This window comes from Theropithecus gelada, chromosome 13 (assembly GCF_003255815.1).
Source record: "Theropithecus gelada isolate Dixy chromosome 13, Tgel_1.0, whole genome shotgun sequence".
NCBI classification, from domain to species: domain Eukaryota; kingdom Metazoa; phylum Chordata; class Mammalia; order Primates; family Cercopithecidae; genus Theropithecus; species Theropithecus gelada.
In genome coordinates, this window is record NC_037681.1 from 25,932,099 (window position 1) to 26,004,187 (window position 72,089).

The window sequence follows — 72,089 nt, forward strand, 5'->3', positions numbered from 1 at the left end:
TTTCTAAGACGGATGTTGTCTCCATGCAAAACCAGCTCAATCTTTGGGACTAGATGGACTCTTTATTTCCAAGGAACGTTGACGGATTTTTAGGTTGCATTGACCACTTTGACTTATTAGGTCATTTCACTGTAAATGGTTAAACCATCTGTTTCACCGGATCTCAAGAACTCTGGCTGGCCCACTGCCTACTCAGTAGGGGGATTTCTTAGCAGAAGACAAACTGTGGTCCCTTGAATGTCACCGTAGCAAAGATTTTGGTTAGTTTCAAAAGCAAGTCAACAGAAAGTAATATTTATTGGATACTTCGAATGTGCTGGGCATGATGGCAGGTACTTTTCACAAAGATGCATTTACAGTGAACCCAACAGTCTAAACTTCAGGGCCTTCCCTGGAAATGGCTTCTCCCAGGACCCTAGGAGGGGCACCAGCAATTTTCTTTTCAAACCATTTTATCCATTTCCTTAAATAAGGCCTCCAAAATTAAATTCACGTCAGACTTTGCAAAAGCTGGATGCGCCCTTATTTCTATACTTCACAACAAACTTACAATTGCTTTGTGAATTTAACAATGAAGCCTGTCACAGCAAAAATCAAAAGAATAAATTGAACAACAAGTGAATCATCAAAACATGTTATTTCTACTAAACCCCACCTTGGCACTATTATTTCAGAAAAAAAAAATCACTTTTAATTAAGTTAGTCCATTTTAACATTGGTTTATTGCTTTATTATATTTAATATATAAAAGTTTTATAGTTACATAAGTGTTATAATCATAAAGGGTATACAGATGATCTTAATTTTGGTACTACATAAACCACATTCTAAGAAAATGTATTTACTTTAGCAAGAGAGTTCATGAGAATTTCTCTCACCAAGGAGAAACTTTTATAGTACTTAAGTTTGAAATACACTACAGTAGCATAAAAACCCAGTCAGTGCTCAAGGGAAGGAACTGGAACAAGGTAGATGTGATCAGCTTCATAATGGAGTGAAGGACTCAACTCCTACAATAAAGAACCCACTTCTGTTTACAGGCATCATTTACTAATCATTACTACCTAGCAGCTCCCCACCTTTATCTTCTTGACTGATTGGTTGGTTGGCTGTAGCTGATTCCTGGAGTGTGCTGTGGCCAGTGCTCTAGCTGCTGCATGAGTCACAGCATGACCTTGATAAAGTAGGGCTGGACCAAGATCTGTAGATCTCTACGCCCGCAGTGCTTCCGGATTGCCGGCAAGATAAGGTTCAGATCCTTTGGCGGGAGATAGGCAGTCCTCCAAGATTTCTCCTCTGCCTTCTTTTGCTGTGACTCTAACTGGGTCAGGGTTAATCATAAATTTATTCATTTTTCTGAGACAGAGTCTTGCTCTGTCACCCAGGCTGCAGTGCAGTGGCGCAATCTTGGCTCACTGCAACCTCTGCCTCCTGGGTTCGAGCAATTCTCCTGCCTCAGCCTCCCAAGTAGCTGGGACTACAGGCACCCACCACCACACCCAGCTAATTTTTATATTTTTAGTAGAGATGGGGTTTTACCATCTCGGCCAGGCTGGTCTTGAACTCCTGACCTAGTGATCCGCCCACCTCCCAAAGTGCTGGGATTACAGGGGTGAGCCACCATGCTTGGCTGGGCCACTGTTATTCTACAACAGAGGCCTCCTTCTCCACACTGAGTGCTGTGCTCTGGACAAATCAAATTCCTGGGCATTGTCTCCATGCATCTTACTGTCATGGTTTTCCTGCCACCATGACATGGCTCTCATCCTGTCCCAGTTTTGGCCACCCAGGGAGTACCCGCTCTTCTTTCCAAGTATCATCTCTAGTGTCCGCTGCTAGAGGACACCTTTCCTGTCCTACCTGGCATGGCCTGAATGACACAAATCCCCTTGCAAGGCTGTGCCAACGTGTCTCTCCCTAAGGTCCCCAGTTTCTAGAATATGTCTGGCACTCACTTGAATACAGGACTATGAAGATTAATTTTATGTGTCAACTTGACTGGGCTAAGGGATGCCCAGATAGCAGAAAAAACATTGTTTCTGGTTGTGTCTGTGAGGGTGTTTCCAGAAGAGATGAGCACTTGAATCTGGAGACTGAGTAAAGAAGGAAACAGCAGGCATTCTCAGTCCTTTGGTCTTGGGCTGAATTACAATAACAGAAATCCTGATTCTCCATCTTGCCGACAGAATATTTTAAGACTTCTCAGCCTCCATCATCGCACGAGCCAATTCCCGTAATAAATTTTCTCTTTGATATCTATTTCAATTCTATTGGTTCTGCTTTTTCTGGAGAACTCTGACTAATAGGAGGGCCGTCTCCGTGATTTAGTTCTCCACTCCTGTAGGGAACTCATCAGCATTAAAACAGTGTTTTGGTTTTGTGTCATTAGTTAAGTTGTTACTGCTCTGATTATAAAATAACAGAGTATCTTGCAAGTTTTGCTTATGAAGCTGATTCTGTGCATTTCTTGAACTTCTAAAGTGTTTTGAAATGTGGATTCCTAGAGATGAAAGTCCTCAGAGAGAGGGCCCCACGATGCAGTAGGACTTCAAAAGTTACTCACTGAATAAATGAGACGATGAGTTTCCTTGTATTTCTCTAGTACAGACTATTATAGACTCGCAGACAACAGTACAACATTTTAAAATGATGTACTTATTTCCAAATCTATCTGATGTAATACTTTTTTTTTTTCTTATGAGCCAACGCAAATGCAAAAGTGTACTTCTCTCTCTCTAGGGAGAAATAGATTTCTAGACCTTGATTTTTGTAAGAGTTATTTTCCACTGAAACCAAGGGTCTTCAAAAGTCTAATTTTGCTTCATTTTCTTCTTCCTCCTTTTTTCTAAGTTAAATGGTTAAGTCTTGACTACAGAGGAACGTGATTCAGTCAGTGCATTGCTGATGACCCAGAATTCCACAAATGTTTCCACATGGGATTCCCATGTTGATAAAACAAAGTGATCAGTCTGTAGTATTTTGTAACCAGGGCCAGGGGCAAACACAAAGAAAAGTGCATTAGGGAGTTTTTATCTAATTCAAGGACTTATTAATTCATTATGCTCCCGATATTCTTTTCTGTTTAACCCTCACCCAGGAGGGAGTGTAGAATAGTGATTACCAGCCAGACTGCCTTCTTGTGAATTATAACTTCAATTTTTACTGCTGCTTAGCCTTGCTGTGCCTCATATGCTCATCTGTAAAGTTAAGGTTAAAATATGTCTCAAACATGAGGCCGTTGTGAGGATTTAACATAACAACGCACACTGTGAGTGCTCATAAATGTTACTTCCGGTTGAGACGAGTTGCCGTTACACCAGCCCTTTCCCCATTCAGCTGTTCTCCAATTTAGAATGCATGAAAATCACCTGGGAAGCTTACTGCACGTGCGGAGTCCTGGGCCTCCCCGAGGTGAGTCCACTTCGGGAATCTCCATGTGTAGCAAGTACCCACAGTGATTCTGCTGGGGAGCCTGCCGTCTGAGCATTGAGAAACACAGACCAGTCATGTCAATTTCGGCCCAATGTTGAAAACTCGATGCATACAGCATCTTCATTTCCACTTCCTGGTTATTCACTAAGTAAATGCTGTAAACCAGTGCACAGAATTTCTGCTCTCTGGGAGCCCATGGTGTTGGAAGTGGCAGAGTGTGGACAGGGCTCCTTAAGCTTCCTTGGTGGTATAAATATTCCTCTTTGTGTCCTCAAGCTCCTACCAGACCTGGGACCTGATCTCATAACCTCAGGAAGGTGCTACAAGGACACCTAACACAGTGAAGAAAAGACCACTAGCTCTGTGGTCGGGCAAATGTAGGTTTGCCTCTGCTTCTGTCATTACCTCTCTGTGCGTAAGAAAAGCAAAAAAGGAAGGGAGAGAGAAGGGAGAGGAGGAAGGAACCGTGGAAGGAAGAGAGAAAAGGAAGACAGCACTCTCAGCATCCATCTCTCTTTAAACTAAAGGTAGCAGCTCATACCTCAAAGGTGTATTATGAGGTTTAAATGAGATGTATAAAGCGTGCAACACCCTCATTTGGTGGCAGTGCTTTCCTGTGGCTCTCTGAGCCCAGGACACCACCCATCTTTAACTGAGCATTGCTGTTCTTTGACCCCCACTTACCACCCGATAATATATATGGTCATTTATTGGTATTTAATTGTTGTGCATACTGCAGTTTTATCTTTCCACTAAACTAGTAGCATCCTGAGATCAAGGACTATGTGTCAGCCTGGTTCTGTCTCCCACTACTTATTCTTAGACTTGTCCATGGCCCCAGAGCCCTAACCGGTAACCTTCACTTCCTGTCCTTGCTAATCCTCAGATGTCCAAAGTGATCAAAGAGGAGGCAATAAGCAGGCCACAGATTCATTTCTGACCTAAGAGGCAGGCTTGCTGGGGATGCTAGAGCCTAGTCATTCAGGTTCACTGGGAAATAGCTTGCAGTAACCAGGAAGTTGCCAGGAAATGCAAAGAATCTTCCAGTAATGGTAAGGGCTGCAGGGTACCCAGGGATGCAGCTCAGCACTCTTTGTACGTGGTGCCTGAGCCTCATCCTGTTTATGGATTGTGTTGACCACGATCCCCACTTAACACCACGTCCAATACTGCAATCTAAATCCTCACATTACAGCTGGGAGGGCTGCTCCCAGGTGAGGAACATTGAATGTTTGGGACATTGGAGGCTGATATGATTTTGTTGTATCCCCACCCAAATCTTATCTTGAATTGCAGCTCCCATAATTCCCACAGGTCATGGGAGGGGCCCAGTGGGAGGTAATTGAATCATGGCGGCAGGCTTTTCCTATGCTGTTCTCATGAGAGTGAATAAGTCTCATGAAATCTGGTGGTTTTATAAAGGGGAGTTCCCCTACACACACTCTCTTTGCTTGTCACCATGTAAGATGTGACTTTGCTCCTCATTCACCCTCCACCATGATTGTGAGGCCTCCCCAGCCAAGTGGAACTATAAGTCAATTAAACCTCTTTCCTTTATAAATTACCCAGTCTTGGGTGTGTTTTTATTAGCAGTGTGAAAATGGACTAATACAGAGGCTTACTGTAAGAGTTCATGATTTGGAAGAGTGAGACCATGACACACATGGTCATATACATTGAGGGCACTTGAATGGTCAATGAAGAACATGCAGCCTAATATTATGCGTGTGTATCTTTGCAGGGCATACCTTAAAATGAATGAAATACCAGCAACATATGCCTTAGTATGAATGAGGTATACCCTACCTCTGTAGAGTGTACCTTTATAGGTTATATCTTTAAATAAATAAAGTATATATGTCAGAGGCATTGGAACAAGAACAACTCAATCTTGAATAGGCACTGAGTAAAATGAGGTTGGGACCTACTGGGCTGCCTTCCCAGGAGGCTGGGCATTCTAAGTCACAAGATGAGATAGGCTGGCACAAGATACAGGTCCCAAAGATCTTGCTGATAAAACACGTTGCAGTAAAGGAGCCCAGCAAAACCAAGACGGCAATGAAAGTGACCTCTGGCCGTTCTACTGCTCATTATATGCTAATTATAATGCATTAGCCTGCTAAGAGACACTCTCGCCAGTGCCATGACAGTTTACAAATGCCATGGCAACATCTGGAAGTTGCTCTTTATTGTCTAAAGAGGGGGAGGAATCCTCAGTTCCGGGAATTGCCCAGCCCTTTCCTGCAAAACTCATGAATGATCTGCCCCTTGTTTAGCATATAGTCAAGTAATAACCATAAAAATAGCCAACCAGCAACCCTTGGGGCTGTTCTATGTATGGAGTAGCCATTCTTCTATTCCTTTACTTTCTTAATAAACTTGCTTTCAGTTTACTTGGTGGACTCACCCCCAGTTCTTTCTTGAGCAAGGTCCCAGAACCCTCTCTTGAGGTGTGGATAGGGACTCCTTTCCAGTAACATATGTATTAGGAATTAGAGCATTTTCTTGGAAAAAAAAATCATGCAAAAGTGAGAGAAAGGTTTACAAAACATTCTTTGTTCATCTAAGAGCTGTGCATTTAAGGGAAATATCAGACCATACTTCATAGGCTTTGCTTCACTGCAAGCTTCTGGCGCCTTCCGGCGACACGGCTCCAGTGCTAATCTGTCCGCTCCAGGCTCTTTCTTACCTTCCAGATAGGAAGGTAAGCCGGGAGCTGTACTTCCCTTGTCATCACTCCCCAGCCTCCTCCGTTTGTATCATCTACCTACAGTATGGTAGGGTTGCTTGGGATTTTTCCCTACTTCTCTCCCAGAACTTCTCACCCTGCCCATAAGCTAACGTCTTGAAGAAAACATCTGTTCATAAACTAAAGGAAGGTGCTCTTACAGGACAGTCCAGAAACTCACTTCTCCATTAAGCCCCATTTTCTTCGTCCGCCCCCTGAATATTTGATTTACAATAGCCAAAACAGATTATTGACAGGGTTTAGGGCACACTACCAAAATATGGCAGCTTGGCATTTGAGAAAACAGCAGAAGTGGGAAGACCACTCTCCCCTCCCTTTCCCCTTCTTCCCCAAAGCAGGACATAAGTCTCTGACCTCCCTCCCTTTTTCCTTGAAGACCCTCATGTGGCAGGTGTACTGCCCTATACACAGACACTAGGAAGAAACTGAATAAACAATCCTTACTAACCTCCCCCCAACCCAGTTTATTGCCATCAAATCACACCATTTAGTTCTCCAATCATACTTCTGCCTGACAGCCCATAAAAATACACAGATGTCCTCATTGTCTTGGTCTTCATATCTGCAGGCTCTCCTGTCATATACAGCTCCTATTAAATAAAGGTGTCACGCATTTCCCTTATTAATCTGTCTTTTGTTATAGGGGCCTTAGCCATGAACCTTGTGATGGTAAGGAAAGGAAGTTACTTTTTCTTTACTACATTGTCTTTACAAAATACAGAAAGGGAGTTTTTCATAGTCAGCACTCTATGTGCCTGAAATTTAACTCAGCTTTTTAGTTTCCCAAAGACATCATAATCATTTACATATATCACTTTAGCTTTGGGTACAATCCTATATATGTAAAGTGTAGAATTTGTGACTTTAGCTTTACTAGCTTATGTTAGATGCCAAATCTCTACTAAAAGACGAAAAAAATTACTCTGCATTATCACATGACATGTTCTATTAAATCATTCCATTTTCCCACCTCCAGGTGCGCTGAAATAAACCATCTCCCAAGGCCTCCAGGAAAGGTCACTTGAAAGCCTTTATAATTGTATTCTAATTTTTAGTAGTTATAGTATGCATAACAATAACAGTATTGACAGAGTACGGTGATCGTATTTTCATGTACATGGCCCATAAGGAAAGCAAGAAAAGCAGCTTTTACCAGTTAGGTTTATGAAAAATACAAATTTTTAAAAGTTTCTTTTAATTCAGAACTTTTTTTTTCTGACTTTATTTTGGCCACTTAAGTCAGCTTCTATTACTTCTCAAGTTTTCTGTAAGTCAGGAATAATACTTTTTAAAATTATATTACCCTGTGTTGACTAATGAAATCCACTTAGGGAGTGACTCCATCCTTGGACGTTAGAGAGAATCTGAGCCAACCCCATCTTCAGATGAGGTATCTTCACCCAGATGTTACAAAGGCAGTAGATGTGGCCCGGAGGCTGAGACAAGCCCAAGATCCTTAGTATCTATCTCAACATTTCTAATATCTGACTTTTTATCCTAGGTTTCCTGGACTTTCACTGAATGAAACTTTTCTTCTTTAGGGCCAATATTTTTTTCTAGGCTACGTAATATAAAAAAGCTTATGCTGGATAGACAAAGTATGGCAGGAGGAGGAGAGTCCACAGTGCTGGAACAATTGCTAAAGCAGGGTCCACAGTGAAAACTGCAAACACTGCAGGCTGATTCAAAGACGACTTGATCGGGAGCCACATTCTACTAACAGGGATCCATCTGCAAATGGCAGCGGGTGTAAAGTTTGCACAATTCTGCCCTGTTTCTACTTCCCACTGTTAGTCATTGCTTACTCACTTCACTAAGCTTGGTCTGAGTTTCTATAGTCCACCTCCTCCCCATGAAAACAAAACAACAAAACAAAACAAAACAAAAGATGTCCCTTCAAATCTAAGAATCTATGAAATTCCCTGAATCTAAGCAGAAATGAGAATGAACGTGAAATACAAATGTATTCTTCTTTTTAGTGTGATAAGTGTTATTTCCTCTTGAGTCTGAATCCAGCGTTTTAATGCAGGCCTCAATGTGACAGTTATTACTCAGGCAAGAGTGCATTCAGGGCCCAATACATCTCTCAGGCAGAGGCTGAAAGACAACAGCGCAGAGAATATGAAAGCCGTGAAACAGGTATACATCGGAAAAAATTCAAAAGCAAAGACTTGTTAGACTGAATTTAAAGTTATAGATGGAGAAGAGGAGGGTGAGGAGGAGGAGGAGGAAAAAGGGGTGAGGAAGAGAAGGAAAAGGAGGACGAGGAGGAGGAGGAGGAGGAGGAAGAGGAGGAATAGAGGAAATCTTTAATTGTAGGTGATCTCAGCCAAACTGTGAACAAAGCTTATAGGAGATACATTTTTTAACCACATGGTTTTCTCTGGGTTTTCACATGGTAATTTCACCCTGATCTAGGGAGCTGAGGCATTTTTCATAACTGATTTTTGAAAGGCATCAAATGTAAACTTAATAAGTTTAGAGGCCTTGGTCACCACAGTTCCTAGCATTATAATTGAGCTATTGTTTTCCACTCAGAACCGGATAATGACTATGATTTGCCCTCATAGCTCTCAATTTATGAAGACACGACTGCCAATATCTTTAAGAACCTTTTTTTTTTTTTCGCATGACAATGAATTTTTAGGGTGTGGAGTATAACTGAATAAAGCCCCAAGTCAAAGGTAAGCAAGCCTACTAAAGCATGATATAGCTTTAAATACTATATGTATAATAATTTATGTATTATCTATTAAAGAAGATATACCTAATATACATAAACATACATCAATATATTTGTATCCATATTTATATATGTAATAAAGATTAAATAATTTCGTGATGTATGTTATCAGATCGCTTTGACTCACTGGAATGAAAAACCAGTTCACCTAAAGGAGAATCTCCTCTACAGAGCCTTATGACTGCTCTAAATGAAGCCAACAGCCTGAAATGACACACTGAACTCATGAAACTTATCACTGAGTGCGTGTTTTGGGCTTGTAGACGTTCGCTACATTAAATTGCAATTATAAATCAGTCCTTCACTTTCTTTCTGGTTCCACTGAGATTTTGCAGATATAAATAGGAAGAAGAGAAAAAGACATCAGTAAAGAAATAGAAAAAGGCTTCATCATGTCCGTCCAAAATTGTTAATTCATTTTGGAAATTTAGAATATGTTAGTGTCCATTTATAATGGGAATGAGTGTTAACTGAGATTCAGTCTCAAGCCTGTGTTCTTTTGATTGTTTTTTCGTTGAGGTGGGCAGATGTGCTCTGCATGTGTTATTCGGTTTAAGATCAGGGATCTAAGAGATCCCCTTTTTCTCTCTTTCCCCAGAAGGCTTCATTGTAATTCTAATGATAAAAGCTTCCCTGGAAGCAAAAGTTCAGGTTTCTTTACCCGGAGCCTTATGTTATCAGTCCTAATTCTTAATTCTGAATGGTATTTTAAGCTGTAAGTCCAATCTACTTAAGGATTGAAGGCAATTTCTCCACCTTTTTCTTCCAAGAGTGTCAGAACAAAACCTAACATTAGTAAATTGTATTATGCCCTTCCATTACGTACACACACCCATTATTGAAAGCTCAAGGAAAAAATATATATATTATGTATATACATACTACGTACCACCCAGAAAACGACCGCTGACATGTTACTATATTTCTGTATTGTCATTCATTTCCCTTCTTTCCAGAAATACAGTTTTATATCCTACTTATTGAAAAATAAACTAAAAAAAAGACACTTCAATGTAAGCGGAAGGTTTTAAACACTGGTTAAGGCGTGGAAGTTAAATCACCGCGTGGCCCATCCGTTTGCTAACATCCTCTGCAGTCCTCCCTGGAGCTCCTCCACCCGCATCATCTGCATCATCTCCACACATGTGCCTGTGCATGTTTATCTTGCAAAGCACTTAACAAAATAAGATCCATTATGTTCCCCACTTTGTTTACTCAACAGTCGCAGACGCTTCTAAGGGGTGAGTGCACTGGAAATCTAAGGGGGAAGTTGTCTTAGGGGTGGGGGCTGCTGTTTTCTGCCACCTTTGCCTTCCTGCAACAAGGACCGGGAGTCCTTTTGAGGCTTCCTCTTCCCCCCTAGCAGCTGAGCTTTCCAGAGCGGCTTCTGCAGCGTGGACCCAGTTCTGCTGTCCTGTGCACACACAGGCAGGTGCACTCCCCTGAGAAGCTTTCTGAAGAAAGCCAGCACTTCAGACATCCTAAACCGAAAATAAGACCACTGTCACCGTTCCTCGGCCTCTAAAACACCACTTGATTTTGGGGACAGCACTTCTAGATCCTAGCAGAGGGAGGGCAGGGAGAGAGCCCAAGAGCAGGAGAGAGGGAAAGGGGAGCCACGTGAGCCCAGCATTGCTCTCTCATGAAGACTTGATGTCCAGTACAGCCCCAGAGGCCCAGCAGCTCCAGAGGCCTGATGAGAAGGCTCCTTCCCTGGGCCTTCCCGCTCCCCTCAATAACGCACACCTCATGTGTTTGTTTGCTTTTCCAGGCCTCTGCTGAAAGCCTGAAATCTGAACCCTGAGAGGCCACAGCCTTATCAGCACCCGGGGATCAACATTTGGGCTGACTTCTCTCAGGCCATGCATCCACAGCAGAGGCAGAGGGAGTAGCACCTTTGACAGTGGTCCCTTCAGGGCAGGAACGCCCAGCAGGGAGGTGTGCCTTCCACGAGATGCCCGGGGGGCGCGCCTTCCACGAGATGCCCGGGGGGGCGTGCCTTCCATGAGATGCCTGGGGGGGCGTGCCTTCCACGAGATGCCCGGGGGAGTGCCTTCAAGGGGGTGTCCAGGGAGGAGTGCCTTCTAGGGGGTCCTCTGGGGAAGAGTACCCTCCATGGGTGTCCAGGGAGGAGTGCCTTCCAGTGGGTGCCCAGAAGGGAGCCCTGCTCCCTGGGCAGAGTCTGGAGAGGCCACAGAGGAGGAGGAGGAGCCGGAGAGGATTCCATCTCTGTCTTCCCTGCTGCACCTGCCCTGCTCTGGAGGTGGTATCCTGACGTGGCTGGGAGAGTCATGTTCATCTCTAAAACTTCCTCGAACAGCCACGCAACAACTGCCTCATGACAGCAGCGTCATCCCTGCCCCGGCTTTCTCTGGACATAACTGTGCACTTCTGTGTGCTCAGGACAAAGAATACGGCTCATGGGTTGTCACTCGTTTTAAATTCTGGACCATGTTGTTTTCTTTCTGATCTGTGGGATCACCTTCACTGAAGTGTCTCTAAGATGCAAGCTACAGAATAGCAACACGAAACAACTCAGCTCTTTTGTGTAAAAAAGTAAAAGTATGAAGAAGTTTAGAGTATTCAGATATCTGTCAATGTGTTGTTACACATTTTTTCGGTGCTTGAAGCCAGTTTATACGATGTCAACATTACTATGCGTAGTACACTTCAAAAGTCCCCTAGTAATACTAATCTTCTGATGCACAAAGCATCATAGAAAGTATCGTAATACCAAATGCTATACATTAGTTTAATAAAGACTCAGTTTTAAAGGATGCATTGTAAGAACTACATTACTATTTTTCTTGTTACTTTGTTAATTTAAAGATAGTTTCTTTGACTTACATGAGGAAAAGAGCATTTAAAATTATTAAATGTTAATAGTTAAATAAATCAACAGTTTTCACCTTTATTATTCTAGCTTACATTTGACTTTTAAAAATTTACCAAAAAGGACTTTCTATTTTAAAGGGAAAAGTAATCTCTACATTAAAGTAATCCAGAAAAACAATTATGTCTGGTACCATTTTATTTAAACTATAACATGAGTTCAGGTATTCAGGCATATGACACCATTGTAGACAGACGGATGGATGGATAGATAGATGATAGATCATGTGAATACATATACATACAGGTATGTGTGATGTAGAGTGTGTTATAGCAACGGTCCCCAACACCCCGGCCACACACCGGTACTGGTCCTTGGCCTGTTGGGAACTGGGCCTCACAGCAGGGCGTGATTGGTTGGGGTGGGGAGGGCGCAAGCATCACCGCCTGAGCTCCGCCTCCGGTCAGCTCAGCAGCAGCGTTAGATCCTCATAGGAGCGCGAACCCTACTGAGAACTGCGCTTAGGGGGAATCGAGGTTGCGCGCTCCTTATGAGAATTGAACTGATGCTTGATGATCTGAGGTGGAACAATTCCACCCCAAAACCATCCCCTCCCTTCCTGTCCAGGGAACAATTACGTTCCACGAAACTGGTCCCTCGTGTCAAAAAGGTTGGGGACCGGCTGGGCGCAGTGGCTCACGCCTGTAATCCCAGCACTTTGGGAGGCCGAGGCGGGCAGATCGCGAGGTCAGGAGATCAAGGCCATCCTGGCTAACATGTGAAATCCCATCTCTACTAAAAAGACAAAAAACTAGCCGGGCGAGGGGGCGGCGCCTGTAGTCCCAGCTACTCGGGAGGCTGAGGCAGGAGAATGGCGGGAACCCGGGAGGCGGAGCTTGCAGTGAGCTGAGATCGCGCCACTCACTCCAGCCTGGGCCACAGAGAGACTCTTCCTCAAAAAAAAGAAAAAAAGGTTGGCGACTGCTGTGTTATAGATTGCATGTGAGGCAGTCATGGGTAGTGATGCGGCATGTGTTATGTGTGTGAAGCACTGTGCATGATATAGTGTGCGTGATGTAGTGTGTGTTACAGTGTGTGTTATAATATATGTGAGGCAGCGTGTGTGATGTAATGTTTGTGTGGTGCAGCATATGTCATATCATATGTGTGATCGAGTGTGTGTGTTTTAATGTCCATGTGATGCAGTGTGTGTGTTCTATAGAATGTGTGATGCAGTGCATGTTATAGTGTGATGTAGTGTGTGTGATGTCATGTGTGTGTAATGCAGTGTGTTTGTGCAGTACTATGTGTGATGGAGTGTGTGCATGTGTTATAGTGTGTGTGATGCAGTGAGTGTGTGCTGTAGTGTGTGTGATGTAGTGTGTGTTGTAGTGTGTGATGCAGTGAGTGTGTGTTGTAGTGTGTGATGCACTGTGTGCTGTAGTCTGTGTGATGCAGTGAGTGTGTGCCATAGTGTGTGTGATGCAGCGAGTGTGTGTTATAGTGTGTGATGCAGTGAATGTATGTGAAGGTGTGTGATGCAGTGAGTGTATGCTGTAGTGTGTGTGATGCAGTGTGTGTGTGTTGTAGTGTGTGTGATGTAGTGTGTGTGATGCAGTGTGTGTGAAGGTGTGTGATGCAGTGCGTGTTGTGTGTGTGATGCAGTGAGTGTGTGTTGTAGTGTGTGATGCAGTGAGTGTGTGTTGTAGTGTGTGTGATGCAGTGTGTGTGAAGGTGTGTGACACAGTGAGTGTGTGGTAGTGTGTGTGATGCAGTGTGTGTGTGTGGTAGTGTGTGTGATGCAGTGTGTGTGTGTTGTAGTGTGTGTGATGCAGTGAGTGTGATGCAGTGTGTGTGAAGGTGTGTGATGCAGTGCGTGTTGTGTGTGTGATGCAGTGAGTGTGTGTTGTAGTGTGTGATGCAGTGAGTGTGTGTTGTAGTGTGTGTGATGCAGTGTGTGTGAAGGTGTGTGACACAGTGAGTGTGTGGTAGTGTGTGTGATGCAGTGTGTGTGTGTGGTAGTGTGTGTGATGCAGTGTGTGTGTGTTGTAGTGTGTGTGATGCAGTGAGTGTGTGTAGTGTGTGTGATGCAGTGTGTGTTGTGTGTATGATGCAGTGAGTGTGTGTGAAGGTGTGTGATGCAGTGAGTGTGTGGTAGTGTGTGTGATGCAGTGAGTGTGTGTTGTGTGTGTGATGCAGTGAGTGTGTGCTGTAGTGTGTGTGATGCAGTGAGTGTGTGTGGTAGTGTGTGATGCAGTGAGTGTGTGCTATAGTGTGTGCGATGGAGTCAGTGTCTTCTATAGAGTGCGTAATGCAGCGTCTGTGACAGAAGAGGAAGAGAGGCTTCCATCCTGCACATCTATCCAGTCACGGGTGCTCAGATACTAGGATGCCCTCTGAGATGCCCCCATCGTTGCCCTCAGAGGGTGGAACCTCATACATCAGCCAGCACATTTCACTCCACCTACACAATGTCACACTGCAGAGGAGCCCTGTCCTCCGGCGCTGTGAGATACCCACACCAAAGCGGCTGAATATTGTATTAATAAATGTTCTGATGCGGAAGGAAGTGTTCCTAGCCTGTCAACCAAGAAGTGCTGAATTTATAAACATGACGTATGCGCATCTTTATCTAGGCCAAAAGTATTCCCAGATGGCATTGTTTGACTCCGAACCCCCCTCCCCTCTCAGAAGCACAGATGCTTAGAAATGAGGGTCTCGAGTTGGTGCCATCATCACACCACATGGATTCTAATTTACCCTAATCTGCGCCATCCCGATCACACTGAAGGCGCCAGGCTGACACTGCTTCAGAAAGTCTCATCCACCTGAAGCTGCTTTGATGGGTCACTCTCCAGCTTAGAAAAGTTCCATGGCAATTGCTCTACACAGGATGAAGTCTAAATTTGTCAGCCAGCAACTTAAATCCTTTCAAAATGTTCTAAATAAATAACGTTTCAAGTGTCATATCTACTGCATTCCAGCCAGACTGAAGTGAAATCCCTGAAAAACACCTCATCTTCTAATTCCCTCTATTCCTTACCTCTAACATGTGCCACCAGCCCTCCAGCCCAGCTCCTCCAGCCCCTATCAAAGCAGTTTTCTGCAGGCTTCTCTTGAGTCCGGCCCGCAGCACCTTCCCGCGTGCCTCGATCCGCCATGTGTGCTAACGTTCACGTACACGGCCACAACCTTCACCCACGTCCTTGCTGTGACTTCCTCTAGTCCACCCCTTATTCAGTGTCTACTCTCATAACCACCTTATTTCATCCTCATAATATCCTCAATACCAGATTAAGATGCCCAGATTTCAGGGATGGTAAAACTGAATCTGAAAAATATTAAATAATTTGCTCAAAACTATGATGCCAAAGGCCATGTTCTTCCTTCCGAGCAAAGATCTGTGCTAGAGTCTGAGGGTTCTTCCAAAAAGACTGAAATGTGTGATACCTGCACTCAAGTGGTTCATACCGTTGCTGAGATGATAAGATAACTCTTTTACCTGGCAGGGAGGTGGGCTTCACAGCTGAGCACCAGCCCGGATTGTTCCCAACTACAGGCAATGCAGTTGTTTTGGCTTTGAAAATGGGAAGACAGCAGTCTGGCAGGTGAGAACTCTTCTCAGTGATCTACCAGGTAAAGCAAAGTTATAAAATTGAACTTGTATTGCCTGATGTGTCCATTTCAAGATCGTTAGAGGGATTAAATGACAACAATAAATACAAAATGAACATGAAAACTATAAAGGTTTCTGTATTTAAACATATTGTATGTAAACATTGATTAAACATATTGTACCATTAAATAATGGTACAATATTGCCCCACACCTGAGAATAAAAGTAAAATAAATGAACACGGAAATAAGCAAGTGGTGCAGATAACGCCACTTACCTGGTGGTGCAGAAATGCACTGTCATATCTCCGATCACCCCCTCCTGCCCACTCTTCAATCCTATAACATATGTCCTTTCTGCAGGCCTCAATTTCTTCTGTTCCTCACTTGGCAGGTCTCGTCCCTGGTACAGGCTTTGCCCCATGGCTATCCACTTACTGTATCTCACTTTCACCAGCCCCTCAGCTCCGATGCTGGCCCTGAATCACTCGGCTTTTCCCATCCCTGGGATTGCCACCACTGACTTGTCTCCTCCTTCTCCCAGGCCACTGTGCGCTGTAGACAAAGTCCCCAGAGCAACCTGCTAGTGTCACTGTGGAGTCTGATGTGTGTTGCAGCAGCCTCGTGCTCGTCAGTCCATTCTGTTCCCCACGGCTGGTGCTTTGCATCTTGTCTTTCTACGCTTTTCCGTGTGCTGCAAGCCTGGACTCCCATTCTCTCTATAACTGAACAGAAGCCTCCAGCTTCAACTTTCTGGAAGCCCTTCATGTAATCTCCAGGAGCTCCTTCAGTTTCACTGTTTTCCTCCTCAGTATTGCTCCATAACCCAGCCCAGAGTCCGCTTTGCTCCCCAGGAGGACCTTTCCCAGGCACCTTTCCCAGGCAATGCCAAGGCCTTCTCCTACACCTCTCACCACTCTGGGTTGAATTTAACAATCCAGGAATATCTTTTCTTTTTTCTTTTTCTTTTTTGAGGCAGAGTTTTACTCTTGTCACCCAGGCTGGAGTGCAATCGTGTGATCTCCGCTCACTGCAACCTCCGCCAGCCGGGTTCAAGCGATTCTCCCGCCTCAGCCTCCTGAGTAGCTGGGATTACAGGCACCCACCACCACGCCCGGCTAACTTTTGTATTTTAGTAAAGGTTTTTGTCTTGTTGGCCAGGCTGGTCTCGAACTCCTGACTGCAGGTGATCCACTTGCCTTGGCCTCCCAAAGTGCTGGAATTATAGGCGTGAGCCACCCTGCCCGGCCCAATCCGTGGATTTGCCTCCTATAAGTTTCTATCCATAGCCACTGTCTCTCACTACTTTGGTTTTTCTCTATTGGTCTCACTTTGTTCTAAGAAATAAAAATAAAATAGTTTCCAAATGGCAGTATTATCCCTCCAAGTACCATCTCGTATTTCATCTTCTTTTTATTTCAAAACCTCTGGACACAGTTTCTCAGTGTCTTTAAGTAGCTTTCCTTTTTTTTTTTTTTCTAATATCTCATTGGCCAGGATCTTGGTGCTAGAGATGTACTAGCGTAGTCTTTTATTCTGGGTAGCAATGAGCTCAGCTTTTCCTGAGGAAGAAGGGGAAAGTGGACATTAGGAAACTACCAGATATTTCTATCATACTCTAACTGCTGATGATATCTCCTCTGTCTCCAGATCTGTGACACATTTTCCTCTTCTGTCTTTCGGGGATGTAGTTTAATAGTAGACACACTAAATATACAGAAATTATGTTGATGAAAGGCAGAAAACTAAAATGTATTAAACACAAGTTCTAAGTGCTATGAAAACACGGACAGACCAGTGAGTTCCAGTGCATGCCCGGGTAGGCTGGGATGAAAGGATGATCCATCCATATCTTCTGACTTGGCTCTTCCAGAAGAAAACACAAACAGCGAATGATCGTAATTGTGTGGCACCCTGTGAGTAAGTGGACAAGGTCCTTCATGACCAGAGACACCGAGCACAGGGACTCTGGCTTCACCAAGGCCTGAAGGTGCTGAGGTCTTGACAAATCTGTAGCCCGTACAGCACAACGATTAGAAAACTACTCTAAACTTCCCCTAATGTAACACAACAAAACCTCCTAGGTACTATTAAGAACTTGGAAGCAGTCCATCTGTTTTCAGACTAGGAAGTAATTCTGACTAAAAAGTCTCCTCCTATGATATCCAGAAGGATAGAGACACGTGTAACAGTGGCTTACGATTTGAGGGGACAAGATTTTAAATCATTATTATCATTTTAGGCATGATGACTGAAGATACATGCTGTTAGTCAGGAATCTCACAGTTACCCAGTATGATGTATGATCTGAGGATTGGAGATCATCAATAAGTTGACCAAGACAAAAGCTTTGTGATGGAGTAAGCATTGAAACTCAGATGCTCGTGTGTTAAGCGGATGTTTTTTCTACTCTGTCACTAGGCTAGGTACATGAAATGGCGGGGTGTGTGGGCTTTCAGATGGCATTTTTGGTCCTGCCTCTACCAAAAAGCAAATCCAGAACTGCAGCAGGGGTCAGATCTTGCAGGCCATGTAATGACATTGGCTTTAGCTGTGGCTGCTGTCTTGAGAGTAGCCTGTAAGCAGGGTGAGGATATGGAGGGAGATCAGTTAAGAGGCAAACAAAATAATCCAGGAGAAAGATGATACTGCCTTGAACAATGGAGATAGTGGAATTTTAAGAAATTCTCAGACTCCAGTTATATTTGAAGATAGAACCAGTGGAATTTTCTGAATGACTGGATATATGGTGAGAGAAAAAAAAAAAGACATCAAGGGTAATCCCAAGGTTTTTGGCCTGAATAACTGCAGAGACATTGTTATCTTTTACTGAGAATGGACAACTGTGAAGGAAAAGAAAATAGTTTTGGAAGTGTCATCTTTAAGATTCCTAATACAGACAAATGGAGAGATCCGGTTAGAAATTGTATATACAAGCCTTGAGGTCAGGAAAGAAGTCTGACCTAGAGATGGGAATTTGAGTCATCACAACCTGAAAGGTATTTATCTGTTTATTTATTTTAGTTATTATTATTATTGACAGAGTCTTGCTCTGTCACCAGGCTGGAGTGCAGTGGTGTGAACTTGGCTCACTGCAATCTCCGACTCCCAGGTTCAAGTGATTCTCCTTCCTCAGCCCCCCAAGTAGCTGGAATTACAGGCATGTGCTACCACGCTGGGCTAATTTCTGTCTTTTTAGTAGAGTCAGGGTTTGACCATGTTGGCCAGAATGGTCTTGATCTTCTGACCTCATGATCCGACTGCCTCAGCCTCCCAAAGTGCTGAGATTACAGGTATGAGCCACCATGCCTGGCCACAGCGTGGAAGATATTTAAAGCTTTAAGGCTCAGTGAGATTTCCTAGAGATAAATGTAGAAAGAAGCAAGAGAAAAATACAAGGCCTATGTCCTATCTTTTTAGACAGTTACACGTAGAGGAAGATCATAAGAAGTGGGCACAGTAAACTGGGGGGATATAGCTAGTGACCACAAGGAAAACCAGGAGTGTGGGGTATTCAGAAAGCCAGGGGAAGAAAGTGTCTCAGATAGGAGCAAACAACAGACTGTGTTAAATGCTGCTGGAAGATCACATAAGATGAAGATGGGAAAATGGCCACCAGATTTAGCAGTAAAGAGGACATTGATGACTTCAAGAAAAACTACTTCCTTAGAGTGGTAAGAACAGGAGCCTGATTTCAGAGATGTAAGATGGAATGGGATGAGAGGCAGTGCACAGAGAGACGTAAACAGAAGGTAAGGGTTCTGGTGTTAAGAGTGAAGGAAGAAATGGAGTGGTAGCTGGAAGGGATATGGAGTCAAGGTGTATAGAGATAAATTTTTTTTTAGATGAGAGAAATTACAGCATATTTTCACATGGATGGGATGATAATAGGAGAGAGAAAAATTGGTGATTTTGTAAAAATATAGTGATGCCCACGATTAGACCAAAAGAGAAGGGATCTAATCTGAAGAAGATCGCCCTAGACAGCAACATGGGGAGGTCATTTATAACAGTAGGAGCTAAGGCAATTACGTGGTTTCACCGATGTGTATTGTAAAGATAAGAAACTCTCCTCTGACTACTTCTATTTTTCTCAAGGATGTAGAAGGCAAGGCCATTATCTGAGATTGAGGATAAAGGAGGTGGTACTGGTGGTTTGATGTGAAAAAGAAATAAGCTACTTATCCAGGAAAAGCAAAAATTAAGGAATCAGAAATATGCAAGGGTTGCTAGACAGCACTGACAGCCTCAACCTTATGGTCATAACTTTTTTTTAGTTTTTGAGACAGGGTCTCCTTCTGTCACCCAGGATGGAGTGCAGTGGCTCCATCAGGGCCCACTGCAGTGTCAATCTCCTGTGCTCAAGCAATTCTCCCACCTCTATCTGCCAAATAGTTTGGGACTACAGCTGTGTGCTAGTATGCCCATATTATATCCAGAAATTTTTTTTTTTTTTTTTTTTTTTTAGAAACAGGGTCTCCCTATGTTGCCCAGGCTGGCCTTGAACTCCTGAACTTAAATGATCTGTCCACCTCATTTTCTTAAAATGCTGGGACTACAGGTGTGAGCCACCATGCCCAGTCTCTACATTTAGAAAGATCAGTCAGTATGCTTATTCAGCTTCCTGGGCATAAAGATAGAACAGGTAGAAACTTAGACTGGAGTTTTCATGAGCACGTCAGATGGCAAGAGAGAAGCAAGAGAGGGCTTATGTTGACTATAGACTCTAATATGGAATCGGGAGAAAGTGAGAACCTGAGGAACATGAGGGTCAGATAAAATGAAGTAAGAACAGCTGATTCTGCTCATGTTAAATAATGGCTGGATTGCAGGAACTTGAGTAAGTGTGCAGAAGATATAGGAAATTATGGGCATAGAGTGGAATACTTGAAACTGTGATTATGGGGGGACATAGTCAGTGGTAATGACAAGATCCAAAATGTGACCTTGAGAATGGGAGTCTGACGTGGAAAGGAGCGCAAGATAATTGGAGCAGAGGAGACCAAAGAACTTAGACAGGGTATTAAAAAGGTCATCTCTGTAGTCAGTGCAGTTTCCAAGAATTATGGCAGAAGTAGTCTTGGAGGGAGGAGTAGGGAGCCAGGAGCCACAACTAGGTAAAGAGAATCTTTTGAGTGTTGGTAGATACTGCAAAAAGCAGGGGTAGTTGTGGTGGGTGTAGTCTGACAGCATAAGCATTAGAGGTGGAAGGGGTTAGAGTGGAGAACTGGATACTCTGGAAATGGCAGTAAAAAGCAATGAACACATTGATCTCACCCCAAGGTCCAGCTGTGCAAAGATGTTGGAGAGAAAACAACTGCCTTGAGATGACTGTGGGAGTTGGGGAAAGGTAGTTTTAGCCAAAGCAAGAGGGTGAAGACAATATTCACGAGAGAGTTTGAAGGTGTGGGTATTCTGCTCGTGACAGACTTGAGTCTCAGGAGGTAGAGGAGGAATAAGGGAAGGATTTGATAGCTGAGGAAGCATGAGGGATGAAGTCACTTTAGAGGTGCACAGAGCTGTATAGCCCATGTATTTTGACCTTATGTTCATTTTTAAATTTATTTTTATTTTTATTTTTATTTTTTGAGACAGAGTCTCACTCTGTCACTCAGGCTGGAGTACAGTGGCGCCATCTTGGCTCACTGCACCCTCTGCCTCCTGGGTTCAAGTGATTCTTCTGCCTCAGCCTCCCAAGTAGCTGGGACTACAGGCATGGGCCACCACGGCTGGCCAATTTTTGTCTTTTTAGTAGATACAGAGTTTCCCCATATTGGCCAGGCTGGTCTTGAACTCCTGACCTTGTGATTCACCCACCTTGGCCTCCCAAAGTGCTGGGATTACAGGTGTGAGCCACCACGCCTGGACTTACGTTCACTTTTTACTTTTGGAGCAACTAATATAAATAGATGAAGGGTGCAATGGGATTAGTCCTGATGGTTCTAAGACTTGCAGTCTTTTCTGTTCTGGTGATATGGAAACAGACCAATCTCTAGGGCCCAATACTCTCTCTTGACAATGGAGGTTTTCAATCACAGGGTTACCAGAGAACATGGTGAGTGAAAAACATCCATTGATTACTGAGAATAATAATACCGAGACCAAAATAAATGCTACTCAGCTCAAAGAGTAAGTATCCCCTTACCAAAGAGGAAAAGAAAAAGATGTTTAAAAATAAGTCAAAAAATTAGATAGTATATTACCCACGAGATGAGAACTAGATGTAGGTGAGCACTAAAAATCTCTGCCATTGTAGATCTATAGAAAATTTAAAGAATCGGCTAGGCATGGTGGCTCACGCCTAAAATCCTAGCACTTTGGGAGGCCAAGGTGGGCGGATCACCTGAGGCCAGGAGTTCGAGACTAGCCTGGCTAACATGATGAAACCCTGTTTCTACTAAAAATACAAAACTTAGCCAGGCATGGTGGCATGCGCCTGTAATCCCAGCTACTCAGGAGGCTGAGGCAGGAGAATCGCTTGAACTCAGGAGCTAGAGGTTGCAGTGAGCCGAGATTGTGCCATTGCACTCCAGCCTGGGCAACAAGGGAGAAACTCCATCTCAAAAAAAGAAAAAAGAAAAATAAAAAGGACAGGAGGAAAAATAACAATCAAACTTAATATTATAAAAAATAGTAAAAGTAAGTTTAAATGTTAATAAATTCTTTATTCCTTATAAAGAATAATAAAACAGATAAATTCCCTTAGTCTGAGTAGGATAAAAAGGAGCAAAAGGAGAGAGAGATTAGGAATAAAAAGGAAACATTCATAAGTCCTAGAATAGATTAATAGAATTATAAGAGAACACAGCATGCAACTCTATGGCAATAAACGTGTTACTCTAGAGAAAAGGTATACATTTCCAGGAAAATATAAATTAACAATACGGAATTAAGAAGTGGAAATGTTGAACAGACCAATTTCCAAAGAAAGATTGGGAAGATAATAAAAATACGCATTGACAAGATCATCATAGAAATTAAACCACATGTACATAAATCATTAGAGAGTTTTAAGAATAGTAGTGATGTGATCTAACACATTTCAAAAGGCGTTGTGAGGGAAGTCACTGCAGAGGAACAAGAGAAAGAGCAGGTAGACTGGCTAAGAGGTGACTTCATGACTGCAGGCTAGACGGTGTGGGAGTCCTGCCAGGAGGAGGGAGGTGGGTGAGATGTGATCCAGTTTTGCAGATAGATTGATTGAAGTTGCAGGAATGGAAGAGGGTCTAGGTTTTGGGCTACAGCAAATGGAAGAATGGCATTATTATCATTTGTGTTGTTTGCCGGGGCTGCCATGACAAAGTCCTGCCTACTGGGCAGCTTAAAAGGCAAAAATGTTGCTCTGCACTTCTGGAGGTGGAAAGTCAGAGACCAAGGCATCAGTAGCGTTGGCTATTTCTGAGGAGTGAGTGGGACTCTGTTCCACCCTTCTCTAGTTCCTGGTTGTTTTCTGGCAATCTCTGGGGCGTTCCCCAGCTTACAGAAGTATCATCTGGATCTCTACCTTCACCTTCTCATGGCATCTCCCTTTGTGCTCGCCTCTGCATCCAAGTTTCCCCTTTTAATAAGATCATCAGTCATATTGGATTAGGAGCCACCCTACTCCTATATGATCTTATTTTGATTTAACTAATTATGTCTGCAACAACCCTATGTTCACTCTGAGGGACTAGAGATTAGCACTTTCTTTTCTTTATTTTTTCTTTTTTTTGAGACGGAGTCTTGCTCCGTCACCCAGGCTGGAGTGCAGTGGCATGATCTCCGCTCATTGCAACCTCCACCTCCTGGGTTCACGCCATTCTCCCATTCTCCTGCCTCAGCCTCCTGAGTAGCTGTGACTACAGGCGCCCGCCACCACGCCCGCCTAATTTTTTGTATTTTTAGTAGAGACGGGGTTTCACCATATTAGCCAGGTTGGTCTCGATCTCCTTACCTCGTGATCTGCCCACCTCGGCCTCCCAAGGTGCTGGGATTACGGCTTGAGCCACCGCGCCAGGCCGAGATTAGCACTTTCATGTATGAAAGTTTGGAGAGGACATAATTCAACTTACAATACCATTTACAGGCCTGAAAAAAAAACACTGGAGCAGCAGGTTTGAGCACATGCCTACTTGAGTTCCAGGTGGACACATAAGATGGGCAATGGAGTTCGAAGTAGACATGTAGCTAGAAATATGAATTCAGCCATTTGATACACTTGTATTGAAAGTCATGATCTGGGATTATTAACTCTGAAGGGGTTATTTATAGAAAAGGGAAGAGGTCTGAGAACCAAGCTTTAGGGCTCTCTAACATTTAGAAATATTTCTTATTTCTAAATCCATACACTTATTTCTAATCCAACGCATGCACTTCAGGACACTCGTTCTTTCCTCTGCCTAGACCCCTCTTTCTCCAGCCACCTGCATCAGAGTCCCCCCGGCCCCTAAATATCTGCGTCACTGGATGCATCTCTTCCTTCAAGCACTTGCTCCACGGCCCGTCTACAGTGACACACACAGCAGCTCCTGCCCTCTGTCCTCCCTCCGTCTCTTGCCCTGCGTTTATCTGTGTTTCCTTCCTTGCCTGCCATGCTGCAGCCCGACTGGTCATTTCCTCCTTCCCCACAGAAAGCTCAGCTCCATGAGGCAAGGAAGGCTCCTTGCTTTGCTCACTGCTGCTTTCCCACAGTCAAGGTCCTTGCTGGGCATGCAGTAGTGCTCAATGCATTTTTGTTGAAAGAATGAATGAACAGTTAGGGACTGCTGAAGCTCACTTCCCTCCACTTGCTTCAGGGTTTGTGTACTAAGCATTAATCATCCCCATCCACGGTCTAACCCATGAGTGTACCAGTCCCTTCGAACTGCCATCATTTTAAGCTCTCTTTGCTACTATTTCTGACAGTCTCTGAGGAGAAGTCAAATAGTGAACAGTCTTGAAATCAAGGCTGTTCTGTGATTGTTTCCAGCACAGCAGCACGGCCCCCTCAGAGAACTCCTGACACTGGCAATAAAGAGCGGCCGACCTCAGAGTAGCTGTGACTCATGCTTCCAAATGGAAGATGCTTTATGTGCTGCAAAGGCAGTTTTTATGAATATGATCTATTAGAGATCATTAACCATTCCGAAACATTCTTTACGTTAAAAGTCAGCATGGTTTTCAAAGCCATTTATTTAATTATTTTCTCATGTTGGTTGGAGTCAGAATCATAAAATTTGGACTTTTGCAGGGATGTAGCCATGTTTCTATTTAGTTAACTGTATTTCTGAAAGAAAGAAAGAAAGAAAGAAAGAAAGAAAGAAAGAAAGAAAGAAAGAAAGAAAGAAAGAAAGAAAGAAAGAAAGAAAGAAAGAAAGAGAAAGAAAGAGAATAGTGAAGATAGGAACATTTTGGATTCTGGAAGTTGCAGGATAATTTTATAAAGGTGATTATATCACAATCCACCTTAGCGGGACATTTTCTGTTGTGATTTTTCAAATTAGTTTGATTTTCTTCCCTGTTTATTTTTTTGTTTGTTTTTGTTGTTATTGTTTTTGTTTGACGTATCCAACATTTGATGGTGTCCCAGTAGATCATGCCATGATCTACATAGATATCTATATTTTTTTTCCTTTGAAGGTGGTAGGATTGTTTACACTGAAAATAAATTAAGATTTTTGCTATGGTTGTTGTTTCAATGTGTATTAATGAAAACAAGCTTTGACTTACCATTCTTGAAAAGGGGAGAGAGATGAGGGGATTTGATGAGGAAGGGGCTGAGATTTCTCTTACTGAGAAATTACTTTGCCCCATCACAGTGTGAAGGTGACAGTCTCAATCTCAATCGCACAGGGGCCAACTCATTACTGCTCACTTAGAGCAGCTGCTGGTCTCAGTTCGAGCAGCGAGGGAGGCCGCCAATGCTCCTGAGTGATAGCAGCCAGCGGGCTCAGCCACGGGACAGTCTCACGGAAACCTCGCTGCCTCCTGGACAGTCCCGTTTCATGACCCTAATCAGGAAACGTGAAGCCCCCAGATCTGTTCTTTCATGGCTACAGCGGCTCCTGAAGACCCCAGCTTCACACCATTTCATTAATTTCCATCTTTTTCCCAAAATAAACAACGTGGAACCGAGCTTCAGTTATTTACATTTAAGGCAGCATAAGAAATCAGGCTGAAATGTCAGCAACAAAAAGGAAAGAGTACTACAAAGTGGATTAATATTTATTATCTTGGCGGGGCCTGGTGGCACATGCCTGTAATCCCAGCACTTTGGGAGGCCGAGGCAGGTAAATCACCTGAGGTCAGGAGTTTGAGATCAACCTGGCCAACATGGTGAAACCCCATCTCTACTAAAAATACAAGAATTAGCTGAGTGTGGTGGTGCATGCCAGTAATCCCAGCTACTCAGGAGGCTGAGACAGGAAAATTGCTTGAACCTGGGAGTCGGAGGTTGCAGTGAGCCAAGATCGCACTACTGCACTCCAGCCTAAGCAACAGAGTAAGACTCCATCTCAAATATATGTGTGTGTGTGGATATACATAATCTTTATTTGTATGTCATCAGCATCTCATTAAAGGTCATCCATAACAGTAGGTAATTTGTCTTCATTCATACCTTAAAACAACAGGGCTAGGAGCTGGAGTTGATGCAGGTCTTAAATATTCACTCAACTCATTTCTGTCCACCAATGCTGCAAATATGGCCCTGATTAAATCCAATGAATCACATGTATAATAATTAATAAAACATGCATATTACATCACCAAAATTAGTACTTAATATTAAAATATGCAGGCAACTATCTTGACTTTTGACTTTTGGCAAGATAATGAATATCTTAGTCTAATTTCACAGATGTATTTCTTTGGCCTCCATTAAATGCCAAATAGTAAATTCTAATTTAAAGTAGACATAAAGCTTTGATTCATACAACATGAGTTTTACAGTATGAAATATAAAATTAGCAACACAAATTCTGATACCTAGGAGTTCTTAAATCCAAAGTGCTTCACTTTTGAAATGAAAGGAGCCATGAGTATGGAATGAAACGAAAGGAACCACCAGTGTAGTCAGAGAAGTGATAAGACAGACATCCACTGAATGCTCCCTGCTACCAAAGTTAATCAAAGTTATTCTCCATTTTGTATTTATTTTAGGCCAGTTGAGAGTATTTCTTTGCTCTGTTCCTGGAGAAGAACCATTAATTATACTACTTTTTACTTGTTGAGATGGAAAAAAAGATCTTTATAACTTGGGCCTAAGCAAAACAAGAATCAACAGCTTATGGTATAAGAGAAAATAGGAAGTATGTCCCAAAAATACGTATGGATAATTACATTGTTTCCATAACTTTGGTAAGACAGCAAGATTTTCATCAAAAAAAAAAAAAACAAAACAAAAAAACACAAGATTTCTCAAATCTTTACAGAGATTCAAGTTTATATGACAGAGAAAAGAGAGAAATAGGAAGGGAAAAGAGAAGGGAGACATTTTCCTGTTAAAACTGAATTTACACTATGTATCCAAGAAGAGCCTTGAAATTTTAACTGATCCATTAATTGGAATATGTTAAGAGTGGCATACTGATTAATTTAATATTCTGCATGATCAGGAAATTAATCAAAACTTCATTGATGAAGGCCGGGTAAGATTGCTAACACCTGTAATCCCAGCACTTTGGGAGGCCAGGGCAGGGGGATCACTTAAGCCCAGGAGGTCGAGACCAGCCTGGCCAAAATGGTGAAGCCCCATCTCCACTAAAAACACAAAAATAAGCCAGGCATGGTGGTTCGCATCTGTAATCCCAGCTACTCGGGAGACTGCGGTGACAGAATCACTTGAACCCGCGAAGTAGAGGTTGCAGTGAGCCAGGATTGTTCCACTGCACTCCAGCCTGCGTGACAGAGTGAAACTCCATCTCATAAAACAAAACAAAACAAACTTTATTGATGTAAAATTTTTGATACTAGTCATTGGTGTACTTCCCATGTTAACTAAAAGAGTACAGATTCTGAACATCATCAAACATTTCTCTAAAGACTGAAGGTTATATGGACCCTTAGGTTTCCCACTCTTACCCTTGCAAGTCATTGTCCAAGACTAGATACTCATGGTAGAAAGTGTATGGGACTCAATGAAATAACTTTACTGTTGGATCTAATGACACACACACAAGTAATACACGTTTCTCTTTTAAAAATCTAAAACAAAAGTTTAAATAATAAAATAAAACCATCCAAACATTTTGTCACCTGAGTTAATCAATATAAATAACTTGGAGCATACCTGAACACAATTTTTAGCCTTCTTCCCAGTACATACTGGCTCATGATCCCAATTTTTTAAGTCCAAATTATGTTTTCATGTTTTTCTTACTTCTATAATTGTTTGTTTTTATTTGTTGTTACTATTGCTTTTAATTAGTTGCTACATGATCTTGTGTTTTGGATTTTGGTTTTTGCCCCATTTAATTTGAGAAAATAATCTGTTTTTATTTATACTAGTGATAAACCAACATTAAGCAAAGGAATATTTATTCTTTTTTATAAAAGCAAATTATATTAGGGTATCTACGTATCTCCCACTTCATAACCCAAGTTTGGCAGTTAAGTTTTTGAATCTTTTTCCTAGTCTACTTCAGGTAAATAATTTTGCAGAACTATATTTTATGAGGGATTTGATTTCAAACATCATGTAAAAGATAAAAAGCATTTATAGTCAAAATTACTCTTGAAAATTCCTAAGGAGACACACTACTGAAAGCTGATAAAGCCTTTCGATAAGATTAACAAGTTCAGCTTTTGGTATGAAATGTTGAAAACAATAGCTGTTTCTATGGTTCAGTATCAGATACAGTAAATGTGCTGCTATTAGGGACCCCAGTGTAAACAAGTGGAGACCTGTAAGCCCTTGAACCACAATGCAGAGAGTTGCTCCCACTCTGTGAAGTGTGTGGGACCTGAGCCCCTCTGAGGGGACGACAGAAGTGCCTTTCGTCTCATGGTTGCTAGGACATATGCCTTGAGTAGAATGGCAGGCTAAATTAATGGCACTGTTTAAGTTCTGCTCCATCACTTCTTTAGGGAGCCCAAGCATATACAACTGCATCCAATTCATGCACACTTATGTGGCATTCACCTTACTGTGGTTTTCTTTCATGAAGGATAATACTGACATATTTAGAAAACATGGTAATTGTTTATTTGCATTTAATTTCATTTATTTTTAACCTTATTGCCTGGTCTTATACCAAAGCCTTCCCATATATGGGTTATTTATTCCAATTATGTCCTCATATAACTTCCAGGGAAGAAAGGGAGCGAGAACATGAGCCACCTGAGACTGCATATTTGTAAATTTGTTTTTATTGACTTCACATGCCACTAATAACTCAGGTGATTTTAAATTCTCACTTACTGCTGCAATATTACCTTTCTCCTTTATTACCTTGGTATTTCAGAATTTGTCAGCAAATAATTTTTTATTTCAGATAATTTGTTTTACGTTCTTGAAGATGCACTGTTTGATAAAATAGTTGTTGCCTGATGTAAATCTTCCAAAACATTCCATGAACATATTCCGCTTGTTATGTTTATTTTCCTCTCTTTCTGTTCCTAGTGGTTTATTTATCTTTGAAAGGAGGCAATTCATTTTCGACCACCAACTGGCCCCAAAGCAATGTAGGTGAAATGGTGTCTGGGACCTCCTGTCTGCACCTGCCTGGACGTCATGTGTACCTTCCCCTTGTCATCGCGTAGAGCTCTGAGTGACCATGTCTAAGTTGCCTGCTCAGGAACGCAGGCGCTTTAGGGAGGCGGAATGGGTGCCAGGTTCAGGGAGATTTGGCGGTCTCCTCCCTCCTATTCCAAGTTCTCATCACGCCCTCTGCACGGAGAGGCACAGCCCAGCCTGTCGTGGGTGTTCCCCATAGATTTTGCCTATTCCCTCAACTTAGGCTCACAGGCTGTGGGATGAGTAGAAGTTTTAAGGGCTCTTTGATGCCACAGTGTGAGTTTCCTTTTGCTTCAGTTACCACTGGTTTTTAGTTTTGAAGAAAAAGCATTTTGGAAAATGCCCCATTTTTCCCACCATAGGCCCTTCAGCCTTCAACATCCCCTCTCCTCGGGTTGGATGTATCTTTCTTCTTTAATTTAATTTTTTTTTTTTGAGAAAATCTTGCTCTGTGCCCAGGTTAGAGTACAGTGATGTGGTTTCGGGTCACTGCAGCCTCTGCCTCCTGGGTTCAAGTGATTCTCCTGCCTCAGACTCCCTAGTAGCTGGGATTACCTGTGTGTGCCACCACGCCTGGCAAATTTTTGCATTTTCAGTACAGACGGGATTTCATCATGTTGGCAAGGCTGGTCTCGAACTCCTGACCTCAAGCGATCCACCCCCCTCGTCCTCCCAAAGTGCTGGGATTACAGGCAGGCCTGAGCCATAGCACCCGGCAGATACATTTCTCAGATATCAGAATGGATCCACTCGGCTGTCAGCAAACAGAGATCTGCCTTGTGGCCTCACAGTACCCTCCAGTCTGCTACTGCTGCTGTACCAGGTGCTGTTGTCCACAGGAGAGAGAGGAGCTCCATGCAGGATCCCCAGGCCCAACCCTGGGCCCCTGCATTGCCAGGCTTTGTCCCTGAAAGAGACTTTTTCAGAATTTCATTCACCTGTTTCTTATTTTATAACATTACTCTCTTGAGGAATGGACTTGTGTCTGTATTTCTTCATCTGACTGCTTTTGGTGAACACTCCTCAGTGTCTGTGTTATGACAGCAGCCTTCCCTAGTCCTGCGTTCCTAATCTTTCTTTGCCATTTTTACATTTTTGTGGTTGTCGCTGTTGTTTAGTCAGTTTTGGTGAGAGACGTATTAAAAATTCATACAGAAAATTCCAATGTTCCTGGAATTTTACCAATTCTTCTTTCTTTCTTTCTTTTTTTTTTTTTTTTTGAGATAGAGTCTCACTTTGTCACCCAGACTGGAGTGCAGTGGCACCATCTCAGCTCACTGCAAGCTCTGCCTCCCGGGTTCACATGATTTTCCTGCCTCAGCCTCCCGAGTAGCTGGGACTACAGGCACCCACCACCATGCCCGGCTAATTTTTTGCATTTTTAATAGAGACGGGGTTTCACTGTGTTAGCCAGTATGGTCTCGATCTCCTGACCTTGTGATCTACCTGCCTCGGCCTCCCAAAGTGCTAGGATTACAGGCAGGAGCCACCGTGCCCGCCCCATCATTTCTTCTTAATAGTCTGTTCAATTATCTTAATAGTCTGTTCAATTAAAAAAACCTCTATGCATTTCTAGAGGTTTATTTGTCCTGAATCCACAGGGCCTGCGTGGCACGTGCCTTGAAAACTCTGGGGTGGAAATCCTCACCTGCTGCTCTGCCTGCCCTATGCCCTATGGGAGTTCCCCACCCAGAATACCCACCTTCGTGTCTCTCCGGGTTGGAGACGGCGATTAATATTTCTGTCCCCAGATTCTGGACACGTCAGGTTCGCCTGAGAATTTTGTGCTCAAGTCTGGAGGATCCGTAAGTTTCTGTAGCTCAGCAACCATCGAGGCAAGGAGTGGGTTGGGTGTGCAAACACTGAGAAATTAGTTTCACCTTCTGGTCCACAATCCCAACCTTAATAGATGGATGTTGTGGCATGCCTTCAGTTCTCCCGACAAGAAGAGACCATGCACAACATAATGCTTTATACCCATATGTGTCAAAAATTTCTTTTCTGATGAGTTTTTAAAATTCTCTTAAGTAGACTAAAGGTGGGGATAATTCGGCTGGCTGTTCTGAACACCTGTTGGCAAACTCTGTAGGGATGTGAGGAGCTTTATTACCTGTCCACCTCAACATGAAGTCCTCAGTAGAAATTTCTGACACCAAGAAAAGTTCCAGTGAATGTCTGAGCACTGGGGACGCACTGGCTCTCCCTGATGTTGGTGCTGAATTTTACATGAGTGGCCCTCATGCTGTGTCGCCATTTCTCCAAATACCAAGTTCTCCCTGCCCAGAAGGACACACCTGGAACTGAAGCAATGTCACAGTATATACTCGTCATCTGATCATGGTGCAGTTAAAAGAAGATGGACTATAAGCCTAAGGGATTGTGTAAAGTACAGGAAAAGATGCACTGCCCTACAGGGCTAGCATGTCAAAGCTCCTCTGCTGAGCCAAGCCTCGTGTCCACTGGTTCACATTTACAGCTTCCATTGCTGAAGGAGTGAGGGACAGCCAGCCACTTCCTCACTCTCCCATCCCCACTTTGGCTGCAGGCCATGTGGAGGAGGATGGAAATAAGTTAAGAAAACTCTGGGAACTCCTTTTAGATCAGAAGAGCTGCAAGAGAGACCCTCGGATGGCCAGAGAGGGAAGCCCACCCAATGTTAGTAATAAAATGTGTTGCTCACGAGGCACTGTCTAGCATGCATTCACTGAAGGACCCTTACGTATTTTAATTTCATTTTGAATATTCTGTTGCCCACTTAAGATTTCTTGTCCTCGTGTCTTGTAAATTCATTTTTCCCCTTATATTCAAATAATCAGAGGGCTCTTCACTCACTCCACATAAGAACGCTTTCCAAAACTAGCAGCAACCCGGTGCTATTAAGCTCATTATACTTCACTCGGGTGCTTCTGAAATAAAACTACCTACTAAAACCCACTGTGTGTTCCAAAATATCCCAAGATTAGAATCCCTTATGGATCTAAGCTTGGAACAAAATTATCATTCATGTAATTCAAGAGCCAATTTGGAATCAGAACAGAGCTACCAAAAGATGCTGGAAACTCCAGTATTTCAAGGCTTTTGATCAGAGAAAGTAATCAATTAAGAGGTTTGGACATTTTCCAGCCCCTGGCCTGAGAGACCTGGCTGGGTGAGAAAGGGCCAAGCCCGACCTGGCCCACAGTTCTAAGGTGTGGGACCCTCATAAATTAGCAGGGCTGCACTTCCTGCCGCGCCGCCTTCTGGCAGCGAGATCCTCCCGCTAATGTCTTTTCAACATGGGCCAGATGGAAACCACCTTCTGGGGGGAAACACATCTTCTCAGTTCCTTTTCAGCTAGAAATCTGGGTTATCCAGAAGTGTCTTACACGTACTTACCTTCCGAAGAGCGTTCTGCTTGCCGCGGAGCCTGCCAGACGTGGATCTGCATCCGCACGCCTGTGATATCACACTGAAAAACGGACACTTCTTCAGGCGTTCACTTTAATCACCTGCGCCCTCGGCTTCTTTCCAGGACACGGTTTCATAACTCATGCCAAGCAGTGACAGGAAGAAAAGACAAGACAGCTCTTTTCTTCACATCTGAACGTGGGAACTGCCATTTTTAAGAGACAGAATTTTGTTTGCAGGTCAGTGACCTGTGCCCATTTTGCAAAACCGTTTATGGTCTCAGAGGATCATAAGAGGCTGTACAACTTCCATGTCTGTTTTGGAGAATGGACTTCTGGCATTAGGGTAACGGTGCTTGTACTGTAAATACGAGAGACACAAGGCTGTTCAGGGTTCTCGACCACCCCAGAAACATGATACTCACAGGCCATCATCAGAGAGACTGTCCTTCAGTGAACCTATGCTAGACGGTACCTTGTGAGCAGCACGTTTTGTTACTAACACTGGGTGGGCTTCTCTCTCTGGCCATCCGAGGGTCTCTCTTGCAGCCCTTCTGACCAAAAAGGAGTTCCCAGAGTTTTCTTAACTTATCTCCATCCTCCTCCACATGGCCTGCAGCCAAAGTGCAGATGGGAGAGTGAGGAAGTGGCTGGCCGTCCCTCACTCCTTCAGCAATGGAAGCTGTAAATGTGAACCGGTGGACACGAGGCTTGGCTCAGCAGAGCAGCTTTGACATGCTATCCCTGTAGGGCAGTGCATCTTTTCCTGTACTTTATACAACCCCTTAGGCTTAACGTCCATCTTCTTTAAACTGCACCAGGAGCAGATGAGGATTGTTTCTGATGGTCATTTCTCCTCAACTTTCCATTATAATTATAAGGGATCATAGCTGGATGTTTCACAATTGATTCTGAGATGTGCTGTTAGAGAAAGGATTACCCAAATCATACTGGGAAAAAAATAGAATGGTGATTTGTGCGACAACACAGTGTTTGACCACAGCCTGGCTGGCTTAAGAATGGATGTGCCATGTACTGCCTCATGAGCACGTAAAGAGGGTCTTAAACATTGAGTTACACATTCAGAAAATCCCACCCCCTTAGTCAGCTTTATAAACAAGACTTTAGTGTCCTGCCCCAGAATCGCAGGCTCAGGACCAGCTTTGCCCAGCTACTGTGGAGTTTGAGCTGAACATTTTCTCATATTTGATACCAGCTGTCTGGCTCGGCCTCATCAGCTTGAACTCTCTATCCAACTGCTACCAGATGGCAGGCAATGCTCTGGCCGGCTGGGATCGCAGCAATTCGGCATGAGTCTGCGACATGAGATGATGCTGTGGCTTCCCAGAAACCACCACTAGGCCCTCCTTCCTCCACCCTGCTCACTGGCCTTAGCCTAAGTCCCAAATGGATTTTCATTTCTCATTCTCTTTACCTGAAGCAAGACATGGACAGAAACATTTTCCTCTTACGGAAACCAGTTTTCAGAAGCACTATACTGAAAAGCATTAGTTGTCTTGTGTCCAGATCACCGAGCACAGTGGAGCATGTCGTGTCCACACCAGGAAGTGCCCTGGGTTCCTGTTGCTGTGTGCAGGTGGTGGATGCACAGTCTGTGGTTAGAGTCCTGTGTACGTGTTAATTTAGGAGGAAGTAATAGCAAGTAGCATATACTAGGTGGATATTAGGAATTAGTCCTAATATCTATTTAATTAAACATTTTTAGGTGATTTCTGACTAAGTGGGGATCTTAATAATTTTAAAGTTGCAGTTTACAATATATAGCTACTAGCCACATGGGATTATTAAAATTAAAACCTAAACCAAAGTAAAAATTTAGATACTCAGTAGCATCAGCTGCATTTGAAGTGGTCAAGAACCACATGTTCAATAGCTGCATTGTCTATACAGGTATAGGACATTTTCATTCCAGAAAGTTCTTTTTTTTTTTTTTTTTTTTTTTTGAGACGGAGTCTCGCTCTGTCGTCCAGGCTGGAGTGCAGTGGCGGATCTCGGCTCACTGCAACCTCCGCCTCCCGGGCTCACGCCATTCTCCTGCCTCAGCCTCCCGAGCAGCTGGGACTATAGGCACCTGCCACCATGCCCGGCTAATTTTTGTTTGTTTGTTTTAGTAGAGAAGGGGTTTCACCGTGTTCGCCAGGATGGTCTCGATCTCCTGACCTCGTGATCCACCCGCCTTGGCCTCCCAAAGTGCTGGGATTACAGGCGTGAGCCACCGTGCCCGGCCCAGAAAGTTCTTTTGGGAAGTAATTATCTAGGCAGTAGCAGTAACTTCAAATTGTCCAATGTGACTAAAGAAGAAAAAAAGGCTAATAAATATATGCAACAAATTACAGCAATAACATTTATAATGTAAAAGATGTACGCAAAGGAGGAGCCCATTTAACTTCAAAATACAGAATGCAGACACCCTGGGAAAATACAGTTAGAGTAGAGAAGGATTTCCTCAACTACGAGATGCATGGGCCAGCAGTTCAGAAAGACTGCAGAAAAAGGCAATGTTCTCTTGGGAAGGATTAAAAGAATACGATGTCGCCTGTATTCCTAGCACTTTGGGAGGCCCAAGCGGGCAGATCACTGGAGGTTGGGAGTTTGAGACCAACCTGGCCAACACAGAGAAACCCCATCTCTACTAAAAATACAAAAATTAGCCAGAGTGGTGGTGTGCACCTGCAATCCCAGCTACTTGGGAGACTGAGAATCCCTTGAACCTCGGAGGTGGAGGTTGTAGTGAGCCAAGATGGTGCCACTCCACTCCAGCCTAGGTGACAGAGTGAGATTGTGTTTCAAAAAAAAGAATATGACATTGAGTGGGGAATAAAAGAAAGGATTTAATATTTATTGCATGTCTGTTTTGTGTCGGTCACTGTGTCAGTTACTTAATTTAGGGGGATGTGACATGATCTCTGATCACAAGCCAGGCTTTAGTTGCTTTAGCTTTTTAAGTATCATCTCATTTTATCCTGAGAACAACTTTATGAATAAGATAAGTGCTAATGCTCCCATTTTATGGATGAGGAAACCAAGGATCAGTTGGCCCTCAGTTATATGGCCAGAAGTGGAACTTAAAGGATGATGCTTTCCCTGTCCTAACACAGAGACAATGTAAGCTCCTGCAGATACCAGCCTGGTCTGCTCATCTTTGGGTTCCCAGCACCTAGGAAGTAGTTAGTGCCTGATAACATTATTCAATGAATGCATAAATGAAACAAAATCCTACGTGTTTAAACCACAAAATAAAGCCAGACATAAACTTCAATATGACTGCCACAGTCTCAGTGCCATATCCACAGATAAATAAGACATTATTTATTAATGTCTTATTAGCCAACAAAAATTAGCAACTCAGGGGTAACAATGCCCTACTGTTCTTGTGTTCACCATCCTAACACATAGTTTAATAAAGATTACTAATTTTGCTTTTTGTTGTTGTTTGTGGGTTTTTTTTGTTTTGTTTTATGGTTTGTTTGTTTGTTTGTTTGGATTTTTTTTTTTTAAATGGAATCTCCCTCTGTCACCCAGGCTGGTTGCAGTGGTGGGATCTCTGCTCACTGCAACCTCCATCTCCTGGATTCAAGCAATTCTCATGCCTCAAATTCTCCCCGCAACCCCCATGACCCCGAGTCCTGAATAACTGGGACTGCAGGCGTGAGTTACCATGCCTGGTTAATTTTTGTATTTTTGGTAGAGACAGGGTTTCACCATGTTGGCCAGGCTGGTCTGGAACTCCTGACCTCAAATGGTTCTTCTACCTTGGCCTCCCAAAGTGCTGGGATTACAGGCATGAGCCACTGTGCCTGACTGTTTATGTGTTGCTGTTGTTGTTGTTTGTTTTTTGTTTTTTGAGACAGGGACTTGCTCTGTCTTGTCTTCTAGGCTGGAGCGCAGTGGTGCAATCATGGTTCAATGCAGTCTCCACCTCCCAGGCTCAAGTGATTCTCCCACTTCAACCTCTCGAGTTTCTAGGACTACAGGCACCACATCTGGCTAATTTTTAAATTTTTTTTGGTAGAGGTAGGATCTTACTATGTTGTTCAGGCTGGTCTCCAACTCCTGGGCTCAAGGAATCCTCTTACCTTAGCGTCCCAGAGTGCTGTGAGCCACCACATCAAGCTTTTGGTGATTACTTTGAACCAACTCCCCTGACCAGTTCAGCTCCATCTTAGGTCTGTTGGCCTTCCTAGGTCACCTAAGTCACATATGATGAAGATGATAACAATGAGAAGTTCATGCTTTTCAGAATTTTGCTCACTGCCACTGCCTAACCTGAACTATTTCCTGCATTTCAGGACATGAAGGTAACTCACCCTGGTGCTTCTCTCCACTTCACAAAACTCTGTTCTTCTCCTGAACATGAGGAAGTCTCAAATCCTGCAAAATATCCTTATTCCCACTCTGTGCATGACCAGTGAAGGGTCTGCCGGGGCCCTTGCTGAGGACGGAAGGATTCAGAAGGATGTGGTGCTTGCCCTACATCAGGACACTGTGGAAAGACCACTGGCAGGGATGTCCAAACCTTTTGGCTTCCCTGGGTCACATTGAAAGAATTGCCTTGGGCCACACATAAAATACTGATGATTTTAAGATAGATGTTCATAAAACAGCTGATGAGAAAAATAAATCACAAAAAACTCATTATGCTTTAAGATAGTTTATAAATTTGTGTTGAGCCTCATTCAAAGCCATCCTGGGCTGCAAGCAGCCCGTGTGCTGTGGGTTGGACAAGACTGGTAGAGCCTGACAAGCTCTGGAACTATAAGCCACTCTTTAAAACTGGAACTTTATGTTCTCTTCTGCAAAACAACCAACCATCCTCCTGAAAGTACTGACATGAAAAGCTAACAAGGTAAACCATGAGAAAGTGAGACACTAGAAAAAAATTTTACATTAAGAATTAGGTCTATTTATTGATTTACTATAATTTGTTTATTTATTTGAGACGGAGTCTCCCTCTGTCCTCCAGGCCGGAGTGCAATGGCATGATCTCAGCTCACTGCAACCTTTGCCTCCCAGGCTCAAGTGCTTCTCCAGCTTCAGCCTCCCGAGTAGCTGGGATTATAGGCATGCGTCACCACACCTGGCTAATTTTGAGTTTTTAGTAGAGATGGGGTTACCCCATATTGGTCAGGTTGGTCTTGAACTCCTGACCTCAGGTGATCAACCCGCCTCAGCCTCTCAAAGTGCTAGGATTACAGGCGTGAGTCACCACACCTGGCCAGTTTACTATTATTTATTATTAATTACTTATAGGCACGTTTTCATTCCTCCCCCAATACAATGTTAATTTCCAAAATATCAAGGGCTAATTTATAGTTGGTTTTCACAACAACTTAACACAGTACCTAAAACCCTGTTGATATGAAACTGATGATGTTGTATACATATTTGAATGTTGTGATAACAGCCAGCATTTATTTCGCTTTTTACTGCTTGCTGTTGTGCCAATGATGCCAATCACAACCTATTATCCCACACTCCCCTGGAGAACATCTGCTTTGTTCATAATCTCTGCTGCCCGCAAAAGTCATTTTTAAAGTATCAAATTTCTCCATCCAACCCCAGTCACAACTGACTAGACTGGAGTGGGCTGGCAGGACCTGAGATCTGGTGGTGTCTCATGGTCTAACATGGAAAGAAAAATAGGCAGAGCAGCTCTTTGGAACATGGTGTGAAAAAAAAAAGAACAAAGTGATTGGTTACTGGTTGGGTACTGCAGCTGGAATGCCACATCAAATGAGGGCTGGAGAGAAAATGACTCCCATATGTTTCCCTCAATTATAAGGAAGAAGAAACAAGGAGCAAATAAGGAAGGATGTTTGCTAAAAAGAAGATAACAGAGCTGATGTGCAGAAAGGACCAAGATGCTGTAAAATGGACTCCATGCTGTCCCCTGAATTCAGGTTTCAATTCTAAATCCCAAGAAGCTTCCCACCTTCTCTACCCTGAGCACAGGCCTGGTCCCACTTAGCTTTTCTAGGGTAGTGACCTTCTTCCAAGCAGGAGAAATTCCAGAAAAGAGAGAGAGAAAGGAGACAGTGTTCACAAGGAAAAGGAACAATCTACAATGGACATATTTTGTGAAAAAGAGAATCAAAGCATCCCTAGTTTTCACACCACAAATTCCATCCTTAGCTCTGTGAACACATTGTGCTCCCTCTGAACTGAAATGAACATCAGCTCCCATTTTAGAGTGAAAGGTGGGGAAAGTGAGATCTTAAACTCCTTGCCCACATTTGCCACATTTGAGGAACCACTAACATTTATCATGTACGAAGAATTTTCATACACATTATCATATTTGATCTTCACAAAGACATCAAGAAATAGGCATATCATCACCATCTAATAGAAAACTAAATTACATCTCAAAGAGATAAATGGACTTGCTGGATTTTACATTCCTGGGTAAAATGGGGATTGAAACGTAGGTCTTCACGAAGAAGGGAACAACAGACACCAGGGCATGCTTGAAGGTGAAGGTGGTGAGGAGGGAGAGGATGAAAAAACGACCTATCGGGTGCCATGCTTATTACCTGGATGACAAAATAATCTGTACACCAAACCTCCATGACATGCAATTTACCTATAGAACAAATCTGCACATGTAACCCTGAAACTAAAATGAAAGTTTCTAAAATATCAGTGTAAGTTTTCTTATTCTAAATCAGGTGCTCTTTCTACCAACTCATGCTGATGACAGGTTTGACAAACATCTTCAGTGAGCCACTCTTAAAATACAAACCATTCATATTTTTCAGAAAACCTCACAGGCCCAGACTGTCAGGGGCTGGGGCATTAGAAATGTGGAAGGGAGGGTGCCCCAGGGGGCAGGACCTTACCACAGCTGGCTTCCACCTGGCCGCCTTGTCTGATGCCTGTTGGCCGTGGGGCACTCTTAACTACAATGCTCACACTCTGGGTAGCTGGATGTTCCTTGAAGGTAGAACCTGGAGAAATCTAATCATCTGATAATAATCGCAAATCCTATCTCCAACATTCTGTTTGTTGTTCTAGCCTTGTACATTATCATAAAATATTCTGAATGAGCCATACATTCAATTTAAAGAAAATTTTTGGAGTCTTTGTTTTGTGACCAGAGAAATTCTGAGGATTTCGTAAGAGAATTCTTTTCATGCAGTCTGTGCCTCCAAAGAGCTATCAACTTATGTAGAAAGGCAGGACTATGCACATCCACTAGAGAGAGAGAGAGAGAGAGAAAAAAAAAAAAGAAGACGTCCTTCAGTTCACACATTCTCAACGCTACATTGTTGCTAGGAATGGAGAGAAAAATTTCTGGGCAATTTTGAAAAATATGATCCTTCCCCAGATTTTTGAAAAATATGGTCATTCCCTTTGGGAATTCAATGTTTCATGTGATCGTTGTCTATTTCTAATAAAAGTGCTAAAAATTCCTGGATTGTTTCAATTTGGAACAAGCTAAAATTGGAGAGTATGAGCATACGGCCAAGGTACTCAAAGTCAGGTAATCCCCAAACCAAGAATCCAACTGGCTGTCCACAAACAGCATCCTCATCCTTCTCAGGAAGGAGGTGCCCCACTGCGGGCTGCTGACCACCCACCTTCTTTTCTTACTGGCTGCTGCTTCTTTCTTTTTAAAGGCAGAATCTCATTCTGTCACCCAGGCTGGAGTGGAGTGTGCAGTGGTGCCATCTCGCCTCACTGCAACCTCTGCCTGCTGGGTTCAAGCAATTCTCCTGTCTCAGCCTCCCATGTAGCTGGGACTACAGGTGCACACCACCACGCCTGGCTAATATCTTTTGCATTTTTAGTAGAGACAGGGTTTCACCATATTGGTCAGGTTGGTCTCCAACTCCTGACCTCAGATGATCCACCCCCCTCGGCCTCCCAAAATGCTGGGATTATAGGTGTGAGCCACTGCACCCGGCCCTGGCTTGTTCTTGAACCTGCTCTGCTGTAGCTCTTTGAAACCACGAAATTCTGGTTTTATACTGCTGCTTGGCTACACCTTCTTAGTTGCTTTTTTTTCCCCCACTAAAACATTACATTGTGGATATTCTGGGGTTCCTCCTTCATTCCTCTTCTTTCTCCCCAACACTCTTCTTGGTGGTTGTCATTCACTTTGATGATGTCAGTTACTACCCATGACTCACCCACCCAACCTCTTCTAAGTCTTTGCCTCTTACATCCAACTTAGCAGTTAGGCCTGTTCACTCTGATGTCTCAAAAGCACTTCAAATTCCATGTGTTCCGAACAGAATGCCATCTTCCCTCTCACCATCCCTGTTCCTCTTCCTGTGCTCCTAACTCCAGAAAGGGGTGCAGTGTTCCAGCTACGTTTTCTCCTGACCCCTGATAGAAGTGACTTGGGCAAAGTCATCGGACTCCCAGACATGCAGAGCAGTGTGGGTGGCATCTTCCCTCTACAGAATGGGGAAGTTGGGCTTGAATCTCCCCTATGTCAAATCCCAGAGTTGCACGAAGCCCCATCGCCATTTTTGTGTTTTCTGTGTTGGGAGTAATGGCTGTTTTGGAAATCTTAAAAACCGCTAGTCTATGTGATCTTCAATCTCTTACACCATTTTGGAAATAAGAATGTGGAAAAAAACTGTAATAACAACAACAATAAAGTGAGGAAATGTAAACTCAACACCAATCTCTTCCACAAAGAAAAGTTTTCTCTCTGAGCTCTGGCTTCTCTTACTTCTGTCTTCACATATTCTGCAAATTAAAGGCGTTGTTCAGCTAACCATATTTTCTTGCTTTCAAAAGGTAGAGGCGGTAGAAATTGATTCAACATCAAGCCTGCTGATTCAGCAAAAGAAAAATAAAAAAAAGCCATCAACCACAGCAGACAGCAGTCCCTTTGAAAGTTTCCTTTAATGAGGTAACCAGCCCCAGAGAGGCACAAGATGAACTGGGAGGGGAGTGCTATGTAAATGAGGACTCTTTCCCCAAGGATGAAAACACCTGATTTGGCAAAATTTCTATCCTGCCTTGTCGGTGGCCCATCTAATTTGCACGTAGCCGGAGTGTGAGGACTCACTGCTAGTTTCATAATTGCTGGGGCCTGTAATGTACTGTGGATTGCTCAGAAAACACATTCAATTCCATTCCATTTCTTTCAAAGTTCCACCGTAATTTGCCTGATTTTTTTTTTTTTTTTTTGGTCTGTGCTTAGAAAATAAGGGACCACGTGAGTAGTTTTCAGGAAATGATCGGACCAAATAGGGCATTAAACAAAATGCATTATTGAAGGTTAGTCTCCTGCTTAACGTATATCCTCTCTCAAATGTGCATTCGCCTATAAAACTGGAGGAGAAAATGCAAGCCATAAAAAGCTGTCCAGATGCATTCTGCTTTTCGAAGCTGGGAGACGTGCAGAGGAAGTTCAGCTTTTAATATTTCAAAATAGAGCACAACCACCCCAGCGTGATTTTATTGCATGCTTTTTCATTTGGGTAGCGTATGCCTTAGATGGGTAATACCTTTGTTTTTTAAAAATGTATATTTTTCTCCAAGACACCTCTCAATTTGAGGGAAGGACCTAATTCTTGTAGATTCCATTGGCACGTATGTTTTTTAATTAGAGTTAACCACAATCCCACCATCATCAAAAAGGTCTTTACATTTACAATTTTTCTTGAGTTGTTGTTTTCCTTTTGATTCAATGAGACAGTGAGGCCTGCATTGTTTCTAGTAGACATTAAAATTTAACAGGACCTCAAATAAGAAAATATTTTTCCTGTTTTTATTTTATTTCTCACGTGTTTAAAAATTAACAAATTTTTCTTGATCTGGATTTTTTTTTAAAAAAAAAACTCTTTTGATTATTTTTTTTGTTGCCGTTGTTTTTGGTTTCTTCCCTTAAGGCTTAGTATAGGGCTGGTTAGTGTTTTCCTTCCCTCAAACAGGAATCCTTGAGCAAACACATGTGGCATCACAGCTAAGGTGTGCTCACTCAGACAGTGTGGGAAAGCCTGGTGCTTGAGTGATTAATTGGGGTTCCAAGATAGGTCTTGGGACATGATCATTCTTTATGGGAAATGGGATTAAAATTGGACACTTCTACAATGTTCCTTCTTTATAGTGAAAATTTCATTTTTCATTGGTTGGCCAAATAATTCCATGTGCAGTCATCCCTAAATTAATCTTAAATTAATTTTTAAATCTCGTGTCTTCTAATACAGAATTCGCCATAAGAAAATGCAGCACAGTCCATCTTTCATTAGACACGGGGCGAAGGGTCAGCAGACACCCCTGCCGCACCGAGAATGAAGGCCCCACATCTGGCGCAGGTTGGTGTCTGGAAGGGAAATGCACAGCCGTGGCCTGGCTCGTCCTGCAGAAAACGTGGGCTTCAGAATGGCTGCAGGCTGAAACATGAACCAGGGCATCTGAGTGCCGGAACAGGCTGTTTGTGTATGGAGGTAGTTTATTAGCCAGTGTGCAGGCCTGGGGCCCACAAGAAGTCTACCCTCCAGCTGATCTGTCACACACTTAACAAGCTGTGTGTAATATAGCCCATCGCCTGCAGAAGCCGGCACTCATTCCCTCAGGTATCAGAAAGACCTCATACTTTTAGCATGGGCCATGCTCTGGTTTTGAGGGTTTGCCTCATTACAAGCTGCAGGCTCTTTGAAATCAGAGGAAGAAAGCACACAGATCCATTACATTTGACTCCTGAGCATTGCTGGGGGAAGGACCGGCTGCCCTTTGTGCATTTCTTTGTCCATGTCTGGACATAGCCTCACGCGTTTCTTTTCTCGTGCTTCACCTAACAATGAACATTCAACAAAAATTCCAAGGCTACCCAAATCACAGCAGAAGAGGGTGTGGGAGTGAACTTGAGGTGTGCGGTGGGGTCTGGCCCTCAGCAATTTAAACAGAGCAGCTTTCAAAACTCGGCAGAGCACACATCAGAGTGTGTTTAGTTCATCTGGGCTGGTGAGTTCCAGTGATGAAAGCTTGGTGCTAATGGAGGCGAGGTCACCGGTTCAATCCTCATAGGACCCAGTTCACTTACAAGAGAAAAAAAAAACTACTCAAGAACCAGAGACACCTCCTGACCCCAGTCACTGACCACAAGAAGGATGGGGTGAAAACGATGGCTGACCCAGGGCAAAACCATCCGATAAACAACTCAGACTGCACAGCCCCCAACCCCCAGCAGGAGAAGCAGGCACCTTCTAGTTAAGGATTTTATAAAACCACTTTTACAAACAGCCCTGCGGACAAGTTCACAGTGTCTGACTCCCCAGGATCAGACGTGCAGCTTTAGGTAACCTTGGGTCCTTTCTGCTTGGGAAGTTCCTTTGTCCCCTTTAGTTTACCCCAGAAGCGCTCCAGTGTGTTGCACCGGGAGGAGATTTAGCCCCCCGGGGGCCAGGGTCAGGGGAGGGAGCTGTGGGACAGAACCTGCCTGCTCTGCGGGTCTGAAGGAGAGACTGTTGAACTTCACAGACTTCCGGAAAAACAGGCGGTGAGGGAGGTGGAGAGGAGGCGAGCAGGGGGCCGCTGTGTTTATTCAAGTGCCCTGGCTGCTGCGGGAGTTTTTTGCTTGTGTTTATATTTTCAGAAGGGGGCTGAAGAGCTCTCCCCGGACTGGAGCACGAACTCCTCTGCTTGCTGGTGTATGTTTCTCAGTCCGGTTTGATTTTTAAAGGTACCCTCCATGGGATAGAACTCTCCCTACAAACTTTAAAACTGGATGATGCAAGAATTACCCGCGCAACAGAGGAGTGCAATGAACCATAATAAGTTTAAGAGATGGATTCTTTAATGTATCATTAATTTGTACACATAAGTCAAAGAAAGGTGATAGCAGATAACGGAGCCCTCGCCGTGCACGCAGCACTTGACATACTTTGTCAAACTTTGTCATTTAGTCCCCACAGTAGACCTAGTGCTGCCATTTTGCAGGTGAGAAAACTGAAGTACCATATACGGTAGAGATGGGAGTTGAAACTCCTATTTCCTTTTGATAAATCCAGGATTCTTGCCTCAGTAAAGTGGACAGTTTGTTTTTTTTTAATTGCTGTTTTTTGCTTGTTTGTTTTGCCTTAAAAGATGATATAAACATATAGAGTTAGTCTCCATTGTTACTTCTTTATAATTGAGATCAGTAAGTACATTATTACAAAAATTAGGAGAAACAATACCCTGATATAAACAACTACAATGTCTCTGTTGTTTTTAAATAAACAAAACTGATTTTGTTTGTATCCATAACAGAAAAGGTAAGTTTGTGGGCTGGCTTCTTAGCAAAGACTCAGAATGGTTTACATAAATGTGTCCTTTGAAATGCGTAAGTGCAATAATCAAAGAAAATAGAAAATTAAAATTCTCATATGAAAACTGATCCAGTCAACTGAAATTACTGCAAAGCTAAGGCATCCATCATTACTTTGAGCAAAGGGCTAATGCCCCTAAAACCACGTATTATTTTATACACCCATGGCTCCATATTCAGGGATTTGGCTCAGCTGGTGGGTACACATGGCAATAAAGAGGCCAGCCAACTCCACAGAGAGCTGCCAGGTTAACCCTGGGCTGTGGGTAGAGCTAATAAAAAACAGGCACACCAGGCCAAACCCCAGACACACACAAAACCCAGCCTCAATTATTTTAATGTTTTCTTTCTTCCATTTATTTTTCTTGTTTTTTTCCTTTCTCTTTGTGAGAGTCCTCAGAAATATTTTTCCAGTTCCATTCCAGAGGAAAAGAAGACATTAGAAAAATTAAAAAGGACAGTTGAGGTTTAGAGACAAATTTGTCTTTGAGCTAAGAGTCTGAGGATGTGAACCTAGCAAACAATTGTCATCGTATTTATTGTTTACAATAATCAGAAGAGAAGGAATGGGAAATGCCTGCTTCTAACATCTCTTTTCTACCTAAGTAATGAATGTATATTGTCTCCCTCTTTGTCATAAACTGATATATGTTTTAATATATATGTATTTTTTCTAGTTACATATTTTTAAAAAGAAACAAAAGACAAAAACAAAACAAAGGCAAAAATACTGGCTCTCCAGCAAAAAATATTTAAAAGGCTATAAAAGGCATGGAGTAGAAGAAAAAAAAAAGGTAACCAAAGTAAGAGTGAAATCTATCAACTTCATGCTTTTCCTTCTAAGTCTGCAGAAGTAGGCAAGAGGCAGTGACGCCAACAGGGCTTGTGATCCCACACACCTAATATCATTCATGCAGAGTTTAGAGATGTAGTATAGTACTGTAAAAAAAAGTATGACTTTGAAACTAAAAACTCCCAAGCTCAAATCCAAGCTCCCCTGTTTATGAGCTCTGTGGTCTCAGGCAAGTTACATTTCTCTCATCCCTTTCTGTACAAAAAAGAATATTCCTTACTTTTAGGATGATTGTGGCAATTAATAGAAATTTTAAATGTTAAGTTTCTAGTTGGTATTTTGCACATAATATGATATGAGCTTATATAATATACAGCCCTCATGAAAGGGATTAGTGTCTTTATATTAAGATAGAAGAGAGCTTGCTTCACCCTGGTGTACACCATATGATGATACAGCAAGAAGGTGGCCTCCTGCCAACCAAGAAGAGAGTCCTCACAAGAACTCAACCATGCTGGCACCCTGATCTCAGATTTTCAGGCTCCAGAGCTGTGAGAGCACAAACTTCTTCTGTTTAAACCACCTAGCATTCTAGTAGCCACCAGTCTCTAGTATCCTTCAGAGCAGCCCAAATGGACTAAGACATAATAGGTACATAATAAACAATAACTATCATTACGGTTGTTTTGGGGTATTTGGTAATCTGGTAAATAAATAGCAGAAAGTAAGACTCTCGTTAACTGGTAAACTCATTTTGATTTATCAAGATGAGAAATTGGTTAATGGGTACAATGCATGTTATTCAGATGATAGATACCCTAAAAGCCCTGACTTCACCACTACTTAGTCCTATGCATGTAACACAATTGAACAGGTACCCCATCCATTTGTACAAATAAAAAAAAAAAAAGATTATAACAAATCCAACAAGCAGGTACAATATTACATACTTTTAAAATTTTTGTGCAAAGTTTCTGGACCTTGTCACTATCTGGAAAACATAACTGATTAGATGGCCCAGAGGGAACGGCACTGGGCTATGAGAAGGTGCCAGGCCTGGGTTCTGGTCTCACCACTGCTATCCCATGCAAGTCACTTAACCGTCTGAATGGCAGCACCTCCTCTATAAACAAAATATAGCATAATAGGTCCTTCTCACTCAGGGCTGATGGATGAAGCTGGGGATTCCACAAAGACTTCAAACCTCTACAGTCTTAGGAATGCATAGATCTGCTATTAAGTACTCTTCTGCCAATACCATCTAACATTAAAAACAGGTTCATTTTTCATTAATTCAATAAATCTTTGAATACTACCCTTCTTATGCACTGAATAGTTCTGCCTCTCCATATTTGTATGTTGAAGCCCTTACCCTCAGGTACTTGGAGGTGGTTCCTTTGGGAGATCATTAGGTTTAAATGAGGTCATGAGAGCAGAGCCCCCATGATGGGTGATATGGTTTGGCTCTGTGTCTCCACCCAAATCTCATCTTGAATTGTAATCTCCACGTGTCAAGGGAGGGACCTGGTGGGAGGTGATTGGATCATAGGAGCAATTTCCCCCATGCTGTTCTCATGACAAAGAGGGAGTTCTCATGAGATCTGACGGTGTAAAAGTGGCAGTTTCCCCTGCACTTGCCCTGTCTCCTGCCGCTTTTTGAAGAATGTATTGCTTCTCTTTCACATTCCGCCATGATTGTAAGTTTCCTGAGGCCTCTCCAGCCATGTGGAACTGTGAGTCAATTAAATATCTCTTATTTGTAAATCATCCAGTCTCAGGCAGTTCTTTATAGCAGTGTAAAAATGAACTAACAGGAAATTGATACTAGGAGTTTGAGACACTGCTATAAAGGTATCTGAAAATGTGAAGGTGACTTTTGAACTGGGTAACAGGCTGGAACAGTTTTGGGGGCTCAGAAGAAGACAGAAAGATGTGAGAAAATTTGGAGCTTCCTTGAGACTTACTGAATGGTTTTGACCAAAACCCTGATAGTGATATGGACAATGAAGTCCAGGCTGAAGTGGTCTCAGATTGAGATGAGGAACTTATTGGGGACTGGCACAAAGGTCATTCTTGCTATGTTTTAGCAAAGACACTGGTGGCATTTTGAACTTGAACTTGATAGAAATGACTTAGGGTGTCTGGTGGAAGAAATTTCTAAGCAGCAAAACATTAAAAAGCTGGATGATTCTGAAAGCATTCAATCATATACATTCACAAAAAGATTATCTGAAGCTGATTCTTTTATTTAATTGGGAAGCAGAGTATAAAAGTTTGTAAAATTTGTGGCCTGACCTATGCAATAGAAAGGAAAAACCCATTTTCTGGGGAGAAATTCAAGCCAGCTTCAGAAATTTGCATAAGTAATGAGGAGCCCAATGTTAATCACCAAGACAATGGGAAAAATGTCTCCAGGGCATTTAAGAGATCTTCATGGCAGCCCATCCCATCACAGGCACAGAGGCCTAAGAAAGAAAAATGGTTTAACGGGCCAGGCCCAGGGACCTGCTCGTCTACGTAGCTTCAGGACATTGGCACCCAGCATCTCAGCTGCTTCAGCTCCAGCTGTGGATAAAAGGGGCCAATATACAGCTCAGGTCATTGCTTCAGAGGGTGCAAGCCCCAAGCTTGGGTGGTGTTCATGTGGTGCTGGGACTGTGGGTGCACAGAAAACAAGAACTGAGCTTTGGAAATCTCCACCTAGATTTCAGAGGATGTATGGAAACACCTGAATGTCCAGGCAGAAGTCTCTTTCAGGGGTGGAGCCCTCATGAAAAACCTCTACTAGTGCAATACATAGAGGAAATGTGGGTTGGAACCCCCACAGTGTCCCCAATGGGGCACTGCTTAGTGGAGCCATGAGAAGAGGGCTGCTGTCCTCCTGAGTTCAGAATGGTAGATGGACTGACCGCTTGCACCATGCACCTAGAAAAGTAGCAAACACTCAACACCAGCTCATGAAAGCAGCCAGGAATGCTGTACTCTGAAAAACCACAGGGGCAGAGCTGCCCAATACCATGGGAACCCACCCCTTGCATCAGCATCCCTGGATGTGAGACATTAAGTCAAAATACAGTGTTTGGGAGCTTTAAGATTTAATGAGTGCCCTGCTGGGTTTTGGACTTGCAGGCGGCCTGTGGCCCTATTGTTTTGGCTGATTTATCCTATTTGGAATGGGAATATTTACCAAATGCCTGTACCCCTATTGTATCTTGCAAGTAAGTAGCTTTTTTTTTATTTCACAGGCTCATATGTGGAAGAGACTTGCCTTGTCTGAGATGAGACTTTTGACTGTGGGCTTTTGAGTTATTGTTGGAATGAGTAAGACTTTGGGGGAATGTTGGGAAGGCATGTTTGATTTTGCAATGTGAGAAGGACATGAAATTTTAGAGGGGCCAGTGATGGAATAATATGGTTTGACTCTGGGCCCCCACTGAAATCTCATCTTGAATTGTAATCCCCATGTATTGAGGGAAGGATCTGGTGGGAGGTGACTGGATCATTGTGGCAGTTTTCCCATGCTGTTCTCATAATAGTGAGGGAAAGCTTATGGGATCTGATGGTTTAAAAGTGGCAGTCTACCCTGTGCTTGCTGTCTCTCCTGTCACCTAGTGAAGAAAGTACTGCTTCTCTTTCACCTTCTGCCATGATTGTAAGCTTTTTGAGACCTCCAGACATGTAGAACTGTGAACCAATTAAACCCCTTTTATTTATAAATTACCCAGTCTCAGGTAATTCTTTCTAGCAGTGTGAAAAGGGACTAATACAATGGGGTTAGTGTCTTTATAAGAAAAGCAATAGACCCCAGAATTTTCTCTCTCTTCCCCCACAGTGTGAGGACACATATTGCAGGCAGCCAGGAACTGGTCCTCACCAGAATCAAATCTGTGAGCACCTTGATCTTGGACATCCCAGTTTCCAGAATTGTGAGAAAGAAATGTCTGTTATGTAATCCACCTAGCCTCTGATATTCTGTTATAGTAGCCAGAGCTTACAAAGACAACTACGTTCTTGGCACTGACCAAGACTCTGTTGTGGGTCTAATGTGACACAGTTGTCTTTATCTTGAAGAGTTTATAATATGACAAGAAACATGTACATACTAACTATAATATTTCATAAAATGGTAAGTTTTACAAAAGTGCTAAATTTAATATTTCAATATCAAAACTCTGGGATAGGAGAGAGATTTTCCCAGTGAAGATAATCGCAAAAGTCTTTAAGTAAAAGAGGATATTTGAGCAGGACCTTGAGGGATGTATTGATTTCTGATAGACAGAGAGAGATGGAATGGAGGGCTGGAGACCTAGAGAGTGATGAGGAAAAAAAAAGTCATGGCTAAAAATGGTATCTTAGGAATGACTACTAAAGTTTTGAAATTTTTAAAAAATGAGTTTGTAAAAAATTCTAAAATTAGCTTTAATTTTGACCACACAACTTTGCACTTCTTTAATTTGCAATAAGGGGAATTTGATTTTTTTAAATTACCCTACTTTATACACCAAGAAAAACATTAGTTTTAAAGAAGTAAATGTAACCAGTGCTTAGGCACCAAGGAGAACTACATTTATTGATGCTTTAATAAAATTAATAAGAAAGTGCACCATAAAAGCTGAATTGATACTGCTCACCAACCTGCTCATAGAAATGACTCAAGAGCCTGTGACTAAACTCTGGAGGAGTCACCTCCATTTTGTGCCATTTACCACAAGTCTGAATATGCAAGAGACAAATGTATATCCTGGAATTCATCTTCTGATTTCATCTAGATGATTTATTCAAAGCTGGCCAGTAACTATTTTACACAATGATGAGTATTATAGGACAATAAAGAAAAACTGACTTCCTATCGTGATGTCATTAAATCTCCTGGGAATAAGTTTCCTTGAAAATGATGAGGTATTGAGACCTCATTGGAGGTCTCAAGAAGCTCTCTCTCTCTCTCTGTCTCTCCCTCCATATATATATATATATATACACACACAGTCTGGTTGAAAATGTATCAGTCAGTGAAGAATCATGTCCACTGTGATTTATTAAAAAAATTTTCCCTTTTATGTTGTCCTCTTCCTTAAGAGTTCTGTTACAATTACATAATACTTCACTCACAAAAAGAACGTGATTTTCATTTTGTCTGTATTATTATCCTTCATCTAAAACAGAAAATTTAGTGGAGAACTCGGGGAATCTTTTTCGTTTTTATACACCGCCAGTGTGGGTCTGAGTGTGGCCTTGGCACACTGTACAGAGGTGAGCTAACAGAGAGCGCTTGCTAATTGACCAGAGACTTGTTAGAGGCCCTCAGACCAGTCAGTTACCCTCCCAGTCTCAGTGTGTGTGTGTGTGTGTGTGTGTGTGTATATATATATATATAGAGAGAGAGAGAGAGAGAGAGAGTAAATAAATTTGCATTTGCAAAGTGTATTTCTGGAAACATTGAGGGACAGTGTGGGGATAAAATATTCTCCAGGTCAAGAATGTTTGAGATGCTGCATACCCCATGGCCACCCTGAACCTTCATGACACAGTAGCAGGCTAAAGGCTGCAGAGAACCCACAGTGAAGAAACCTGCTCCTTCTCCTACCAACTCTATTTGACCATGGCATCTTTATTTGTATCAATACCATGAAGATCACAGAAAAAGGAGTAAAAAATATTCGAGCAGATAATCTTGACGATCACTAGATTCCAATTTAAAATAAACTACCCAGGCCAATTTTCATCAATACATTCAATAAAGGGTTTCCTGATCATTTGAGAAAGTTCTGTGAAATGCTGATTTGTGGGTTCTATTACTGACTCAGTGTTCCTTAGAAGGGGGCTCAAGATCTGCATATTCAACAGGCTTCCCAAGGGATTCTGATGGATTCAAAACCACCCTCTACAAACCCCTTCTAACCACAACAAAATGGTAAGTTATAAGCTCCACAATGGACTTTATCAATTATTGATTCCAATGTTTTCTGCTTCATGGAAATAAAGACCTGTGAATTGGATTTACTAAAGAGATGTGGACAGTATATCCATGGCAGAAGCCCGGCTGAAACTGACCCACGTGGGTGATCCTCATCTGTTGATCTTGCTATTTCACTATCCCCTCCAAAATGCACAAAGGAGACGAATCATTTTCCTTGCCTTAGCATTGCCAGGGAGTGTGGGCACAGCACAGGTGACAAAGTGGAAGGGGGATGGAATCTCCTTTCCAACCATGCCCTTTGGGAAGGTGTGTTTAAACTAAAGCATCTTCCTCCAACGTGTAAATTTTTAAAAATCTCTGAAAGGGGCAAAGAGAGCCAAAGCACTTGATGAGTCAAAACTCTTCCTATTTCAGGATGGGCTGAGTGTTCATATTGCCTCACCTTTCATCAAAGCACCATCTGGGAACCGGAACTTGGCATTTGAGAAATATCAGAGATGACTAAGAATAAGAACAATCTCCTCAGGAGAAGAGCCATTGATCTCCTGTTCCTCTTTTAGAAGTTGGTACCAGTTCAAACTAAAGGAGGGTGTGCATGAACTATGGCAGATCCAGAATATTCTGTTTCATTTCCAGTTGACCTGATGCATACATACGGCCCTGTTCCCAGTGGGCAGGCAAGCCTGGATCTCTCTCCACGTGGTGCCAGTCAATGGTTAAATCCAAAAGTATTAATGTCAGCCAAATCATATCAAAGATCCTGCCTTATCTAGATAAGACTTCCACCACAGATCTTACAGATGATCTTACACAACACATATGTCCATTTCCAGTTGAGAAAACTGAGGCTGGGAAGGTAACTAACTGGTCTGAGGGCCTCTAACAAGTCTGTGGTCAATTAGCAACCTAATTGTCAGCTCACCTCTGTACAGTGTGCCAAGGCCACACTCAGACCCACACTGATGTTATATAAAAACGAAAAAGATTCCCAGAGTTCTCCAACTAAATTTTCTGTTTTAGATGAAGGACAATAATACAGACAAAATGAAAATCACGTTCTTTTTGTGAGTGAAGTATTATGTAATTGTAATAGAACTCTTAAGGAAGAGGACAACATAAAAGGGAAAATTTTTTTAATAAATCACAGTGGACATGATTCTTCATTGACTGATACATTTTCAACCAGACAATCATCAAAAACAATGCTTATCTTAACTTCTTTGTAATTCACAAAATTCTGCGCCATGCCATGGAATAGTCAGAAATGACCTATACCATCTAAAAAATCCCATCCCCCAGTAATCAGTCTAGAGGCTCCCAAGTGAAAATGGATTGTAAATTGAAAATATTCCCCAAAAGTGGTACGCATTTCTTGACAGAAAAGCAAGCTGCAGACTCACAAATGACATTTACAGAAGTGCTTATGTGGGGCTGGGGCAAAGGACATCTGATTTTCATTAGGATTGCTAAAGAGCATTTTCTAAATATTTGAGTGTAAATCACTGTAGTTATTACCCATATTTAACATTCAAATGGCCAGAACCAATGGCAGTCTGGAAGATTTCATTTTCTGCAGCAGAATATCAATATAGTCATGCACTGTGGAAGCTGGATAGTCCTGGTACAATTCACAGTGGCTGCATTTGCTGTATAATTGAAAGGATCAAATTACAACCCCAAACCCCACTCCTAGCACAAGAAGAATTTGTGTTCAGGTTGGCCCTCAGACCACAGTGAGAGGGAGCTGGTCATAAACATTCCAACCGGCTTTCACATTGCTTGATTTTACCCAGACAACACTTCCTATCTCTTGATTTTTCACCTTCTTAAAAATAGAGCTTTTGAAAGCCCATTCTTAATTAGTTTACCTTAAAATATGTCCTCTACAGCTCTTCAGACAAAAGGAATGTGATACTTGGCTTGTTTAAACAGTATTCAACTCATGTGAAACAAATTATTCACATAAAGCAGGGGATTACAGGCAAAACCTTTACAGTCGAGGAAAAAAGCACAAGTTGACCTTGATTTTTTTCTCTCCATAAATTTAATACAGCTCAAGGAACCACTGATGCATGTGTGTACCAAGCACGTGCTCCCGGCTGAGGCCCTGCTCTTTGAAGGCCTCACAGACAGATTTGAAGAAAACCCAGTGTCTCTAATCCTTCGGTAAAATCCACAACTGCTCATTTTCCTCATACAAAGACATTTCTTGGGTTTCTTTGATAGTCTCTGATGAACAGATCGTATTTTCTGATGAATAAATCTGTCATTTTTCCTGTTTTTTATCTTACCCAGTTGTTTGCATCAATATAAACAACTTTAAACTATAATGTAAATAATAAAGATGCAACTATTTTTATTGTTTATTTGTATTACAGGAATTAAGAACAGAAAGCATCATTAAACATCACCTATTCCAAATGCATTCGTTTCCAGAACTACACAAGCGAGGGCAGAGCCCAGGTGTCTAAGGATCTTTACTCTTGACGCAGCACAACCTTCAGTGTATGTTAGAAACTTCTGGGAGGGCTTGGCCAAGATGCAAGCTCTGGATCCCACCACAGAGATTCTGCTTCTGCAGGCTGAGGTCTGTCCAGGAAACAGCATTTTAATAAGCTCAGATTCTAATTTGGATGATCTTTGAAATAAATCAAAGCCCAATACACACACTGCTTCCCAATCACTTGCAGTTATTTTTCACAAACGTTTTCTTATTTTTATTATTAATCTCGAAAAAAGCAAGATGTATTTTCTAAGCACTTCTTTGTAGAAATGATTTTTATTGTGGTTACATATATGAAAAAATGATAATTCTATTCACAATGTCATACTATCACATTATAGTAGGTAGTTACAGTTATTACTATTACCACTATTTCTTTCTCTTTTTCTTTTTTCTTTCTTTCTTTCTTTTTTTTTTTTTTTTTTTTGAGGCAGAGTCTCGCTCTGTCGCCTAGGCTAGAGTGCAGTAGTGTGATCTCGGTTCACTGGAACTTCTGCCTCTCAGGTTCAAGCAATTCTCTGTCTCAGCCTCCCGAGTAGCTGGGATTATAGGCGCCCACCACCATGCCTGGCTAAGTGTTGTATTTTTAGTAGAGACGGGGTTTCACCATCTTGGCCAGGCTGGTCTTGAACTCCTGACCTCGTGATCCACCAGCCTCAGCCTCCCAAAGTGCTAGTATTACAGGTGTGAGCCACCACGCCTGGCTACCATTATCTATTTCTAATATTTTTTCATTACCCACAAATAGGAAGTTTTTACCCATCAAGAAATAATTTCTCATTCTCCCTTCATGTAGCCCCGATAATCTCTGATCTCCTTCCTACCTCTTTTACTGCACCCAACGTAGATATTTCATACTAGTAGAATCATACAAATTTGTCCTTTTGTGTCTGAATTATTTCATTTAGCATAATGCTTCCAAAATTCATTCATGTTGTAGCAAGTAGTGGAACTTCATTTCTTTCTATGGCTGAATAATATTCCATTGTATGGATATATCACAATGCATGTATTCATTCATCAGTTAATGAACACATGTTTCCACCCTTTGACTATTGGGAATAGTGCTGCTATGAACGTTTGTCCATAAGTAGCTGCTTGAACCCCTGTTTTCAATTCTTTTGTGTATATACATAGGAATGGAGTTGCTAGGTTATATGATCGTTCTGTGAGTAACATTTTGAGGAACCACAAACCACCAACCTATTTCCCCCTAAGTATTTCTTTTGTAGACCTAACAGAGCCTGTACCAGGGTTTGACAACAGACCAATACATGCATATATGGTATGACAACAGTGCAACAGCACAATACATTTTCATTTTATTTAACATCCAAAGTCATTCTCTGAGTATTTGAACTGGCTTCTAAAATAATGTAAAATAAAGTAGATAAACATGAATAACTACAAAGCATATGCTATGCTGACGTAAATCATTGTGAAAGATAAAATTCATTTTTGCCAGCCATGGGAGATGACACAATGAGATTCTGAGTCCTCTGACAACCAATGCAAAAAGGGAAGTAGAAACAGTCTCCATCAGTGGTTCTCTAAAAAGCTATTTAACTCTTTCATGTAACTGAAAGTGAAAAATGACATGAGATCCACTTAGAACAACTTTGTTTAAAGTGCAGTCAAGATTTGCTTCTGAGTCCAACTTCAAAGAGCTACAGAAGGGCCTGGATGGCACCCAGAGGGCCTCACGGCTGGAAATTACTGAACTATAAAAGTCTCTTCCTCCATCAGGGAAATCCCCCTAGCATGGCGCTTTTCTCCAAGAAAGAAGCTTTTCTTGGCATTTAGGAATGGTCTTAACCCCTCGAGCCAAGCTCTCAAGCTCTGTGGAAGTGGTAGAGGTGGTGAGACGGTAGAGGAAGTGGAGAGGGTGAAGGTGGTGGAGGTGATGAATGGTGGAGAGGTTGGAGAGGGTAGAGGTGATGGAGGTGGTGGAAATGGTGTAAGTGGTGAAGATGTCAGATAGGCTGGAGAGGGTGAGGGAGCAGGGATCACAAGGGTGGCCCTCCCTGACTCCTGCAAAGGACAGGCTACTTGATCAGAGCCCCACAGCTATCTGGTCACTGGTGTGCAGGGCTAATTCTCAAGTCCTTTTATTTCAACTAACTGCATGCCACTGAAGTCCAAATTAGAGTCCTACTGTAGGATTTCAAGATGATGTGGATGAGTGCTACCATGTTTGTTGGCTTGGCCTGATTTGGACCAACAAATAATATGGATTGCTCAGATGTACCTACCACGAGGATGTCACATAAATTTCCATTTGGGTGTCATAGGGACTAGGGGGAGGGAACAACAAAATTACTGGCTTATCTCAATGCAAAACCCTTACTATGTTGGAAAAATACTATTCTGTTCTAACCCACTCTCACATATTTACTAGAATAAGTATGGAGGCTAAGGAAAGACTCTGAATGTCTAAATAGAATTTTGAAATGAATGTTTGCAGATGTGGCAGTGATCATTATTTGAAATTGTTTTAAAGTGCTGCCAAAATTTGATGATATAGATTTTATGTGTGTGTGTGTATGTATTTCTGTCTTCTTTTGAAAAATTGGAAGATGTGATAATGCTGCTGCATTCCCTGTAATAGCACTGCTGGTGAGAGGGGTGACAGATCTCATCCTGCACTCCTGCACACTCTCCACCATCTCCACTCTCTCCACCAGCTCCCGATCTCCCATAACTTCACTCTTTCCACTCTTTCCACCACCTCCGCCACCTTCCCCATCTCTTGCACCTTCATCCTCTCCACTTTTTTCACCATCTTCACCACCTTTACCTATGCCATCTCAACCACATCTACCACCTCTACCTAACTCCTCCACCGTCACGCTCTTCACCCTTTACAATGTCTCCACCATTGATTCCATCTCTACCACGTCTTCTATCTACACCATCTCCACCATCTTCACCCTCTCCACCCTCTTCACCACTTCCGTCATCTCCATCTTCTCTAGCATTACCATCATCTCTACCACCTTCACCGCCTCCACCCTCCCCAACCTCTCCATCAGTTACCACCTCTACCATCTCCACCACCTCCACTTTCTCTACCATCTCATTATCTCTACCACCTCCACACCTCCACACTCTCCACCCTCTCCAACCTCTCCACCATCTCCACTGTCTCCAACACCTCCACTCTCTCCACCCTCTTCACCATCTTTACCACCTGCACCCTTTCCACCTCTTTACCATTATACCACCTCCGCCATCTCCACCAGCTCCACCTTCTTTACCCTTTTCAACATCTCCACCTTCTCTATCAACTCTACTCATTGGCTCTCTGCATTTCCCAACGGAAAGGGATTGTGTGGCCTCTGGCCACTATTGTTCTAGGGAGGACCACCGTTGTTCTTTGTTCAGAAGGAAGTCTAAAGGAGAAATATTTTGTTCCAAGGGAAGAGCATTTTAAATTTTTATTTGTTCAATCAATATTCCAGAACAAGTGAAGACTCAGGACATTGGACTCTGGGCTTCTCCTGGAGGGGATCTGGTGAAGCTTAGCATCTGAGGACTTCAGTGAAGAAACCACCATCAAGGCATGTAGCAGCCAAGCTCCAGTCTGGTCTAGAGTTCAGTCCAAGGAGGTGGGGAAGATGAGGTGAAATCAGTCAAGGGACAATGAGGAAGACTCAGAAACAACCACTTACAAATATGATGATATTTGCAGAAGAGCTTGGGAAGACCAGTGTAGAAAATTCCCTTATGCCAGAAAATGCATCTACGGCACCTTTTCAAACAGAAACAGGAGGGGATTGTTAAGGCAACACAGCCTAGAATTTGCATGTAATTAAATTACAACCAAAGAAGTAGTGTGCGTACACACACACACGCACATCAGGAAGATGAAAATATGTGGGGATGAGACTATTAAGACAAAAAGCTCAGTGATAGCAGCGACTGGGTCTCACATTTCAAACCTCAGCCTAGGGCATGGTGAGAGAACTCTTTGTGGACTTGAGCTGAATCATAACTATGGAAACTACAATTAAATAAGAATATGAATATTCTGTAAAGTCAGAGGGAAAGTTCAATAAAAAGAGGAGAGAGAATGAGGCTTCATGGGGCACATAGTAGCAAAAGGGCAACTTAGAAAGCTATTCTAAGTTTCCTATGATACATTGTTAATCACGGAGGTGGAATTTGAGCCGAGCTCAGTGTGGCTGCAAATTCATGTTAGATACACTGTGCTAAGCATTTCCTTTAAACCAAAGGATTTTTTTAAATACAAGAATTACTGCACAATAAAACATTGCCATTTTTTCAGACAGTTACTGAACCCAAAACGTGAATTTCTGCCAGGAATTTATAGTGACTAGAAGGAACTTAAGAGTAAAATTAATAGACTGTCGAATAAAAGCGTTACAGCATGAGCTATATGAGTTCAGGGACATTTACTCAGCAGACAAATGCACATCCCTTCATGAACAGTGGGGACACGTGAGCACGCCAGCCTCATCCTATGTTGGTAAATGTCTACGGAAACATGAACATTGAGACATGCACAGGTGTTAGCTACTAAAATATTCTCTCAGATATCTTATGGAAAGGCACTGTCCTGAAAATTCTCTAAATGAGATTAGTTATGGACAATTTTGTTTAATGTGAATTATTTTCATACACGATCAGATATTTTAAGTCCCCGTCTTTCAAGTAACACATTTGTCCTATTTCTAAAGCATCACAAATACTCTTCTTGAACCTCTCAGAGACAGGTTCTTATAAAAGTGAGTCTAGATAGAAATCCCAAAAAACAACATTGTCAAATCAAAATTAATTACCGAATCATCTCCGTCCTAATCCTTTATGTTGGCCAAATGTTAGTTGAGAGGATGAGGATGAGGTAGAAAGAAGGATTTTTTTTTTTTTTTTTTTTCAGGTGGAGTCTTGCTCTGTCGCCCAGGCTGGCATGCAGGGGCGCGATCTCGGCTCACTGCAACCTCTGCCTCCCAGGTTCACGTCATTCTCCTGCCTCAGCCTCCCAAGTAGCTGAGACTGCAGGCACCCGCCAACACGCCCAGCTAATTTTTTGTATTTTTAGTGGAGATGGGGTTTCACCGTGTTAGCCAGGATGGTCTCGATCTCCTGACCTTGTGATCTGCCCACCTCGGCCTCCCAAAGTGCTGGGATTACAGGCGTGAGCCACCGCGCCCTGCCCAGAAGGAATATTTTAGCTGAGCCTATGAACTATGCTTTGGTCACATTCTGTCCTCACAAGTCTGTGATGTGTTGGTAATTCACAAAACTAAAGTCCCCCTGGGGAGCTGAAAACACTCTTATAAGGCACCTATGCCTTCTGAGGAGAATAATGCATTCCTGTGCTAGCCTTCTGATAGTAAGGAGTTTCTCAGATTCACTTCTCAAAGGAAGGGAGTTTAACACTGAGCTGCCTTCCTGGGAGCTGCCCCCACAGCCTGGGCTGGGAAGATCTCAGCGATCTCTGGGGAGACCTGGGGGACAGAGGGTAGAAAGCAGGGGACATGGAGCCACACCAAAGGATGTCCGGCTGGACAGGCAACTGTGACAGGCTCTTTCTGCCAGGCCTGCAGCTTCACACAGCACCCACGTTGCTTTTTGGCTCCAGAAAAATGTGAAACACAGATAGGTCAGTTATTTTCCTGGGTGTCTTTGTTTAAGACAGATTTGGAGAAAGGGCCAGGGAAAGTTGGCGCTTGGGAATGATGCCCTCTGAGCAGTTCCACTTTTGGGAGATAAGGAGACGAGCTCCTGAGGCTGTATTGAGTGAGTTGTCCAAGGTCATGCGTCAAGGTCAGTGGCAGTCAGAGCCAGGGGCTCTTGGTCATGGGGGAAGGGCTGCCAACCCCAGGTGCCCTGCTTCTCAGGCGCCTCCCGCAGGCCTCTGTAGCACTGGAATCGCCCTATGAGAGATCCTCACTTTTGGAAAGGTTTGATTTCCTTGACTTTCCCATCAGTTCAAACAATACCCCTTTCCATTTGGCACATTGCTAACATGTAACTGATAGCATTAACCTCAGCTACGGGGTACACGAAGGGTGCATTCACTCAGAGCAAAACCCTGTGCTCTGCTGTCCCTTGCTCTCCTTTTCAATCTGCACTGGTGGAAAGGCAGGGAATAGGCTCCTTTCGTTTTGGAAATTCACTGGGGAAGGTGGCAGAAGCCAGAGTGAGCAGAGGAAGGAGCGTGAGGGAGGAGCTTAGCCCTCTCAGCATGGCTGCCCTGATGGGAGAAGGGAAAACACAGGAATGGGAACTGGGACACGCAGCACATCTCCCAAAGGGACAAGCAGCAGCACATGCAAAGTGGCCACACTGCTCATGGCTTTGCTGTTGTTATTTCTGTTGGCTGAGGATGCTCGTTTTCAATTGCATATGCAAGCATTGCACGGCCACCTCGTTTGGAATTGTTGAAAATATCTCTTATGCCCACCTGGCACATACTTCAGAAGCAACGTCCTTAAAGAACAAAGTAAAAGAAAAAAAAAAACTGAACTATTAATTGCTATGTGGAGAAATGCAAATACAATTCATTTTTCTTCTTATCTTGGACCAACAGTGGTTTTTATACCCTTTGGGGTCCACCTCTGTGTGAGTTTTGGAGTGTGTGTGTGCATGTGTGTGTGTGTATACATATACACACTTTTAAGTGGAGAAACCAAAAAATAATTTTTTTTGTTTGGTTTTTTTTTTTGAGACGGAGTTTCACTCTTGTTGCCCAGGCTGGAGTGCAATGGCGCAATCTCAGCTCACTGCAACCTCTGCCTCCTGGGTTCAAGCGATTCTCCTGCCTCAGCCTCCCGAGTACCTGGGATTACAGGCATTTGCCACCATGCCTGTCTAATTTTGTATTTTTAGTAGAGATGAGGTTTCACCATGTTGATTAGGCTGGTCTCAAACTCCTGACCTCAGGAGAATTGCCCGCCTTGGCATCCCAAAGTGCTGAGATTACAGGAGTAAGCCATCACACCTGGCCAAAAATAAATATTTTTAAATGTTGAAAACATGTATGGAAATTGCCTGTCTATTCACGGTTACACACACATGCTGCTATATCTTGCTACATTTCTCTCAGGCACATAGGTTGGGTAGAGCAATCTGTCTAATGATGGAAGCTGAATCCCTGTCAGAGGTCACCAGTTAAGATGAGTTTAGCTCAGTGATGTAAGATTCTTAAGACCTCCAAATTTCAACCATGGATTAATAAAATTGGGCTCTAAAAACAAAACAAAAAAACCCTTTACTATGAGGTTTTAAGTTTGGAACCTGAAAATGCATAATGTTTGCAATGAAAAAAAATAAAAAAACTCGAACTCTCAAACTTAAAAAATAGGTTATGTGGCTGGGCGCGGTGGCTCAAGCCTGTAATCCCAGCACTTTGGGAGGCCGAGATGGGCGGATCACGAGGTCAGGAGATTAAGACCATCCTGGCTAACACGGTGAAACCCCATCTCTACTAAAAAGATACAAAAAACTAGCCGGGCGAGGTGGCGGGCACCTGTAGTCCCAGCTACTCGGGAGGCTGAGGCAGGAGAATGGGGTGAACCCAGGAGGCAGAGCTTGTGGTGAGCTGAGATCCGGCCACTGCACTCCAGCCTGGGTGACAGAGCGAGACTCCGTCTCACAAAAAAAAAAAAAAAAAAATAGGTTATGTGTATATGTGTGTGTAAGGAGTCCATATTCAAGTTAAGCATATCTTTCCTGTCTACAAGCATGAGTTTCAGTTAATTAAAAGACAATGTATTAAATTTAAAGGCTGTTTGATTTCAACAATGAAGAATGTGTACAATTACTAGAAAAGCAGGAGTTTAAAGAACAAAACATCTATAAAAATCTAATTGGGTACAATACCTTGATACATTTTACTCCAAAAACTCACTTTTCAGTGGTAAATAAACTAAATATGCCCCTTGTATTAATACATTTTCATGCTGTTGATAAAGACACACCCAATATTGGGCAATTTACAAAAGAAAGAGGTTTAGTTGGACTTACAGTTCCATGTGGCTGGGGAGGCCTCACAATCACGGCAGAAGGCAAGGAAGAGCAAGTCAGGTCTTACATGGATGGCAGTAGGCAAAGAGAGAGAGAGCCCATGCAGGAAAACTCCCCCTTAAAATAACCATCAGATTTCATGAGACTTAGTCACTATCATGAAAGCAACATAGGAAAGACCTGCCCCTATAATTCAGTTACCTCCCACCAGATCCCTCCCACAACATGTGGTAATTCAAGATTAGTTTTAGGTGGAGACACAGCCAAACCATATCATTCTGCCCTGGTCCCTACCAAACCTCATGTCCTTACATTTCAGAACTAATCATGCCTTTCCAGCAGCCCCCCAAAGTCTTAATTCACTTCAGCATTAACTCAAAAGTCCACAGTTCAAAGTTTCACCTTAGACAGGGCAAGTCCCTTCCACCTATGAGCCTGTAAAATCAAAAGCAAGTGAGTTACTTCCTAGACACAATGGGAATACAGGCATTGGATAAATATAGTCATTCCAAATGGGAGACATTGGCCAAAACAAAGGGGCTATGGGCCCCATGCAGGTCTGAAATCCAGCAGGGAAGTAAAATCTTAAAAAAGTTCCAGAATGGTCTCCTTTGACTCCATGTCTCACATCCAGGTCATGCTGTTGCAGAGGTAGTTTCCTATGGTCTTGGGCAACTCTACCCCTGTGGCTTTGCAGGGTACAGCCTCCCTCCTTGCTGTTTTCATGGGCTGGCATTGAGTGTCTGTGGCTTTTCCAGGCACACTATGTAAGCTGTCAATGGATCTACCCTTCTGGGGTCTGGAAGACAGTGGCCCTCTCTCACAGTTCCACTAGGTAGTGCCCCAGTAGGGACTCTGTGTGGGGTCTTTGACCCCACATTTCCCTTCACACTGCCCTAGCAGAGGTTCTCCATGAGAGCTGCACCCCTGCAGCAAACTTCTGCCTGGACAGCCAGGTGTTTCCATACATCCTCTGAAATCTAGGCAGAGGTTCCCAAAGCCCAGTTCTCAACTTCTGTGCACTGGCAGGCTCAACACCATGTGGAAACTTGAGGCCTGCACCCTCTGCAGTCACAGCCTGAGCTCTCTGTTGGCCTCTTTCAGCCACAGCTGGAGTGGCTAGGATGCAGGCCACCAAGTCCTTAGGCTGCACACAGCACAAGGACCCTGGGTCCAGCCTACAAAACCACTTTTTCCTCCTAGTCCTCCAGGCCTGTGATGGGAGGAGCTACTGTGAAGATCCCTGGCATGCCCTGGAGACATTTACCACATTGTCTTGAGTATTAACATTTGGCTCTTTGTTACTTATGCAGATTTCTGCAACTGGCTTGGATTTCTCCTCAGAAAATGGGATTTTCTTTTCTAACATATTGTCAAGATGCACATTTTCCAAATTTTTATGCTCTGCTTCCCTTATAAAACTGAATGCCTTTTACAACACCCAAGTCACCTCTTGACTGTGTTGCTGCTTAGAAATTTCTTCCGTCAGATACCCTAAATCATCTCTCTTAAGTTCAAAAGTCCACAAATCTCTAGGGCAGGGACAAAATGCCACCAGTCTCTCTGCTAACACAAAAAGAGTCACCTTTTGCTCCAGTTCCCAACAAGTTCCTCATCTCCATCTGAGACCACCTCAGCCTGGATTTCATTGTCCATATCGTTATCATTATCAGCATTTTGGTTAAAGCCATTGAACAAGTCTCTAGGGAGTTGGAAACTTTCCCACATTTTCCTGTCTTCTTTTGAGCCCTCTAAACTGTTCCAGCCTCTGCCTGTTACCAATTCCAAAGTCGCTTCCACACTTTCAGGTATCTTTTCAGCAGCACCTTATTCTACTGGTACCAATTTACTGTGTTAGTCTGTTTTCACACTGCTTATAAAGACATACCCAAGACTGGACAATTTACAAAAAAAAAAAAAAAAAAAGAGGTTTAATTTACTTACAATTCCACTTGGCTGGGAAAGCCTCACAATCATGGTAGGGGGCAAGGAAGAGCAAGTCACATCTTATATGGATGGCAGCAAGCAAAGAGAGATTGTGCAAGGGAACTCCTCCTTAAAATAACCATCAGATCTTGTGAGACTTACTTACTATCATGAAAACAGCATGAGAGATACCTGACCCCAAGATTCAATTACCTCCCATGGGGTCCCTCCCACAATGTGTGGGAATTCAAGATGAGATTTGGTTGGGGACACAGCCAAACCATATCACCTCTTTAGGAAAGTCTGACACTGGAGCAGCAATTGACTTTGTCGTTTAATTTTATTTAACAGTACAAAAGACTGAATTCATGAAATCCAACAACTTGACTTTCAGATTTCATTCCAACATGATGATAAAGAGATTAAAAATTCATGTAGAGGACAAGAGAAATCTACTTTTCTTATGCATTAAATAAATGAAGGTTGTAAGTGCCTATCAAATTAGGTTGTAAGTACCTGTTGCTTTTCTGCAAGCACACTACCACACCTTTATTTCATTAGAGACTGGTCACTTAAAATAAATGCATGTCTGCAGAATGTTTACATGTCTACTTTCCCTATTATAAAATTCACCCTTTTCAGTCAGTGGTAACAAAAAACCCTGAGAAAAGTATGTAAGTAAACAGATTTTAGCTTAACTCTAAACAGTCTCAAATTTCAGAATAAATTGCTTTAATTAATTGCTCAGAAGTAGGATTAAATCTGCACAAAACAGAACAACACAAACACACTGATAAGACCCTCTCTCAAATAAAAAAACTTTTGATTGTATGTTTAATTGAAATTTGAAAGGTGAAATCAAAGCACCTTATGTATGAATTGCTCTCAAATAACAACTCAATTTATCTCTGGATTTTTCTAATGATGACGTAGCTTCAGTGTCATTCTTGGCTATGACTTATCTTTGGCAAAAATTCTAAAAATCTATACTTGTAGCTTTATTTTTGAAAGTCAGTTTTGTATATATGTGACAACATTAATATTCAGAAATTGAAACTCCTTGGTGAATGTACTAAACTCTACATAGGAGTTCCAGCCACTGTATCATGTATGTTATTACCGGATTGATTGTTTTAACACATATGATTATAGACACCCTATTTATTGAGCATGACTTTTTCTCATTATGATGGTTACATCCTGAAAAAAAGAATTCCCTACAATAATTAAATCTCAGCTGTCATTTTTACTTCCACCTCCTTTCCACAAATTCGGCATTAGGAAAGTAATGGCACATCTGACATCTTCAAACAAATGACGAGGGCTGAAACCTCTCTCGCTGCTCCGAGGCTCCTGGGTGAGCAGCTTCCTCTCATGTATGGACAGTCACAAGGAGGAAGGCATTTCCAGGAGCAGACTCACAAACACATCTACACAACTCCAGGTCTTCCAGCACAGCACTCAGCCCTGAACGCCGGCACTCATGTTGCTGCTCTAGTTTGATGGTAGCCTTGTCGGTGTCTTTGCCAAGCAGATGACTGGGCTTCTGCATGTGTTTTGTTTAGTGAGAGCTGCGGCTGGCTGCGGGGGTGTTGTTGTTGGATGGCTCCCCACCAGTGCGCCACAGAGTGGGGAGTGGCTGAAGCAGCCAAGGAGGACAGAGCCAGTGGACATGCTCTATGAATCATGACCCACATCCAGCCAGCAGAATAAATAAATAATAGAAAGTAAATAAATAAATGAAGGGCAGAAGGTGGGAAAAAAGCTGGTGAGTATGCCACATGGGGAAAGGGAGGGGCTGTAGCATCCCCAACCAACTGGAAGCCTCAGAGTGCTGGGGCAAAGGCCCAGCTCAACCTCACCTTACAGTTACCACTGCCCTCAAAGGGCCCATCAGAAGTCAGCTATCTCTATTTATTGTATGTATACAAATGTGTGTGTGGACATACACGCATATACATACATATGTAGACATATACACATGTAACCAGTAGAGAATACTTGTCATTTTTGTTTTTTATTTTTTTGAGTCACAGTCTTGTTCTACTCCCAGGCTGAAGTGCAGTGGCGCAATCTCGGCTCGCTGCAACCTCCGCCTCCCAGGATCAAGCGATTCTCCTGCCTCAGCCTCCTGAGTAGATGGGTCTACAGGGATGCACCATTATACCTGGCTAATTTCTTTTGTATTTTTAGTAGAAACAGGGTTTCACCATGTTGGCCAGGCTAATCTTGAACTCCTGACCTCAAATGATCTGCCTGTCTCGGCCTCCCAAAGTGCCAGGATTACAGGCAGGAACCACAGCACCCAACCTGTCATATATTTCTATGTGCTAAATATATATATATATGTATACTTGTTTCAGGGAAGCATATTATTTAGTGCTGACATTCACTATTTGTGATCTACGGTGGACTCGAGTACACCTAGTAAAACTTCACTATTTATATTAGTAACAGGAAGATGCAACCATCTGGTAAATTTTGCTGTCCAGTAAATTAAGGAGATTAAGATAAAACTACACGGAGATTTCATTACCAAGTGCAATTCCTTTATTGCCCTTGGACAAATGAAATTTAATTTTAATTATTTATGACACTTTCTAACATGCTTGTGAAGATACCATGTATCTCTTTGCAAAAATGATGGTGCCTTAGAAATATAAGACCTCTCTGTGCCATTCATCATCATATCTTTTATCGACAAACTGAGGTAATCATGAGAGTTTCCCTAATGTAACCCCACAAATTTAAACACAAGTTTTGAGGCCGCTCCCACTGCGGTACTTGGAATAATCACCTTGTTATGACATTAGCCATCCCGAGGATTGTTCCCACTAGGAGATTTCAAGTTGAAGTAATCGTCTCACCATGAGAAACAATTACATCTAGGGAAGCGATTGCACCAGGTCTCCGCCCGCTGGGGGAAGTTCACCTGACTCCCGAAGTTCATCGTACAAGACAGATCTGCAGAGCACTTCTTTTCCGCAGAGTTTGTTCCGGATTCGAGAGTATGTGTTCACACAGATTTTTTTCTTTCTTTCTAGAGTTGGCTGGGAACCATCAGAGCGTGTGCCGGGTGTGATGAGTGCTTCAGGCGGTATTCTCCCTTTCGTCACACTAAGTCTGTGCTGGAAGAAAAAATGCAGGCAAATCAGAAACAAATTTCACAGGAAGGATACGGGAGGGAGGTGGGCAGCCAGGCAGGCAGAAAGCGCGCGCCTCAGGCTTAGGCTGGGAGTGAAGGAGAGGCTCTGTCAGTGCATCCACGGGGCGTGGGGGGTGGGGGGGCGGGTTTGTATTTTGTTTCTGTAACTCTCCTGCTCCACAAAGCATGCACCATTTCCTAGAGAACATAATTGTTCTGAACTGGGGTGCCCAGAATGTCTGAAGCAAACCCTTCAGACAAACTGCAGTGTGTGTGTGTGAATGTGCGTGCGTGTGAATGTGGGGATGTGAGTGTGAGTGTGCGTGTGTGAGTGAATATATGCATGTGTGTGTGGTGCGTGTGGTATGTGTGTACGATGTAGGGTGTGTCTCTGTGTGTGTGGCATGTATGATGTGTGTATGGCGTATGTAGTGTGTGAGCTGTGCACAGGGTGTGTGTGTGGTGAAGTAGATGTAATGTGTTGGGGGTGTTGGGAGAGGAGGTTTGTGTGTGAGGTGTGTGGGATATGTGTGTTGTGGGGGATGTTTGGTGTGTGGGGGGCCTGTGTAGTGTGTGTGTGCTGTATGTCTATGTGAGATGTGATATGTGCAGTGTGTATGATATTTTGCAAGCAGTGGTGTGTGTGTGGTATGGGTGTGTGTGTGCGTGTATGTGTGGTGTGTGTGCATGTCTGTGTAAGAGAGCAGGAAAATGACCTCACAGGGACACCAGGAGATGTGGGTGTTGCCCGGGAGAGACTGGCACAGGGGCCCACCTGGGAGAAAGAGCCATGGCATCATCGCATTTTTTGCCACATCTAGGTGGGAAATGTAGAAGGATGCAGTGGGAACGTCTTCCTGGGACAATCACAGGATCAGAAGCCCTCTCACGGTGACAGTGCGGGCAGTGCAGCCCTGGGCTGGGGGATTCGTGGCGGGTGCAGAGGCACTGTCCCAGCGTGGAGACCCACACCACGGCACTGGTGCCCAGGCTCTTCCAAAGGCTGCTGCAGAAGCCGTTTGGTCGGGAGCTGGCTCCAGGTGAAACCGAGCCACTCAGGGAGGGGATGTCTTTCCTACATTCTCCAGGAAAATTAAGTTGTTTCATAATGAGTTTTACGTTTAAGTTGTTCTTTTTATGAATTGTTTTTACAGTTTTGTTAATTGTTTCCATGTGGATACAACAGGTTATACTGCATTAGTTGTGTCTGATTCAATGTCAAAATATATCTAACAATGATATAACACTCTAGTATTGCCAGGAGAAGGCACCAGGGAGGGCCTGGGTGGCCTGCTCGGGTGCAGGTGGTGGTCTGTTTCTGGGTGCAGGACTGGTGTCCTCTGCAGAAAGCCCATGACTATGGCTTGTTTGCTTTTCTTTAATCTATTTTATGCTTTAATTAAAAGTTTTCTAAAAAGCAACAAAAGAATCAACTATAATGTCACACACAAAAAGCACCCTGATATCCAGATATTCCACCACCTGTGCCACACCCGGCTATTCCACCACCTGTGCCACACCCGGCTATTCCACCACCTGTGCCACATCCGGCTATTCCACCACCTGTGCCACACCCGGCTATTCCATCACCTGTGCCATACATGGGCACTCCACCACTGGTGCCATATCTGGGTATTCCACCACCTGTACAACACCCAGGTATTTCACCACCTGTGCAATGTGAGTTCTCCTTCCTCACCATGAGAGGCTTCTCTGGGGAAGAATCTAGAACACTTCTCAGTCTGCAGAGTGAACTAGAGGAAGGAGAAAGAGTAAAGGTGGCTGTGGTCAGTGTGCTGGAATAGGAATGCGGAGTGAAAGCAAGGAAGGCATTCAGATTTCTTGTATGTTTATGACAAGAGAACACAGTGCAAAAAGCCAGTAGGTGGTGTTCATTCTGCCCAAGTTAAGGGCCTGGCTCTGTCATTTGCTGCCCCCGAGCTTCTTAAAGTCTCAGTTTCCTTGTCCACAACGTGGGGTTGATGGGACATTGATGCAGGCATTGTGAGGACTAAATGTGATCACATGTACAGATGGAGTTATATGTATGCTATTTGCATTTTCAGATCCATTATTTATTTTCCTTTTGTAAAAGCTATTATTCGTTTTAACCTAGGAGTCAGGGAACAGATCCTTAGGCTTTGAGATTTTTAAACAATAAAGCCTTGAGGCTAATGAGCTGCTAAGAAAGGGGAGCTGATGAATGAAGGCAGGAATGTGCCTCCCAGTAGGGCCCCTGAGCTGCTCGGGAGAAGAGCTTGAGCAAAAGTCTAGGAGGAAAAGACAAATGAGGACAGTGTGAGGAGGTGCAGATGGACAGTGGACAAAACCAACTCGATCTGCATTATATATGGGTTATTAGCACTTTCTCAATATGGTCCTGTCATTCTATAGCTGTAAGTCCCATGATGGCTCTTCCTTGCTCTCAGGAAAGTCAACTCCTACATAGCCTTCAAAATATGAGTAAGGTTGATGATGACAATGATAATAATAATGATGCTGGTGACAATGATGATGATGTTGATGGTGGCTAACATTTATTCAGTGTCAGTCAATTTGCTACGTTAAAAACTAATTTAGTGCCTGTAATTCCAGCACTTTGTGAGGCTGAGGTGGGCAGATCACTTGAGGCCAGGAGTTTGAGACTAGCCTGGCCAACATGGCAAAACCCCATCCCTGCTAAAAACACAAAAATTAGCTGGGTGTGGTGGTGCCCACCTGAAATCCCAGTCACTCGCGAGGCTGAGGCACGGGAATCGCTTGAATCCTGGAGGTGGAAGTTGTAATGAGCCAAGATCACACCACTACACTCCAGCTTGGGTGACAGAGTGAGACACTGTCTCAAAAAACAAACAAACAAACAAAACCCCAGCATATCAAATCTAATCCTCGCTACAATCCTAATGAGGCAGACATTATTACTTTCATTTTACAGGATAAGAAGTTACAATTAAGTAATTTGCTCCATGGTACCCATCCAGGAAGTAATTCAAGGCTAGGTGTACCTGATTTAGCCCTGTTCTCCTAACGGCATACACTGCCTCTCAGAAGTCGTGCCTAAACCCCTTCTCTGAACTCCTCTAGAGCTTTCTCTTCATGAGTCGCAGATTCCATTATTACTTCCTATTTTTGGTGTGTTTCCCTCACTAGCTGGAAGTACCTTAGGACAAAAATGCAGTCTCATCCAACTTTTTGCCATTGTGTAAACTCACATTTTTTTTCTCCTCGTCATACACATGCCAGTATTTGGGCAGTGGCTAGCATGTAGTTGACATTCAATAAGTTTTAATAAATGTGAATTTTAAGGTTTAACTTCTAAATAAATTCATCTTTATTTTATTTTATTTAGCACCCTCAAATGAACAGACACTTGGGTGGCATGGCATGAGTATGTTTTTTTAAACAGCCTCTGGTTTAAAAAGATTGACAAATGGTGATTCACTAGATGGTAAAGTGAATGGAAGCAGAAACCTGATCAGTTTTGCTTATTTCCATGTCTCCAGATCTCTAGCAGATACTGCAACAATAATAAATTATGTTATCAAATGAACGAAAGAAAGAGCAAAACTAACTAGCATTGGTAATTCAGGTTCTTTGTTTTAACCTGAACGATTTCTGTGACATTCCTTAAGTCAAATACACATTCATATAAGCTTCCAGTACCAAAAATTTTACTCACATTTGGTATTTCTACTTATTATTGGGCTAAACAAGAACTTAAACATCAAACAGACATTGCACTTCAATCAAAAGACTATTCACAAGATAACATACTCTAATACCTTTAGAATGTTATCAATGAGTATCGAAACAGGATTTTATTTATATCTGAATTCAGTAGACATTTCAAGAAGTAGAATTAAAACTTTCATTATCAAAACTTTAATTAATGGAGATTTTAGTAAATACAGAATATCGTATGGATGTGTGATTTATCTCAAAATTTTAAAACACAAATTCCAGTGCCTTTTATTTATTTTGTGAAGAAGAAATTGAAGAACTCTTTGGGGTGGTCTTCATAAAACAATACTGTCAAAAATAACACAGAAATTATACCCAGAGACTACAAAGGTCAAAACTCTACATCTTGTTCTCTTGTCAATCATTCAAGATTATCATCATTAAAATAAACCAATTTGATTTTAAACTCTAGGAAATGAAGAAATGGCCAAAATATAATCACAATGAGTGAAAGATCTTAGTTACACAGAGATAAATTTTGTTAAAATTTATTATTCATAGTTTTAGAAATATACGGTTATTGTAATCCTGATATTTAAGTTTTTTAATTTTTTGAGCAAGGCCAATTTGGCAAGAAAAAATAACATAATTACAGTTATTGTAAAATATACTAGTTTTACAACAATGTTCCTGTAGCCCTTGCCTTGTTTTCGTTTGTTTTTGATACCAAGAAACAAGTTATTTTCTTCACTACGGAAGCAACTAGAAAGGCAAGATATGGCCCAAGAGTATTCATTATGACCCTAATGATCCACAATGCCTTTTTAATTGCTTTATTTCAGAAAATGATTGGGAAGAGAAATAGAGCAAAGTTTCTCTTATCAATTATTTTCTGAAAGATAGCAAAGTGTTTCTAAGGCCACTGGATGAAAGGAAAGAGTTTAACCAAATACAACATAATCTTCAAATAATGATAAAGTTATAATAAAGTGAGAAAAATACTCATTTCTGAAATGAAATACAATGGGAGTCAGGTATGTCCCTCATTTTTAAAATGAGTTGAGGTCAATGCATGGCTGAGATAAATCACAGAAAATTGGTAAAAGGGACGAAATTGATGAAACATCTGATATTTATTAATTTATTTGTAATGCAGCATTCATAATTTTTTAAGAGGAAAAATAAAAGAAGTGAGAGATTTCTAACAATGCCCTCTGGATATTCAACTACAATTTGAATAACAGAGGCTACATATGCATAAGCTAAACATGGGTCATTACTATGTAAAGACCCAGGCTACCTAGGGCTCTAGAGCTCTAGATGGGGCTACAAAAATAAGAAAAGTCATTATAATGGAGCCTTTGTCATGACATAAATGCCCTAAATGTG